Consider the following 51,917-nt stretch of genomic DNA (forward strand, 5'->3'; position numbering starts at 1 on the left):
CAATCAATCTCACTTCCATAAATATGATAAATTAGTTAAGGATAAGAATTTTATCACTAAAGAAAATTTAGAACTTAAGACAAGCAACCAAATGTTAATTCAAAAAACTGATACCTTAATTAAAGATAACGAAAAACTAACCAAAGAAATTTCTGAACTTAAAAAGGATAAACAAACTATTGGAGGTAATTTCATAAAAGACTTAAATGCACTAAAAACAGAAAAATAAAAGTTGGCACTAGAACTTGAAAAGTACAAACCTTTTGTAGAAAAGTTTATATATAGCTCTGAAAAATTGGAAATGATACTTAATAGTCAACGAGCAGTGTTCAATAGAGCTGGTTTAGGGTATAAACCTTAAAATAAGCAAAAGCTCCTTAGTAATTTCTTTGTAAAAGCAGGGAAAAGCAAAACTAAGAAAATAACCTGTTTTTGCTGTAGAACAATAGGACATAAAGCTAATGTGTGTGATCATAGAAAAGGAAAAACTAAAGAAAAAATTAAAAGAGTTTGGGTTCCAAAAGGAACCAACATTACTAACCATGAAGGACCCAAGAAAATTTGGGTACCTAAAATTGTATGATTTCCTTGTGTAGGAGTGTCTTGCAGCCAAGGTCGACAAAAACTGTTGGTACTTGGATAGTGGCTGCTCAAGACACATGACGGGTGACAAAGACCAATTCTTCACCCTTGAGCCTAAGAAGGGAGGTGCTGTGACATTTGGAGACAATAACCAAGGTCACATCATTGGTATAGGTAAAGTATAAATCACCCCTTCAACCTTTATTGATAATGTTCGATATGTTGATGGTCTTAAGCATAACCTACTTAGCATTAGTCAATTGTGTGATAGAGGTTTTGATGTTCTGTTCAAACCATCTTTATGCATCATAACCAACTCAATTGACAATAGTTTAGTATTTAAAGGAATTAGACGTGGCAATGTGTACGTAGTAGATCTTGAGGATCTTGCCAAACATAACCCCTGTTTAGTTGTTAATGATACTAAGGATAATGATGCAAGTTGGTTATGGCACCGTAAGTTAGGTCATGCAAGTATGGATACAATATCAAAACTAGTTAAAAGAGATTCCGTGATAGGTTTGCCAAAACTAAAATTTGAGAAAAATAAAATTTGTAAAGCTTGTCAATATGGCAAACAATCTAAGAGTTCTTTTAAATCTATAAAGTGTGTCTCTACCTCTAGACCTCTTGAACTTCTACACATGGATCTATTCGGACCAACTAGAACCACAAGTCTAGGTGGAAACAAATATGGTCTTGTTATTGTAGATGATTTTTCTAGATATACTTGGGTCATGTTTTTAGCTCATAAAGATCAAGCATTTTCAGTATTTAAGAAATTTCATAAGGAAGTAACTAATGCTAGAAATGCTTCAGTCATAGCTATTAGAAGTGACCATGGAACGGAATTTGAAAATCATCTATTTGATGAATTTTGTAGTAAAAAGGGGATAACTCATAATTTTTCTGCACCTAGGACACCACAACAAAATGGAGTTGTAGAAAAGAAGAATAGAACCCTAGAGGAAATGGCTAGAACCATGCTATGTGAAAGTAACCTCCCTAAGTATTTTTGGGGAGAAGCCATTAATACCTCATGTCATATATTAAATAGAGTTTTATTGAGACCTATTATAAAGAAAACACCTTATGAACTTTGGAAAAATAGAAAGCCCAAAGTAAACTATTTTCATGTTTTTGGATGTAGGTGTTTCGTTCATAATAATGGGAAGGATAACTTAGATAAATTTGATTCTAAATCTGATGAGGATATATTTTTGGGGTATTCTACGACAAGTAAAGCCTATAGAGTTTTTAATAAAAGAACCCTTGTTATTGAAGAGTCTATACATGTTGTTTTTTATGATACTAGTGATATCTCTTCTAGCAAGAGAGTTGTTCTTGATGATGATGCTGAAATTCTTGAAGAAAAGATTGATGAGATGACCTTACAAGAAGATGAACAAAAACTAATTGGAAATGCATCATCAAGCCAAGAGGCAATTATGGATCATGGGCTGACTAAGGCTTGGAGGTATGCTCATGGGCATCCTAAGGAATTAATTTTAGATGATCCATCTCAACCTATTAGAACTAGGGCATCTCTTAGGAACTTGAATAATCATCTAGCATTTGTCTCACATTTTGAACCTAAACACATAGAAGAAGCTGAAAAGGATGTAAATTGGATAAATGCAATGCAAGAAGAACTAAACCAATTTACTAGAAACAAGGTATGGAACCTAGTTGAACGATCCTCTGAATATTCAATAATAGGTACCAAATGGATTTATAAAAATAAACTTGATGAAAATGGAATTGTAATTAGGAACAAGGCTAGACTAGTAGCAAAGGGATATAATCAAGAAAAAGGTATAGACTTTGATGAAACCTTTGCTCTTGTAGCTAGACTTGAGGCAATTAGATTGTTACTAGCATTTGCATGCTCTAAGGATTTCAAATTATTTCAAATGGATGTAAAAAGTGCTTTTTTAAATGGGTATATTAATGAGGAGGTGTTTGTAGAACAACCTCCCGGTTTTGAAAATCATCAATACCCCAATCATGTGTATAAATTAAACAAAGCACTTTATGGGTTGAAACAAGTACCTAGAGCATGGTATGAAAGACTTAGCAAATTTCTACTAGATCATGAGTTCTCTAGAGGAAATGTAGATACAACACTGTTTTTAAAGAAGAAAAATAAAGAAATGTTAGTAGTACAGATTTATGTTGATGATATTATTTTCGGTGCTACTAACAATCGCCTCTGCGAAGAATTTGCTGACTTGATGCAGAGTGAATTTGAAATGAGCATGATGGGAGAGCTGAACTATTTTCTCGGGCTCCAAATCAAACAATCTGAAGAAGGGATCTTCATCAATCAAGCTAAATACATCAAGGAGATGCTTAAGAAGTTTGATATGGAAGGAAACAAGTTAATCAGCACACCCATGAGCTCATCATGCAAACTAGACCAAGATGAATCAGGTAAATCAGTAGATCAAAAGATGTATAGAGGTATGATAGGATCTTTATTATATCTCACTGCAAGTAGACCTGATATCATGTTTAGTGTATGCATGTGTGCTAGATATCAATCTAATCCTAAGGAATCACATTTAATTGCAGTTAAGAGAATCTTTAAATACCTAATAGGAACAAAAAATATAGGTTTATGGTATTCTAAAGAATCTAGCCTAAACTTAATAGGGTATATAGATTCAGATTTTGCTGGTTGTAAACTTGATAGAAAAAGCACCAGCGGATCATGTCAATTCTTAGGAGAAAATTTAATCTCATGATTTAGCAAGAAACAAAACTCGGTTGCATTATCTACAGCTGAAGCCGAATATGTTGCTGCCGGAAGTTGTTGTGCTCAAATCATGTGGATTAAACAACAACTTGAAGATTATGGCATTAAACAAGATAAAATTCCCATTAATTGTGATAATACAAGTGCCATTAATCTAACTAAAAATCCAATTCAGCACTCAAGAACTAAACATATTGAGATAAGACATCACTTCATAAGAGATCATGTACTGAATGGTGATGTGACACTTTAATTTGTTTGCACTGATGATCAATTAGCTGATATCTTTACAAAACCCTTGAGTGAAGAGCGATTCTGTGTACTTAGGAGAGGATTAGGAGTGATTGATCCATCCTAGTGATATTCTCTTCTCTAATTCATTGATTTTGATGATTAGCTTGTGTTAAATATAGAGTTTCTCATCTATGATCATCAATTCAGATCACAAACTTTTTGATTATCCCTTGTTTGGCACGAAAATAACATGATTTTTGGGTGCGTGCCAGAGTTCGAGTCGACTCGGATACATTTTAGAGTCGGCTCATGGAGGAGTCGACTCGCACATAGATAGGAGTCGACTCGAGGTCGATGGCAGCATAGGGGGAGTCGACTCGCGCATATTTTGGAGTCGACTCGAGGTCGAGTCGACTCGCGACTTACTGGAGTCGACTCGAGGTCGGGAATCCGATGTTTTAACCCTAATCGAAGCGTTCAATCGACACTTCTATTCACCGCCTCCATTGTTCAAAAAACCCTAGAGTCGTCTCCGACCTTGTCTAGGGCATTTTCGTCGAGTTTTCCTCCATTCCTCGTGTCCTTTCCCCCTCCTTAGGTCTAGGATGCCTCGGAAAGTTGTTGTCCCGAGCCGGAAAAGGCCCCAACCCGCGAGCAGCACCGAGCGATGGTCAAAGGCTCGGAATGATCCCGTGAGGCCACAACCTCCGATTCCTTCCCCGCCGAGGCCGATTCTCTCGCGTCCGTGCGCCGGGAAGGCGGTCTCCACCGGGAGGTATGTCAACTTGGACTTCCTCTCCCGGGAAGGCTTTACCCTAGGGCATAGGTTAAGGGCTCAAGGGTTAGAGATGTTTTGTTCCCTAGATCTCCCTACTTACCCGGGGTTAGTTAGGGAGTTTTACGGTACAGTAGCTAGGGGTCATGGTGGGATACAGGGAACCGTAGCGGGTGTCCCTTTATTTATTTCGGAGGATTTCATTGCTCAAGTCCTCTATCTTCCCCAAGTAGGAGAGTTTCCCTCTCACCCAGCAGATAGGACTGAGGCTCTTACGGCCATACTAGGGAGTCCTCCTCAGTCCCCCCTAGACGAGGTGTCTGCAAATTAGCTATCAGTTGAAATGCTGCTCCTCTTGAGTATCATTTCTAGGACCCTTTTTCCTAAGACAGGCCGTTTTGATTTTGTATCTGAGAGGGACCTAGCCCTGATGTTCTACATTCTTCAAGATACCCCAATCAACTTTCCAAAACTCATCTATAAATACCTATGTGAGACTCTAGACAAACCAAGACTTACTCTTCCCTATGGCATGCTCTATACTTTGATCTTTAGGGAGTTAGAGGTCTCCATTCCTGAGGGGGAACCCTCTCGCTCACTGCGATACACCGATCGCATGGGTGAGGAGACTCTACACAGGATAGGTTTCCATAAGTTTGAGGGAGTCTGGGTCCGGAAACCATCCTCTTCCACATCTTCTGACCCTACTACTCGTCACTCCCCCAGCCCTGATCATGACTCCGATTTTCCCACCTATCCCTCCACTTCAGCACCATCTACTTCAGCCGGACCCTCCACTGCACCACCTACTCAGCCACTAGAGGTCCGGATATCATCTGAGCAACTCCGGGAGTTGCGACAGGAGATCGTGAGAAATCTCCGAGACGACCTACTGCGGGAGCTCCGAGGTCCAGCGACTACTCCCTCCACTGCTCTGGTTCCATCATTGGCAGCCGTGACCGAGATGACGGCTCATCTGAGGGAAGAAATCTACAATATAAGAAGCCTAATCAAGCCCAATTTTCAAATATGAGCGATGTCACGAGTAACACAAGAAAAATGCGAGATGACATCCGACAGGACTTAGGCAGCCAGAGTCAGGGGGCCGAGCGTCTAGCCAATGTACTGATCTTCAAGTTGGATACCCTCCAGGAGAATCTGACTGAGCTTACCTCAATCCAGAGTAGGGCCACCTCGGAGATCATAAAGCAGCTAGGAAACATTACAGATGGGATCAGTCTAATTATGCAACAATCTAGACTGAGCAAGGGAGCCACATCCTCCACAAAAAAATCCTAGTGTAGCTTATTTTCTCTTTTTGATATGTACTTACTGGTATACTTTTTGATGTATCTACAAGTGTACTTAAATTTACATCAATACAATGAGTAGACATTTCTCTTCAAATTGTGCAAATTTGATCTCTAATTGCTTTTGTAATGTGCTTTCTTCCTTTTTGCTATGATGACAAAAAGGGGGAGAAAATATATTGAATAGACATATAAAGGGAATCAATAAAAAGAAAATTTTTAAAATACAAAATAATTTGTTCTAAGTGGATTCGATACCTCGAGGCTCATTATCTCTCTGTTGGGGCTCTTAAAGGAGTAATCTCCAGAATCTATTCAAGAGATATTCGAAGATTAGTTGAATCATACTCAAGAACAAATTGGCAGATTTTCCCTCTAAAACCAAAAATTTAAGTTCAAAAGCTTCAATACACTAAAAGAAAATTCAGAGAATCTAAACAAAGTTGAATGCATGTGTTGAGGGGGAGAATCTGAAATTTTAAGAAAGCAAACTCACTAAATATATATAAGCCAAACAATTGATTGCATGACATGAAGGCTTATATAATTCCAAATAAAAGGGGGAGCTTTAACTTCAGAATTTACTGTTTCACACCTTTCAGTTTTGGATAAATTAAATAACTAGACACTTGAATTCATTTTAAAATTTTACTATAAATTTTCTTTTTGGTTGAGCAATTCACTTTACAAATACTCAATGTTTTGTCATCATCAAAAAGGAGAAGATTGTGGAGTGATTGCTTATAACCCTATTTGATTTTGATGAGCTCAAAGCATTTGAGTATATCTTATGTTATACTAATAAATTCAATCTAGTGTTTCAGTCAAATACTTGTAAATTTATGGTTAAGTGTCTCAAGATTTGGTTCAATACATTTTAGATAAGTAAAGAATTCAATTTGAACCAAAGTCTGAGTCTCGAGTCGACTCCGGGAGATTACGAGTCGACTCCAAGCGTATCAGAAGCACTCGCACAGGCTTGAGTCGACTCCTGTAAATTACGAGTCGACTCCGATTGAGAACATTTAGCCGGACAGAAAGATTCATCTCAAAACCTGTCAACGAGTCGACTCCTGAAGAGCGTGAGTCGACTCCGATGCTTGCCGAGTCGACTCCAGCATAGTACGAGTCGACCCCAGGGAGTAACAGACAGAAAGACAGAAAAGCTATTTTGGACCCTGAGAGCCGAGTCGACTCCCGAAGAACTCGAGTCGACTCCGATGGTTGGCAGGTCGACTCCTAAGGAAGCGAGAGTCGACTCCCAGAGTAATACAAGGCAAAAGTCAGAGAGCAAATTTCGGACACTGAGAGCCGAGTCGACTCCCGCAAAGTCCGAGTCGACTCCAAGACAGCGCAACCCCAAAGACAGAAGACGGTATTTTCGTCTCTAAGAGGCGAGTCGACTCCAAGACAGTTCGAGTCGACTCCAAGGCAGCGCGACCCCAAAGACAGAAGACTAAATTTTCTTCTCTGAGAGCCGAGTCGACTCCGAGACAATTCGAGTCGACTCCGAGACGGCACAAGTCAACAGACAGAAGATCGGGAGTTCGGACTCTGAGTGCCGAGTCGACTCCCAGAATATCCGAGTCGACTCGAGTGAGCAAACTTGAAAAATACATCTCTGGATTCCTTGGAACGAGTCGACTCCAAAAGTGCGAGGTCAGCTCCAGATATTGGGGAGTCGACTCCAGGTTCAGGCGAGTCGACTCCAAGTCGAGACAGCACTTTAATTCAAATTCAGAACAGTTGCCGAGCCGTCTCCTGAAAAGCATGAGTCGACTCCTGCAACAGGCGAGTCGACTCCAGATCGTGCGAGTCGACTCCGATCCCAACGGAAACATTGTCAGGAGTTGCAGAATGTGCAGAACGGCTAGAATATTGGATCTAATGGCTAGTTTTCTTGGGGAATGGCTTAAATAGCCACAGAGAACTGTAGCAAGGCAGAGAAGTGATATTCCGTTCAAAGAAAACAAGTAATCTCCACCTACCAAAGAATTTCAAGCAAATACAAGTGAAAGAAGGAAGAGGGGCATTAAACTCCAACCAACCAACTCTTCCCAGCATTCAAGAAGTCTCTATCAGTCATCAAGTCTTCGAGACATTCAAGAGGAGACCCCGAGTTCGAGAAGCCCTCCTCTACATCTTCATAAATTTGTTTGAGGGCTCTTAACTTCTCCCTTATTAATATCGCTGAATATCTGCTTGTTAAGAAGCTTCTTTCTTTTTCTGTTTGTTTTCAAACCTCTTGTTCCTTACTTGATTCAATCAGGGGATTGAATCAAGGGTGTTAAGGTTTGTTGGTGAGCCTAGGTTGAAACCAACGGTGTAAGGGTTTGATTGTGATCCTGAAAAAACAATCGAGTGGTTCTAGTCGGTGAGCCTGGAAAAACCGACCGAGTTCGTTGTGATCTCGTAAAACAACAAGTTGGATTGTGAACTTGTAAAACAACCGGCTGTAATCCGTGGGGTTATAGTGAATTCCCAAGTGAGGCTTGGGGAGTGGACGTAGGAGCAAGGGTTAGCTCCGAACCACTATAAATTTGCTTGTGTTCGTGATTGCTTTATTGTCTCTTACTTTCCTTCATCCACTGCATATAGCATCTAATTAATCTACTCGGAAAAAGATTTAATTAGTTACTCACAAAGCGTTTAATTGCAATAATTATTTAAAAACCCAATTCACCCTCCCTCTTGGGTTGTCTATCTGGGCAACATATATATTATTACCGTTGAGAACTGACTATCCCTAGGCACCGCGGCGAGAAGCACGATGACGCTAGAGACCTCAATGGTTGGCTATTTTGGTCAAAATTGGAGAAGGGCGAGCAGCTCTCGGTCACTGCAGTCGAGATTCTCGTCGGATGGCAGCACTCTGACTTAAAACAGCATAGAGGAAAGAAATCCTCTGGCTGGAATGTATCTGGCGGGGATCCTTTAGGGCTGTCAACGAGCCGAGCCGAGCTTGAGCCACCGCAGGCTCGGCTCAGCTCGTTCCATAAAAGTCTAGGCTCAGGCTCAGGCTCGGGCTCGCTTGGCACAGCCCGAGCCTACCCTGGCGCCCCATCCCCATCCCCATCGTTCGTTGGAGGAGAGAAGAACAAAGGAAATAAAGAAAGAAAGAAAGAAAAGAAGAAGAAGAAGAGAAGAAAGAAGGGGGCGGCTGCGAGCACCGCCGACACGGGCGTCGGCCGCGGGCGCCGGAGGCTCAGCCGCGGGGGAGGGAGTGAAACTTTCACTATGAAAGCAGAGGGGTAGGGAGGACCTTGACACGGGAACGGCTGAATGGGGCGGCGACGCTTCACGCTTGTTGCCTCCCCTGTCGGGGGCGATGACATCGGGGGCAGAGAAGGGAGAGGAGGAGGCGGCGAAGCTTCTCGGAGAGCTGGGATCGGATGTACGGCGTCATCATCGTCGTCGTCCTCATCATCGTAGCCGTTGTCGAAGGGGAGGGGGCATCAGCTTCGGGCTTGAGGGCGAGCCGACGAGGAGAACGGAGAAGAAACCAAGAACGACGAGAAGAAAGGAGGGCCAGAGGCGGAGGGGTAGGGAATGTTCTGGAGAAACCGAGAAGAAAGGAGAAAGAAAATAAAAATGGGTTAACGGGTTGGGTTCGGGTTAACAAGTTGAGTCCGAACCCGAACCAATCCAATTCGATTTAAAGAAATTAAATGGATTTGGGTTAGCTCGGGTTGGGTCTGATCTAAATCCAACTGGGTTCAATTAGATTGCGATTTAAATTGATGGAGCCAAATAAAATTTAATTGGGTTGAGTCCAAATTTAATTGGGACCCAATTAAATTGTTAATTGGGCTCGTGAACTGCTCGGGCTCGGGATCGGATTTAAACGAGCCTCATTTTGGGCTCGGGCTTGGGCTCGTTTGACTAACGAGCCGAGCTCGAGCCGGGCTTTTACCGAGCGGGGCCCGAGTCGAGCCCGAGCAACTCGGCCCATTGACAACCCTAGGATCCTTTGGTGTCTAAGTAGATGTGGTAGTAAAAAAACATGAAAAGGTTGCCTTTTAGTCTATTAGGGCGTTCTACTTTCTTACCTTCTATACTCCTTTTTTTTGTGTATGTCCATTGGAGGAGCCTACCTATCAGTAGAAAATTAAGTAACTGACTTGAGTACGGCCTCAATATCAGACGTGAATGCTTTACATGCGGATGACGCCTTGCCTGCCACATTGGTGGACCAAGCAACTTGGAAGGTAAGGAGGCCCCATTAGGAAGAACACCAGTTTAAAGAGGCCTAGGCTTCAGGATTAAAAAGGCTCCCTCAGCCCCTCTCTAAACACAAATCTCTCCAACCAGTGGGGTGTTATCACGCAAATAGAATGGAAACAGGATTAATGGCAAAACTGCATTCCAGGCATCCCCATTACTTGCAAGTTCCTGGCTTTTATCACTCTACCATGCCGCCCAGGAACTCAAGGGTAACCAAACTTTCCAGCTCGCCAATAATTCAGTTGCAGCTCTGACACATATATTTACAGCTTACTAGAATATCGAAAGGCATTTCATCTGAAGAAGTTAAATTCCTCGGAGCAGACGAAATATGGGGAAGAAAATAAAAGGAAAAATCTAACAGCCAACCGTGAATGCAATAAGCTTTTCCCTCTAGCAATTAGTGCTTGTCGAGCTCAATCTAACCCAAAGATATGCCAGATATCAGATTTCAAAACTCTTCAGGATCCACCAAAACCAGTTGCAGGCTGGAGCTCTAGCTCATGTACAAACAGAGATCTTTAGAAGTATGATATGTGCTGCTCACCTATAACACTGGAAAACTTATCAAGGCAAGAAAAAGGTGTAATTTTAGCCCAAGAGCTCCACTGTCGAAAATATATTACATTTAAGCAGCACAAAGGCCAAAAGTTCTGGGTGATATTGAATGGATTTCTTCCATAACACCAACCAAGTAACCTTCTTGAATATTAATTTCAACTCATGTTATAACTTTGGAAGATACGTCCTTTATTTCACCAAGCAACAGTGAGCTTCAAACTAACGAAGGTTGTGTGTTAAGGCCTGAATCCATTCTAGCCAACACCCTGGTAAAATGCCTATGATGAATCTTTCAGGGTTGTGCATCATATATACAAGGGTGTAGAAAACTTGATGGAGACTCTGACAGAGCTCCTGAAGTGCAGACACCGTAATATATGAACTAATCCATTCTAAATTGCATAAAGCTTCTTATATTCACTATTCAATATCTCCGAGTCTGACGCCACAGACAGAGACCATGAGTGTGACCTACTCGCAGAGGCCCTCCTTATGTTCCTCAAGGTTTTTTCTTCGAACCGGTGAACAATGATGAAGTAGCACATAGACCCCAGGGTGGTCAGCATGATAGAGGCACCAATTGCCATGGTGGACCAGGCAAGCCACCAGTCGTGGCCCACCACAACATATGTCAGTGAGATGAAGGAAGCTGATATAAAGAGACATGCTAGCCACATCAGCTTGTTCATCACAAACACCATCATTTTCTTGGCCTTCTGCTCGACAACTATTAATGAAGTCTGAACAACAACCACTGCAAGAGAGATGAAGAGGGCCAATGAGTCGAAGACCAAAAAGATGATGAATGCTGCTTTCTTTGCCACGTAAGCTTGTCCAAGGGTGTATCCTTTTGTGGAAGTATCAACAAACTGGCCAGGCACGGTGAATATGGCTGCAAAGGCCACAGTGGCAATAAGAACCGCAACCACAGTGTTGGAATTTATGGCATTGTTGAGACCTCCAATGTGTAGCTTCTGAAGTCTCTTCTTGATCTTCTGAACCCTCATTTCAGTCTGATGGGTTTGTCGGAGTTGAGATTGGACATCATGTTTTATGTCACTGACAGTTTGCTTTAGTTGCTTTGCGGGGTTCAGTGGATTTGCTTGTTCCTTTGAGGTCACAGCACCAAACTCTCTTAGAATCGCAGATATCTGTTCATTACAGCATTTCTCTGCAATGCCAAGAGCAGTCTCGCCAGCTCTATTGATTGCATTGACATCAATCCCCTCAACTGATAATAAGGCCTGCACTATCTGCAATGATGAGGAGATTTTATTAGATATCAGCAAGAGACGGGAGAAATATGAAGCAAAGCTCAGGAACAATCAATTAACACAACTAAGTCCTAGAGAAGAATAGTTACAGATGAAACTGCACCATGAAACTAATAATATATATATCACTGCTTCTTAATATGATCCATAGAATTTAGAAGAAAAAAAAGATCCATAATAATAAGAATAATCAGTCATTTATCAACCATTCCCAATCAGCTTTGTAAATTCTTCATTGATTGTCTCACTTCAGCAGAAGCAGAATTATTTGAGTACATGCCACAGTAAATAATAGTTTTGGAGTTTGATTGAAAACCCTGCTCATTCTGGAGATAGCCTTCCTGATCAGTCCAGAGTGAAAAGGTTGAGATGTGAACAAGCAAGTAGAACAAAAAGTGGAAGACCCAAGACCAGCCTCAAATAGACCAAACCAAGAACAATACCTTATTCTATATAGCTTTAGGATTACTTATTTTTCTACAAACTCCATAAGCATCACAGGTTACACATTCTGGCAACACCAGCTTTGTGCTACTTAATCACTTAGAGGAACATCCTGGTCTAACTGATTACCCGTTTGATATATATGATCAGCACCAACAAATGAATACTCAGCGAAGAAAATAGTTGTTGATCCATATCTTACTATAAGGAAACTTCCACTTAAGAGTGAAGTACCGAAACTCATCTCTGCACCCACTTCCTAAGCATTTCCTATTGACAGATTCACTTCTCTGTCACCTGAATCTACTCCTTCACCTGCTCCCACCTCAGGCAACTAAAATCTTGAGGAATTTGTTAAAGGCTAGCATATTGGATTCCATTTCATTACGGATCCCCTGTTAGGGTCTAATCACTGTTTAGTGGTGGTGAGATATACTGCAACGAACAAAAACTTCATACTTCTGGTTTGTTTCCCTCATCTTAGGAGAGTAGATATGCATGCACGGTAAGTCGCTGGTTTGGGATTCAAATTAGGTTGAGGCTGGGAGTTTAGTATTCATGCATATTGTTGCAATAGAAAAAGAAAATATTAAAAGGGAAACAAGGGAAGGAAGAAGAAAATGTTGGACAGATTGTTTTTTTTCTTTTTGAGAAATAACTGTTGGACAAATTGATAAGAGTTATAAAAGAAGATAAAGGTGTTTCCCTAATTTTCAGGCCAAAAGCAGGATAGCAAGTTAATGGTCAAGTGATAGGCTTGCACCGCATTGCTACCAGCCTGTGGCCGGAATTTGAATAAGATGGGATCGGATTTGGGTGCCTTGAAGCTTCAAGGACTTTTGAGAAAAATGAAATACTGCCTAAAACTACTATAAAACTACTGTGAAACTAAAGCAAAGCAACAAAGGATAAAGGATAAAAGATATGAACAGATTCTATTGTTCTGGAAAGGATCGTTTGTTCTCTTTTACAAGTTTTCTTTTATATCACCACACTCTCCTTTTCCACTTCCCGACAGTTACACATCATGGGTGGTTACACCCCACCAACCCATTTTTGCCTTATTTTCCAATTGTCTAAGCTTTTGAACTCCTGGTGACAGGATTTTTCCACTCATCACAAATATATTCATTAGCTTAAGCCAGGGCCGACCCGTCATTGAATCAAATCAATTTCTTGGGCTCATTTGGCCACTCAACCATCACTTAGTTAATCTTCGCTAAGACAGTCCGTCGGCCCAATTATGGCATGCACGCGGGATATGGTGCAAACAGAAGGAAAAAGAAAAATAAAGGAGCAAAAGAACAGAAGAGGGAGGCAGAACAAGGAGCGAGAGAGAGAGAGAGGCATTCATGCCACACAGGTCGAGGACCTAACCAGTCAAAACAGAAAACTATCATCAGGCTACACAAAAGGGCATTGCTAGGTCATTGGTATTTCTCTCCAATCATTGGTATTTCTCTCCAACTTTCATAAGTTAAAGACTGCAAATTCAGAAATAACAAGAAAGGTAGATATTTTGATAATCAGCAATGTCTATGAAAAACGTACAGCAAAGCTCTCCTTTTAACAAGAAAAAGAAACAGGTCCAATGCAAAGAAACCAGTGTATGATTGAATGAATTTCTTTGAGCATCTGGCTTTCAAATATTTGATCAGTAAGTTTCACCTGATAAATGATGCCATTACACTTGGTTTCTGAAATATGTTTAATTCATTAAGGAGGTGGTACAGACAAGAAAGTGGGAAATTAAGTTAATATGTTGAAAGTTGCAGAATTCACTGAAGAAAGTAATACAAGACAATTTTCTAACAATATTGATCCAAAAGAAGGGAATCATATGGAAACAATACTATGAGAGCAATCACTGGATCATGCAAGATCCTTTTAAGGTAGAGTCTGCTGAGAGTTTTCTCAGGTTTACTGAAAAGTCTATATTTTTCATCTCAATACCATCAATTTCCCACTAACTGGCCAAACAACTTTTCGAGCATGTAAATGTCACAAAATTGCGATCAACATTTGCAACATTTCTAACTCAAGCTGAGATGTCTGTCTATAGCCCATGAGGACCGATGGAAGAGGACCAAGATTACAAGGACTGGCAGATCTTATCGTACTTTGAGATTTTTCTGAATCTTATAGTCAGGAAGTTCAGACAGGTCAAACTATAAGGTAATGTGAGCTGCTGATCATATGGGTGTTTGACAGCTCCTATTTCCAGTATTAGTTCTAAGTTACATAGAAGTTTATTTTATGGGTCCAAGCACGAGGGTCCTTCATGATTGAAGAAAAATTACTAACTCATTACGTCAGTTCATTCTAGAGTTCTACTTAATGATAAGACAAGTTAATAGTTCAGATGACCATACATGAGTTCGTTTGAGAGTTTTAGTTAATGCTTTGCTCGTTTAGTATCCAATACAGCTGCTCTAAGCCTCTCTAAGATCCCCCATGAAACTAGCACTCATCAAAGTTACTTCTTTATGAAAGCAGGACCCTATGTAAAAGTTATTTCTTTATGAAAGCATGATTAGGAAGAGGTCGAGTTGTAGTGTATTCAAAAAGGAGAAACTTAAACTATCTATAAAGATTGGGCAACAAGCTTCCTTACTTGGTTTTGTTCATTCTTTTTCCAAAGCCACGTTTTTCTGTTACTTTAAGGTACCTGTGAAGGTACCTTAAAGTAATAGAGCTGTATAATATTTGTAGTTTTCTATCCTCTTTGACGCCACTTCTACTGGTGTTAAAGAAACCTCGATACATCTGCAGCATCACTTTCCCATGCTTCCCATTTTCCTCCGACTCAGAATTTATTGACACATTAGCAGCAATAAGGCTTCTCCACTGCTCAGGATTTTCAAGAATGCAATGCTCAACACCTTAAATGAAAAGAAAAGAACCTCTTAAAGAATCCTAACTCACAAACAGATTTGACAAGGGCAATGCAGATTATATGGCATTGGACTTTCATAAAACTAAGGGCTTAAATAAACATAGCAGGGTCAACTATTTGACCTCTTTTGATTATCAAAAAGATGATTAGTGACAGTTACATAAAATGGAAGACCAATAAAACAAGAAAGGCAGCTATCCTCCACATTTTCATTTCAGCTCTATAAAGGGGCAAACTGAAGCATCATATAGAGCACTTTCACCTTCCTAGAATGGAAGAAAGGATATCAATCCAGGCCATGGGTTGATGACTCCGACAAATGTTGCTTCGCTCTGCCTTATGCTGAAATTTTTTTTAAAAAAAAATACACATAAAATTATTACTAGAAACTGTACTCCAAAAACAGTCAGTCATCTCTTTTTGCCATACATTTTGTTGTACATATGAGCTTTGCTAGATATAACATATCTTATGGGGGAGTTAGCTGACCTTTTGCTATTACACAGATGAATTTGAGAAAATAGTTTTCTTTTTGAATTGATAAAAATATCGTAACCAGGTTCACCAAACAACATTCATTTTGCTTTGAAGCTTGGTGCTCTACAGAAAATTTCCTAAATTTGTATCATGCTACAATTTTTTTTTAAAAAAATAAAGTTGGTCAAAAATGATGAAAGAAACATCAGAGTTCTTCTTGACAAGAATGACATAAAGACAGGATCAGGATTCCTTATGAAAGTTAAGCAACATGAAGCCAAAGCACTAGGTGAAATAGGATGTTTGGAATATGTCCATGAGGGTTACAAGGTTTGCTTAGAAAGTGAAAGAAATTTGTGGTATTATACTTGTGCATTTAGGAATTGTGACCAGGAGTTCTGATATTCGCAATTCATGAGACAAGGGTATTGCTACTTAATAATGCCATTCCACTGAAAGAAATGCATTGAATGATGCGCATCAGATTGCCACCCACCAATCCAAGCATAGCTGTAATCATATGAACACACTAAGGCAAATCTTATTTTTAGATTTTTCACAGGTTCACATTAAGTTAACAGCAAGCATTGGGCACTACATTAGTATCTAATAAAATGCATTATATAAATAGAGCACTTGGAATATATTGAATTACTATCCAGATTATTTACGCAATATGGAAATCTGAATACAACTTTTTAAAGGAAACTTATTGAAAGGTTTCCTTTCAGACTTGTACTGAAAGAGCAGAAAGACAAATAAGAAAAAAAATACTTCCATATAGGACTGAAATGAATGAGACAAAATGAAGTGAACCTTACACTAGCTCACTTGCTGATGAGACTCAGGCTTAAGCAAGATACAACTAAATTTTACACCCCTAGTTTCATCCAGAAACTTAACAACTTGTTCATGTCATCAGCAAGGTGTCTCTAAAACAACCAAAATTAAACTTAACACTTAGCATATAAATTGCAGTAAGTTTGCATGAAAATCTTCAGGTCACAAACCACCTAGCTGAATAGTTCACGACATCAGCAGAGAGAATAACTCAGAAAAGTGATTAATCTTTTAGCCTTAAAAAATACCTCGCAATTATGTGAACACATGCAAGCAACCATCCTATTCGTATTTTGGGAAGTTGCATTAGAAGGAACATATTACCACTGGTGAATGATAATAATGCATTTCAATCATAAAAGTTGTAAAACAAGAGGACTCCAGTTTAGTTTAACAAAGCGAAGCACTAGAAAATAAACAAGAGATATATTGCCAAAAGAGCTAGGTACATCACATCACTAAGCAAAAATAAGTGTGAGATAAATCAATGTGCCAACATTGTGGCTTACCCCAAGATTGCCCTTCCTAGTTGCAATATGCAATGGTCTGTTCCCCTTGTTATCCTCCAAATGAATTATTGAAATATCAGGCTTCAGCAGTTCTTGTACTATGTCAACATTTTGGCCTTTCACAGCCATGTGAAATGCTGTCTGCCCCTTCTTATCTGTCCTCAAACCAACACTGGGGTCCTTATTTAAAAGGGATTTTACCACTTCTACATGGCCCATTCTAGCTGCTGAATGCAGAACAGTTTTTCCATTATTTCGTGCTATCTTGGTGAGGTTAGCATCTGTTTCTAGCAGAAGATTGACAACATCAAGATGGCCTTGAGTGGCGGCAGTGTCCAAGGCTGTAGAATTCAATAAATTTGTAGTCATAGCGAGTGCGGGAAAAGACTGCAACAACTCTTTCAAAATTTCTGCAGAATTCAAGCAAACAAAAAGAGAATCAATTTTACAAAATTCTGTACAAGCACAATCAACATAATACAGTACAGATTCATAAACAATCATAAGGTCGGCCAGCCCTTAAATCTAAAAGTTAAAATTTAAACATTTAGGAAGTGTAAATCAATATTTTTTTTCCCAAAAAAAAAACGGATGGAACCATGGAAAGAAACTTCCAGAGCTTTAGACACAGTCATGTGGTTCATGGGAAGTGGAAAGCTATTAAGTGTCGAAGCCCTCTCTACCCAGAGCTGGAAAAGGGCATGTGGCCTCCATGAAAGCGGGGATGTATAAATCTATTAAGTGACAAGTTATTTTAATTTACAGTCACATACTTCAAATACTGTGTGGAATACAACAAGCAATAGATCCAGTTATAGGTCTCAAACTGGAGATCTGTTTGTAGGCTGGCTTCTGTTCGGCCTCGAATTCAGCTCAAGCTCAGCTTGCTCGTTTAGCAAGCAAGCCAAGCTTGAGCTGGATTTTCAAGCTTGTTTAGGCTGAGATTTATCGTTTTCAGCTCGTGAGCCAGCTCAAAATTAACAAATGTATATTATAATGTCTATTATATTTTAAGATATTAATATATTATATTTACTTATTTAATAAATGATAAATAACTAATAATTGGATTCTAATCCAATGGCTAAGTAACAAAGTTATTTAGTCACACGTTGAACCAAAATCCAACAGTTAGGATACATGGTGGGTGATAAGAAAGCCCAAAAATGCTCCCTCTCCCACCTAGTTGCCACCCTCTTGCCCTTTCTTAGTTATCACCAATCACCGTGGCACCTACTCTCTGGCTCTCGTTGCTGCCAACCTACCACCAGCTCTCCTCCATGTCCCCCCACCAGCCACAACCCCCACTAGCCACCCACCAACCACCAGCGTTACTAGCGACAAGCTTGATCCCTAACACCAACTCATCCCCTTCCTGATTGACCAGAGATCTGCAAAGGGCCGCCACCAACCCCCCCTGTTGCTAGCTCCTTCGCCTCCTCCCCCTCCCTTGGCGGCTACTACCCCCCCCCCCCTCTCTCCTCCCTGCCCAACCACACCCATCGCCCCTTCCCTCCATCTCCACCCCTTCCAGCTCCAATTGCCAGCGGCGGAGTCTCCACCCATCGACCCACTCCACCCTTATGTCCACGATGACAACTTCCCCCCTCCAACATCAGTTACGATCACATCGACCCCATGGACACGGACTCAACCCCAGTCAAGTGTTCAACAATTTCTTGAGCATCCTCCACGTCCTACGCCATCCTCTACTTCCTTCGCAACTTTCGATACCCATAGGAGGTCGGCAACAACAATGATAGTAATATTGGGTTCAGTGAGTCAATGAGGGTGGATCAACAGCCGTGGTGAGAGAGGCGAGTTGATTCTATTTTCGAATAGTGAGCCGAGCTTTGAGTTCGCCCAATTATGTATATGAGCCGAGCTTGAGTCAAGCTCAACTGACCTTATATGAAATCAAGCTGAGCTCGAACACGGTCCAGCTAGCTCGACTTTGCTAGCTAAGTTGCTTTGGGTAGCCAGTGATAAGAATAGTAGAATGAATATTTTTGTATTTATTTAGTACAGAGCCTACAAAGCAAGAGGAGCAGGTTATGCTTGTTATTTCGGCAAGTTTATTACCTAAAGTTGTTGTTTTCTTTCTATAAGCATACCAATCTACTTCTTCAAATAAAATCATCAGGTTGCCAGGATATTTCAACAACCAATCCTTCTAAACATAGATGTTCCTGGTATCATATTTTTAGAGGTTCACTCATTTTTTTTTGCTTTCAAAAAATTAGAGCTTCTTTTAGATGTCCAATCACTTCTCTTGAAATGCAGCAGTGGTTAACAACAATGACCAAGGTAGCTTCCCTTGGAACTATTTGATCTTGCTCCAAATATTGACTTGTCACCACTTTTACAAAATTGCAGCATGCTTCAATTAGAACCACTGACTCATGGTTGCTTTAGAGCCTTCCATGTGCTGATGCCATGTTGATAGGAGAAATAGCCTAAGTGCCCCCTATTCATCCTCAAGCAGCACATCAGTTCATCCTCTAGGCTGCCCACATCTTGTTCAGGAATTCCTTCCTATGTTGTGCCAGTACCTTTTATATGTTCTTTTTCACAAGCGAATCTTTAATCTCTCTCTCTGCATTTTATATCCTGATAAGGCAGTACATTTAAATAACACACACACTCTCTCAACATTTCACTCAAAACTTACAAAGAAACAAGTGTTACTGTAGAAAAAGCTTACTGGTTAACTCAGTGAGGATTCTTAATCAAATCTACATAGTACTGTGAAATATCATGTCCATATATTCACCGAAATGGTCTATAGAAAGTGACCTAGCAGAAAGCACACAAAATTAAGCAGCAAAGTCACTGCTCGGTGTCAAGGTACAACAAATATAATATCATATCATTTACGATAATCCATAGATTGATTGATCAAATATAAAAGTGCAGGCCACCTTAACCAATATATCATTCTTCTTTTTTTTTTATAAAAAAAAAAAAGGAGTCAGCAATTTCAATCATTTTAAAGTTATAGCGCTAATAACAAGGCAAAAGTCTATATTTTATGGTATTGGCCATAAATTGTCATTTACTTTGACATTATGCATTAAAATAAATATAGAAAAGCAGCAAATGCAGTTCATCTCTGAGATCTATAGCTTACCAAGGTGGCCCTGCTTAGCAGCGATATGAAATGCATCAAAGCTGTTATTAGCCATGGTACTAGCTGACTGAAAGTCTGAAACCTTCAATATCTCGCGAACAACCTCAACATGCCCCTTCTCTGCAGCAACATACAACATCGTCTCTCCATCCTGGTTCTGCTTAGAAATCAAATCTTTTAAATGGCTCTCGTTGCAATCAGAAAGTATCCTCTGAACATGCACCACGTTGCCAGCTCTAGAAGCTAGATGCAATGGCGTATCACCTCGCTTCCCAGGGCTATCCCGGTACCTCCTCTCCTTGAAGCTCTGCTGTTTATCCATGGACCCCAACCGGAAGCTCTTTTGTTTCTCCATGGACCCCATCCGAAAGCTCTTTTGTTTCTCCATAGCTTCTAGACGAAAGCTCTGCAATTTCTCCAACGCCCCATGATGAACGCTTTGCTGTTTCTCCATCTCCACAGTTAAAGAGATCTCAGATAAAAGAACTTCCCTTCCTTTCCCTCTTCTATTTAACAAACTTCCGAGTTCATAACTTTACCCATGCCAAGCATCTCAGCCCAGAAACTGCAGCCAGAAAGAAAAAAAAAAAAATCTCAGTTTCAACACTGAAATACGTTTTCGTCTAAAGCTATCACTGGTTGGGCAGATTCAGAGCTCCTACATCCCATATACTTGTGAAGGATGGGAACCCAGAAACAGTTACCTGGGACTAAAAAATATACGTTTCCATATAGAGAAGAACAAGAAAAAGAATTGATGTGAACAATCGAAACCCTTAATTCATCTCGCTGTTACCCAGCTTCAGAGCTAAGAATCAGTGGTTTTAGCCAGCGATATAACCCACAAACTCCTCCCAATAAGCAAATTAGGGGGCGAACCCTTCTTCTCCCACTTTCCTAAAGTCCCAAATTCTTTCAAAGCAACACTTAACTCACAACTTTTCCAGAAATCCAAAGCACAGGAAGGAAGCAAAAAAGACGAGAGTTTGAAGAAACGCACCAGAAGCAAAAGCCCTCTTCCTCTTATCCACAAAATTTCCCCAAGAAACGCCATAGCCACAAAAACCAGAAATCCAAAACACGCGCCAATCTAATCGAAGTTCTTGAGATAAAAGAGGTACCTTTATGCTTTATGACTGAAATCTGGAAATCCCACCCACCCAGCGCTCAAACTACCACTTTTTTCAGATCTCCACCACTGAACCCCAAAAAAAATACCCATAAGAGCGAAGGGAGGTGTGGTTTCCTACTCCTAATGGGGAAACACAAGACCTTTTTTTTTCTCAACTTCTCTTTTCACATTTAGTCAAGTGGATCCAGTAGCTTTGAAAACTGTTAAAAAAAGCAGTTAAACAAAAGAAAAAGAAGAAGAAACACTTACCTCCACTTGCTACAAGCCTACGACCCTCGTTTTCCTTGAGAAAAACGATCCCTTTCACCAATAATATCCTGTTTCCGTTCCTCTTACCCCCTGCTTCCTGGTTCGTGCCTTTCTGTGAGTGGTTCAGGCTTTCGTCATGTAGGATGAGTACAAGACAAGGCGGCTGTTGCTTTCCCTATCATCATAGCGTGGCGATAATGGTGGGGAGAAGAGAGAGAGAGAGAGAGAGAGAGAGAGAGAGAGAGAGAGCAGGGAAAGGAGTCCTGGAAAACAGTGGACAAAATATTCTAGGGGAGGAAGGTGGCCTCTTCTAACCGGGAAGCGGAGTGGGTTGTCCTAATTGTGAGGCTTGGGACACGTGTTACGCGAGCTACCGGAGCTGGACTTTTATGGTTGTTTGACTGCATGGGTGGCGCCTTTTGACGCACGTGAGAAGTGAGGAGTGGGAAGTGTTTTTTTTTTCTCTCTCTCTTTTTTTTGATTGGAGAGGAGTGGAGCGTTCAGGCGAGGCAGCCTTCTGCTTGGAAGGTCCGCTCTGATGTTTTGGTTTGGGCTTCTGACGCTTGCTTTTCATGATTCTTCTAGAAAAATGGTGATTTGTTCTCATAGTCCCGGACCTTACTTTTATAATTTCCAATGAATTTCGTATAAAAGTATCCCTTTTTTTTCTTTTTTGAAAAACAATAGACACTTAGGGGGGCCTTGATGATATTTCCTCGGATTTAAATGTAAAATGCACAACAATTTAAATAAATATGTGTAAATATGGATTACGCATATATATATATATATATATATATATATAGATTACGCATATATAAAAGGTTCAACAGATATACATCGAGACGCTATACTTAGAGCTAGGAGCAATAGCCAAAAAAAAAAAATCTCTAAATATATATCATTTTGTAAAGAAAAACCGAATTTTGCTTGCAAAATTAACAATTAGATGATTTTTAGGCAAAGATTTCTAGTTTTACAAAGCAACAAATTTAGAGCTACTCTTCTCAAAAAGTTAAAAAAAAAAAAAAACAATTTTAGCACCACCATATATCTATTCCGGGGACAGGATAAGCCTTTGAGTGAAAGACAAGATAAGCATATTTCATGCTTCTTTCGGCGACAAGACAAGCATTTGAGTGAAAGACAGAGGGGGAGAGAGAGAAAAAATTTTAAGCAACGATTGATGATGGAGGAAATGCGTAGCAGGAAGAGATTTTTCAAATTTAGCTTGAGTGAAAGACAAAGAGGGGGGGGAGAGAGAGATTTTTAAGTAACGAATGATGATGGATGAAATGCGTAACTAAAGGAGATTTTTCAAATTTAGCTTGAGTTACTTTTGCTACAAGCTACTGCAGCATTTCTTGTAGAAGCATTTACATTCTATAATTTTATTGATCACTATAATTAACAAAATGGAAATTAATAGCTTTGTTGTTCTTTTTGTTATCGATTTAAAGATATAGAGGCACTCGATTTATTAGATCATATAGATAATGAATGTGCAATCAGGATAAAAAAATATCAAAGCAAATGGTCCCCTAAAAGACTAGGCTTAAGCTCTTATGTCCCTGACCCTAAGTGGCTAAGTGGTCCCCCAAAAGACTGGGCTCATGCTTTCAAGATCCATCAATCATGCAGATGCTCTGTTCCCTTGTTCTTTCTAACCAAAAGAAATTCACACAATCCTTGTAGATCTAGCAAATCAAATGAAAAAGTTAGTTTATGCTGGTCAAGCACTAATAAAAGCACCTATTCTTGAGAAAGAACCTCCTACAATAAGGTCCTTTGCATTTCCTCCATTATTTATTTTATTTAAAACTTAAGCTGGCTTACTTGTCAAGTATATATGTCCCCTTCTATAGGTTATGTGTCCTTGTATTCAGTAACATGTCATCATGCTGTAGAATCCATGGGATTATATAGTCATATAAAGCTAAAGTTAGATAGTTAGTTGTGCACATTAGGTTTTTATATTTTTATTAAATATTCAAACCACACGTGAACTTAATATAAAATTTTGAATTGGAGTAATTAATCAATCACTTCAGTGACCAAACGACTTCTTGTTTATTAGGTAAACGCCTTGCTCCAATATAGCCTTCTCCCTATGTCATTAATATAGAGATACATGGGAATGGACGGTTAATTAGTGCACCTAACTTATCCACAGCCTACCATGGATGACCTTTGCATTGGACAAATGGCAAGGTGTCTATTCTTGTGGCACGCGTCCAAGCTTTTGCTTGCAAGACTTTGTAGCTGTCCTTTCAATAACGGGTATATATCTAGTAGTTGTAATATAATTAGGCAAAGGGCGACCTAGACTAGGCCAAAAAAGATGTCACATCTCAATGTGCTCATATTAGTGGATTGTCCAAAACAGCTGTCTAAATTCCAATCAGAGAGCCTGAAATCAAATTAGAGAAATCTTAGTATATTTTAACGAATCGAAAGACGAAATCGATAATAAAGCCCGAATGATTTGCTCCGTATATTACGCACAAAAACCTAATTTGGTGCTCATTCAGATACCGTAAGGGTACCCAAGCAGTATTCAATCAAATTAAGTGTATTGTGGCACATCATCAATTTTTCTTACTTTGGCTTCTATCTTATAACAAATGGTACCTTTAGGGGCAAACCTGCATCCAATTTTTCCTCGACACGTAGCGGTATGATTTAAACTAATGATCATTACTTATTAAACTATAAAAGTAAGCATAGGTCATTATCTCTTTTAATATCTTACCCCAACTTAGTCTTAGCAAGGCTCCATAAATGTATTAGTCTTCTCCATAAGTTATAGCTACTCCGAAGTTAAATAAAGATATATTTATTTTTTACTTGAAGAGAATAAAGAGAAAAGAAAAAAAAATCAAAAAATTCAGAATACATTTATCAAATTATCTTATACCATACAAAATTGTTTGCGTCGAGATAAGGAGATTGAAGACCTTTGGGCTACTATGATGTAGTCATTGCCCATTCTTCCACGGATTCACAAGGTGCAAAAAATTTGGCCAACTCCCACAAGAGTCATGCTGATTCCTATTGCATGGACGGTTAGATAGAAATCTGAACAAACTAATATTGTGCACAGCATCAGTTGAACTATTTTAGAATATAGTTTTAACCATAACTACCCTAGATTTTAGAGAATTTATTATTAAACAGGTACTTATCATCAATGCTTAAATTGATAGCCAGTGGCATGGAATACTGTACTGGCCCAAATCGGACAGCATGAGAGGTATCATACCATACCGGTTCGATACCGGTATTCGGTATAGCTGGCGTACCAATATTCAATATGCTAAAAAAATTTCGTATCATACCATACCGATACTGCACTATTGCAGCACTTGGCTGGTGATGATACTATTTAAATTATTAATCTAGTCCAATACAAAATATTGGATGGCTTAGAGGCAAGAGGGCACAGAAGCAATACTCATTGTTAAATAACATAATAATGATATCTAGTTGGCCTTTTCCATGTTCATCCGATTAAAAACTTTCTTGTAAATACAAATCATCAAATCAGTTCTACAAATCAGATGTTAGATTTTTTTTTTATTGTTGTTGAAAGAAAAGGAATAGCGGAATATCTCTTCATAGATCTTCACATTGCCAAACGTCACCTTTTTTTTTTTAAAAGAAAAGTATGATCACTTTGGGAATACTCAATCACATCACAGAAGTCATCTTTAATCGCTTTAGCCTACCGAGCATATCTCAGCTCGTTTGACATCTCCCTCCTCAGGCGTCGTAAGTGGCAAGCAAGAATTCCCTGCGAACGCTTCCAAAAATCTTGCGACTGGCCATAAGGTGACAAAGTTACCTAGCTTTAAATCTCTCCGGTCTTACTTCCAACCAGAAATATTGAAGAAATTTTGCAATGTCAAAGCTGAGACTTTTCCTTTTCCTAGCAAGAATTGGAGGAGAAAGTCTATTTCTGAGTTTGTTCTATTTGCTCTTTTCTTTTATCTCGGGACGTTTGCGTCTGTTGAATTCCATTACCCTGTCAAGAATTGCGGGGCTTTGTAGCCCATGGGAAAATGTTGACGCTCGGAAGTCTGTTTTGGAACTACACTTATTAATTCAACCTTGATGGGCACTGCAAGCAAAATATTGCAGAGCTTATCATCACTTGACTGTGGACCACGCAAAATGTCTTTTTTTTTTCTTTTTTTTTTTTTGATAAAGGGGACAATGCAAAATATCTGATTTATTGAAATTTATGGATGTTTTCAATAAAAATTTGATTTTATCTATTCTAAGACAGATATGAAATTGCCTACAGAGACGTATCTCACTATATTATATGCGCACAAGCAAATTTATGTATGTGTATATGCATGAGTACGCATGTATATATGCATGTGTATGAGTACATAAATTCGTGAGACGTAGGTCTGCAGGCAATTTCATACATCTCTTCAAATAGATAAAACCAACATTTGTTGAAAACAGGTTTGTTAAGCAATTGAGGGATATCGATATGCCACCTTTGATCTTGCCGATCAAATTTTACAAAACTATAAGATATAAGCTTAGCTAACAATCTAACATATAGCCATAGTAGTGTTAGAGGCTTAGGATATATGTAGGCCCAAAACATTCATAATTTGAAAAGATTTAGGGCTATATCAATCGAGGAGAGAACATCTACAACCATCTAATGAGAGCACATATACCAAAGTAGCATGTACTGCCTACCCGTCTATATATATAGTATCCCTATCAAACGGCTGACGAAGGGTATACACATATATACCCCCCACCATAGGTCAATTGCCTCCTTAAAAGAAAAAAAAAAAAAAAGGCTACTCTGCCCATCTTAACTAAATCAGAATATCCTCAAGATTAAAAAAAATTAATAATAGTTTTTTTAATTCATTGTTTCTATGTTAACCATTTTTTTTTGAAAACAAAGTAGATATTTTAGAAAAATTACAGCATTATATTTTCTACGTAACCTGGATTAAATTGTTTTATTATATAGGGTGGAGTGATTTATTTTAGAATAAAATGTGTTGGAAATAGGTTAATCAGCTGAGGAAAGGAGCAAACTTGAGGGGGTGTAGGTGTATATGTGTCTCAAGAGAACAAATGATACTGATGGGAACATTTTGGTCATTTATGGATGACCATCAACAACGGCATCAATGGGAAACAGATGGAAGAAGTATCTTTGCTGCAAAATATAATTTTTTGAAGGACTACTTTGAGAATTTTTAGAGGTAAAGAGACCGTGATGCAAAATGGGCGAACGTGAGGGATTCTAAATATATATTTTTTCCACCAATCTATTTCAGTTTTGGTTTATTCTACGACGTAAAACGCAGCATTAAGGTTCCTTTTCGCAGCCCGACGTCACAATTATGTTACATGCCTTAACCTTTTAAAAAAATTATGCCCTTGATAGTTATTTTTTATAACAATCGAGCTCACCAAAAAAGCTAACCAAAAAATATTTTTTGGATTCTTCAATCATGCATAAGTACCCAAGATCTACTCAGTGCATAGCTAATATGTGATATAATGCATGTTTGAATGATATAATTTCTCTGTTTAAGCCATGACATTCTCGTCGGGCTAAGACTTCATATTCATTTAAATATAATTACAAGTATCACGATTAGCCTATAATCAGCCTCAATGAGCCCGTGATGCAGTATTCCCTAGTCCATATAAGTCATGAATTGGATCCGCTCTAATATCATTTATAACAACTCAGAATCTCATTCAAAAAAGCTAACTAGAAAATATTTTTTAGATTTTTTAGTCTTATATAAGTATCCAAGATCTACGCGATGCATAGTCATTGTGGAACTAAATGCACGCCCGTATAGATCCTCATATTTTTTTAAAGAGCTTAATCATATGAATCTTCTTTAGCATGTGGCAAGGATGGTGGAACTATTTCATCGGTTTTTTGCTCTTGCTTGTGTAACATTATCTAGTTGTGGCAAACCTAAGATTGACACGTAATATTTGATCATGATCATGCATAAAACCATTACGAAATGCATATAGGCGTACATTGCTAGTGTCTTTACCCATATCGTATCTTTTGGACCGAATCAATTCTGCTAACTCTCATCTTTAGTGAAAATGCTTCTACAGTCTCACAACAGAATCAGAGATCTTATTGCACTAGGGTTGGAAGTGGGCCGAGTCGGGCTGAGCCATGGCCTCATCCAAATCCGGCCCGAATTTTTTTCGAGCTTCGGGTTGGGCCTAAGCCCAAAAATTTTGGACAATTCAAGCTTGAGCCCAGCCCGAATTCAATTGGGCTGACCCAAATTATCCGTTTGGGCCAACCCAAATTATTCGTTTGGGCCAACATGAATCTAGCCTAAACTCGATTGAAGTTTGATATTTCATAACATTGCTTTAAAAGTAAATGAGCTAGATAAAAATTAGGCTCTCTCTTATAACACAAGTAAATGATATATGATATATTATTATCAGCTAAACCTATTTTAATTTGTCATTTACTTCCACATTATTCTCTCTAAATAACAGCATACAAAAATAAATTGATTCGGGCATGAATTCAGGCTATGTTTTGAACATTGTTTGGGCCTTGCTGAGAACTAATATCTCTACATTCTTTAAAAACTTTACTGATCTCTCTCGATCCCTCTCTTTCACTTCTCCATCTGAAATCAAAACCATTCTTTCAACTATTTTTCCACCGTAGGTAAACCTTCTCCCTCTCTTCCATTCATTGGAGTTCTCGCCTCTGGAATCTAAGTCCCTCTTATTGCCACCAAAGTTCTCTCTTCGTTATCTCTTTTATTACATAAAAATTGTCAGATCTTGTCTTTAGTTTTATGAATTATTTAAAGAAAAGTATTTTACAAGATTTGCAATATTTATTTTTAGTATATGAGATATATCTTTTAGAGCTGAAAATTTTTTTATGTGCAGGCTGGTGACTTATTTAAAATTGCTATGACAAGATGTGCCCCATACACTAGTTTTTTTTTTTCCAGAAAATTAAAGCTCTAAAAAAAAGTAGCTTAAGATACACAACATAAGATGTGGCCTTCTACCACATAGCTGTGGAGGTTGTTAGTAAGTCTGAAGAATTTTGAAGTCCTTCAATGATTTTGCTTGGGAATGATTGAAATTGTTCTTCCACCCATGAGCACAACAATAGTAGCAAAGAAGCTTGATCATTGCAATCTATCGTGTAGTTTTAAGAGATTCTAATCTCTTTTTATATTCTGATACATGCCCTTATATATATATGCATCTATGACAATAAATATCACAAGCTAATTTCGTTGAAATAAGATATAGCAATTGTTATAAATAAAGAAGAATAAAGTAGAATAATTTCATGATTAGTAAAAGAACTTTCATAACTCTTTTTATTATCTAATTGTCCAATCTATCTTTTTCTTAAATAATATTTTTACAAAAAACATTGAGGAGTAAGTGCTAGACTAATCTAAGTATTAAAACAAGTTGAAATAAACAAAAATAAATTAGAATTTTTCGACTTGTAAACCCTTTTAAATATGTAAAATTGTATGAATGCCCTTGCAAAGTTTTTATTTATACATATACCCTTATAAATATATATTTTTTGTATATCTACCTATTAAGGGTATTTCAGTTATTTTAAATTTTAAACTATTAATTTCTTAATAGCGTTAGATGGTGTAGGCACATATATAAGAAAAAATAAAAGGAAGAATATACATGCAAAAAAAATATTTTATAAGGATTTACATGCAAATATCAATTTGGGAGGTTATTCATGTAAATTCTAATGTTTAGAAGGATATATATATATATATATATATATATATATATATGGTCAGTTCTAGGTTGAGATGCTAATTAAGCATAGGACAGGCAGCTGTAATGTCTTGGGCCCGGCCTGCTAGAACAAAGCACATATTTCACACCCTAGTTTTTTCGCAAATAGAACCATTAAAAGGAAACAAACCGAGTGTGAACATTGAAAAGGTGATAAGTGGAACATTCAATTCTCTTTTCCGTCTCATGCCTCCCACGTGTCTCACATCTCAAGGAAGCTTCCTTTCTCAGCCACCAGAACCTCCCATGAGTCTATAAATACCCACCACCTTAACCTACAGACCCATCCAAAACCTTTCATTTTTTTCATACTTCTTCTTCCTCCTCCTCCTCTCTGTAAGAGCAGCAGGATCATCATCCAGATTGATGGGATCCTCGTTGCACCATCAAATTCTAATGCCGATTTTGGCCACATTGGAGAATGGCTGGCTTTTGATCACGTCGAGGGTGTCTCGGTGTATGGCGGGACCATCCATGGCCGTGGCTCCCCTCTTTGGGCCTGCAAGGCTGCTAGTGGGAACTGTCCAGATGGTTCAACTGTACGTGCTAGCAGTGTAAAATGGACCCCTAGCTCTCACAACCTTTCCTTGCCTATAATTATTTAGCATTAACCTAATCACTACTATGCTCCTCTTCTTGCACTCATTGACATTTTGAAGCTCGAAGGACATCATGATTCGTGGGTTGACGTCGATCAATTGTACCACATCGTGATCGTCGACTGTCGAGGGGTGACAGCGCAAGGTGTCAAGATTGCAACTCCGGGAAACAGCCCCAACACCGGCGGCGTCCATGTTCAGGCATAGACCAACTTCATGGTATCATGGGGACAGGCATCAAGACAGGTGACGACTGCATCTCGATCGGTCGCGGCACGGCGAGCCCGTGGATGGAGCAATACGTACAATTGTTGGCCTGGGCATGGCATAAGGCGAGGGGACACCGATTGCATTATATTTGCATGGTGGAGGCACAGTACCATTGCTCGTCTTGTATCTACGGATCATCAAATTATGATTCACACGTGTGGGAACCTTTTGGTGTTCTAACATGCACATGCACGGGTGGTGTTGGTGGCTAGCAGCATTGGGATCCCGGGGAAGGCGTACGACGCGGAGGGTGGGGAGAACGAAACGGTGAAGACTACGGTGTTCACAAGAACAGAGAACGAGCTGCAGATTATAGCTCTGTTTGGCAGAGCTAGGACACTAGAGCTTTGAGAAATAGAACTTTTTAAAGTAGAGATTTTATAAAAAAACTATTTACTATTAGGTAATAATTACATTTCTAAAGTGATGTGGAACTTTAATAAGTATTTTGTAAACAAATTGAAAAAGTACTTTTGGTATGACAAAAATGGCCATAAATAACATTGCATAGTATTATATAACAAAGCATAATAAAATATAATATATATTAATGTATAAATATATAATATAGTATAATATTACTATAATATAATATAATATTATTATAATATAGTAATATAATATTGCATACTATAGTATAATAATATAATATAATTTGATATTATATAATATAACATATCAATGTATTATGATCAATGTTTTCAGGCAAAGCTAAAATAGCTTTCTAATGTTTTTTACCAAATATCTCTATTCTATCCAAAAGTACTTTTGGAGGGTCAAAAAGTGGTTTATGTCCCACCAAAAGCCCACAGAGCCTAAGATATGGGGAGGCCGAGCGAGAGGTTCATCAAGGGAGTGGCATTCGAGCACGTGTCAATGCAAAATGTCAGAAATTCCATCATCCTTGACCAGAATTACTGCCCCAAAGATGAAGGATGCCCTGATCGGTAAAAGAAATTTTGTCCAATATCAGGGGTAAATGTGTCGAAGGTGGGGGCGGCTAACGTATCGCGCCATCTTGGCCCTGATCTTACCTTTACCATAGAGACATATATGGAGTAGAAATTGCGGACCCAATCGCCAAAAAAAAAACAAATTGATGGGCCACTTAAAATAAGTCATCCATCAAGTCCTTCAAGAAGTCAATAAGACAATGCCTTATAAATCACTACTTTTATGGTATTAATACCCGAGTTCACTGTGGACTTTGATGGCATACAACAATCTAGTCACAGTTTATCTGATCGGTAAAACTGGGCTGAGTCTATTAGCTTTGTCTATTAGCTTTGGGCCAATAGAAAGGCATTGTAATATTGGCCCGCAAAACCTACCTTTTAGTTAGAGTATGTTGGAAATTCAAGGATGATTGATATGATGACTTGCATCGATATGTTACAGGACTAGAAAATAGACTGGTAGTATCAATACCTAATGCATGACTTTAAAACAATATATATATATATATATATATATATATATATAACAACACATTTTTCATAAGAAATACACAGTAACACAATTGGAGTAATATTTTATCACAACAGCTCTCAAGCTTAAATTGGCATGAAGCATATGACTGCCAATGAAAAAGTTGCATCAACCATTCTATTTATTGGCTGTTGAACAATTTCCTTTGAATAAATCCCTGCTAGTTTCTTATGATTTTTTTTCTCTTGATGGCTACCACTTTAAAATTCATTGAGTTGAGATAATGGAGGAAATTGATATCTGAATTGGTTTTATTTCAAAGTTTCAGTTAAAAGTGCTACAAAGTATTAATTAAGCAATTTATTTTGATGGTAACATATCATACAATTTTGAATTAAATTATTATTTTTTGCTTATGTTTTATTTTAGTATTTTCTCATTAATTAGTACAAATAAAAATACTTAACAAATATAATATTTAATTTTTTTAGTGGCGGTCCAAAGGCCAATGAAATGGAGGTATAAGGGCAATTTTAGTGGACAAAACATGCATTGACTCTAATAAGGTAAAATAATTAGTGGCCAATATAATGGACGTGTAAGAGCATTTTTAGTGAATGAATGATGGATTGAATCCAATAAAGTGAAATAATTGGTGGTATTTCACATCATTCTTAATGGTAATTAAAAGATTAAAGTATAGCCATACTGAACTATACTTTTTATGTAGAATTGGATATTGTTTCTAATTTTTAGTTGTTCATCAACGTTTAACCTATACGCCCAGCAAATCCTTATAAGATATATTTTATTTGCTTTCTTCTATAATTTTTGGTTTAAACTAGTTGTATAATTAAGTATTTAAGTAAACAAATCATTTCAATGGATTCATTATACTTATTTGCATCACCTCATGTGTCAGAACTTAGATAAGGTTGACTCCTCTCCAAGTTGTAATAAAAAGTGCCCCAAAATATAGTTTCAACAAAGATTCTTGTAATACAATTCATTTCTTGCATATATGTGAATACTAGAGATCAGTATCCATCAAGCTTAAAAGTAAAATATTTAAATGAGAACGACAATGCCTAACTTTCAACAAAAACAAATATATTATCGATATGTGTTGCTAAAATACCATCATGTAGGCCTTTTAAGTATAAGTCTAACTATGCAGATCCACTTTTATGTATGGTAAAATGCACCTGTTGAAGTCCATGAGATGTTGAAGAATATAAGCACTCATAAATTAAAATGCTATGCATTTCCTAGCAACGCTTAATTTGTTTAAGAAGTCAATTTTTCTAGAAATCATGAATTGTAATTTATTAAATAAAAATTAATATTTAAAAGTGATCTATTGTTTTTGTTGCAGCTGTTTGGCCTAAGAAATGTATTCAACCAGAAGGAAGAGATCTGGGCTGTTTGGCCTAAGAAATGTATTCAACAAGAAAGAAGACGTTTGGGACTATAAATTTTAATATATAACAGATTAAAATTTTATAATTGGACTAGTAATAAAATATTTTTTTTTGAGAGAACCTACACTATAATCATTTGTCTCTTGATATTTAGGCATACACCATATAATGTTTGAAAATATAGCTTTTATGTGAAGTACATGATGGCATGTATTTAGTCTCACATAAATTGTCCACCGCGGAGGTTCTAACTAAGACCAATTTTAGGATAAGGTCTCGGGTTATTGCAATTTTAGTTCCTAGTTCGAGGGTTGATCACTAGAACAAGCTCTAATTCATAAATAGTCAAAAAAAAACCTACAAGATATATTATTACCTTAAATAGGTGTTATAAATTACATAATTGTATTGCATGTTTTCCATCTAGTTTAAAATTCTCTCTCTTCACAACCATATGTTATCCAGCCTATCCATGTCCAAACCAAACCTAACTCCAGATTCGACCTTGCAAACCCATAATCAAATATAAGCTAACATATAGCTTTGGCCCCAATTTAGTGGACTCAAACTCCCAATCTTGCCTAGGTTACTTCATTAATTGGGTTTTAATTGACCTATTATTAATCCAAACCATCCAAGTTGCTAATAGTTTTATAATTGCAGATCTTCTATGCCTGTCGAAAGCAAATGGAACTCGTCTACACATTGGAACCTGTACATCCAATTAGTCGAGGCCTTAATAAATGCCCATGTCTTAAGCACGCATTATTCTTACCTAAACTTCAAATTTACGCAAATTGCATTGCAAGGCTCTAATGGCTATGGAGAAACAGATTAAAGAACTTTTATTTGACTAAATGTTGAACCAATGTAGCCTTATATGGTGGGATTAAAACAAATTGACAACCACTCAATCAAGGAATTGACCAGTTCTTTGGAATTGTTTTGGAAGGTTATTATAACAAGAGTTCTAATGTTTTATGGTGCTTGAATGCAATAAACCATAATTATTTAAATTAGTTGATGCTCTAGAATTTGGACAGATGGGATATGAATCCCTAATGAATTATTTATTACGCTCTACGACTAGGTTTGGTAGATAGGATAAGTGGGGGATATCCCTCCAAATAGGGAGATATCCTCTCAAGCACTCGAAAAGAGTTCCATAATAGGATTATTCGAATAAGTGCAAAAAGTGAGAGGGAGAAGACATAATTCTATTCCTCTAGTTTGCTAAAATAGAGTTATTCATGAAACATGAGAAATTTATCTCCTTAAATTACTATTTTGCCTTTGTCCATGCTTAAATATATCAAAATGTGGGAAGTAATTTTATCTCGGTGATACAAACAAAATTGTGATGAATTGATGCATTTAATTGTTCTCTACATTTGTCCTCCAATCAAATATCAAAAGAAGACTTATTTTTTGGAATAGCCTATCTTTTCTAGAGGATATTCTTTCAAAATTTATCCTTTTAAAAAAATGCAATAAAAATTAACTTGACATTAAGAATGCCTACCGGCAAAGATAATACAATATTTGCATCAACAAACCCAAGTTCAATTTTGCCATTACCTTAATTTTTCACCAAATTTTCACCATCCTAATTCTCAAAAATAAAGAAGAAAGAAAAATTGGCTAGTTTTCACAAAAATTAGCTTTAAAACTCTAAAAGAAACATTAACTAGATCTTTCAAAACTATAAATGAAACATTAGCTAGATCTTTCACCATCTCAGTTCTCAAAAATTTATATATAAAAAAAAAGATCGGGTAGATCTCATATAAATTACCTCTAACATGTTAACTAGGTTGCGCTCTTAAACTTTGTGACCGCCCAAGATAAATGGAGACCTAATTCAATCTCAATTGCTCAGTGCACTACAAAAGAAAGGAAATCTCCCGACGCTTTTTTTGGTCTATACCGACGCTTATAAGCGTCGGCGAATTCCCAGCCCACGCTTCGCAAAGCGTGGCTCAGACGTCGGGCAGGTGGGCGTGGGTCGGGTTTAACCCGACGCGTTTAAAAAGCGTCGTTGGTCTATGCCGACGCTTTTAAGCGTCGTTCCTTTTATCATACGCCGACGCTTATAAGCGTCGGCGAGAGGGGTTGCTTTTTCCGACGCTTTTAAGCGTCGTTTCTTCTATCAGACTCTGGGGAGAAGGGTTGGTTACTACGGGTTTAGGCCGACGCTTAAAAGCGTCGTTACAGGCTTGCTTTTCCCGACGCTTTTAAGCGTCGCTACTTATATCCTATCAGTCTTTTAATCTCCAATCCTCGCCACCCACCCAGCTCCTGTCTCTCTCTCCACCCCCTTTGAAACCCTCCCAAGTCCCCACCCCACCTCTCATCCACTCCATCCCAATCCTCGCCACCCACCCAGCTCCCGTCTCTCTCTCTCTCTCTCCACCCCCTTTGAAACCCTCCCAAGTCCCCACCCCACCTCTCATCCACACCATCCCAATCCTCGCCACCCACCCAGCTCCCGTCTCTCTCTCTCTCTCTCTCTCTCTCCTTTTTTTTTTTTTTTGCTGAAACTCTCTCTGTCTCTCTCTGCCTTTGGTCTCGTGTGGAGAGTATCCAAGCTTTTCGCTGGGGCTTTTCGCTGGAGAAGGCCTTGCTGGGGCTTTTCGCTGCAGTGACACTCGCCATCGCCGTGTCCAAGCTTCGGGGGAAGCGCTTCGGCGACGACCTCAACCCTCCAAATCTGACAGCCCTCACCAAAGCTTCGGCGACATCTTCCTCCTCCGCATGGGCCAGCGGAACCTCGTCGTGGTCTCATCCCCCGAGATGGCGTCGAGTTCGGCTCCCACACCCGCAACGCCATTCTTCGACATCTTCACCGGCAAAGGCCAGGACATGGTCTTCACCGTCTACGGCGAGCATCTTGGCGAAGGCGGTGGTGGGGATGATGGCGAAGACGCGGCGCATCAGGCCGTGGGCTCGGCACTTGGACGCCAAGCCCAGCGCCTTCTTCAGGACCAGCATCTCCATTCTCCACCTCCGCCCTCCTAATTCCCCACCACCACTCGTTGATCCGCCGATGTGGGGCTAAATCGTTCATTTAATTGATTTTATTTAACTGAAATCGAGAAAAAGCAATGACGAGCGGAGGGGAGGGGGGTGCGGCCTCTGATTCAAAATGGCCTCCGACGACGCTTTCGAGCGTCGGCTTTTTTAAAATTTTCGACGACGCTAATTAGCGTCGTCTTAGCCCACGAAGCGTCATTTACTGCCGACGTTTTTTTAAACCGTGGACAAACTGTGGTGCTAGACCAAAAATTGCCGACGCTTGTGACAAGCGTCGGCAAAAAAGCGTCGGTAAAACCCATTTTTTTAGTAGTGGTGACAAAATTGGATCCAGTCAACCTTAATTTACTTGAAACCATATACGATTGAATTGGGTTCAAGCCAGTTTCAGACCCAACCTTATTGATTTATAACCCTATTAGCCCACGCATGGTATCTATATTGAGAGATAAATTTATTTTTAGATTTCAATATTGGTTTGGTCAACTACAAAACTTCTTTGAACCCAAATTTTCACATTAACTATTCTTTATCCGGTTTAGTTTGGCTCCATCCCAGTTGCAATGGCCATGCGACCTTCTCCGAAGAAGAAAAATATGGTCTCTAAATCTAGTGTTTCAGTCCGAGTCAGCTCTAAATTGGATTATTTTCAGGTCATAGTTGGGTCTACCAAACCCAAACCTAAAAAATTTGACTCCGTTCTTGACACACTAAATGGCTCAAAGTCAAATTCCCTTTACACATTTAATTAACCTTCTCGCCGTCCAATTTTTCTCGGACCATCCTTTCCGGTGCTTCCACTAGCGGTTGACAAGTGACGGTAGGATTTTTTCAGCATCAGGTAATCATTTCTCCATGGGAACCACCCGCCCGAGTAAGGACTATTTTTGACCAGGAATTTTGAGCGGATACTCTCTTAGTCTTCTTGTGCCACCAAAACTCACGTCAAAATGGACTTTGGGGGAATAGTGGGCCGAGCCAAACACAACCGAACCCTTTTTAAGCTTCTTCCCTCGTGGTAAATGGTCAACCGACTGTTACATTGAGTCATCTGTGGGTTAGAATAATTTGTCCATATACAAAGTGCCAAGGTAAAAGGTTTTATATAATCAAAGTTTCTTATTAAAAATATATTTTATTTTAAATTTGCAGATCAACTAAGCTTGTTTAAAGGGAAAAAAAAAACTCTAATACAGCTAAAGATTACTTAAATTGATAATATTTTCAGTTGAACTATAGATTACATGACTCTAATTCTTTTTTATTTTTGGGTGAGACATGACCTTTTCCCTCTAATCAGTCGCAGATGGTAGTCTATTAAAAGAACCCTCTTAACACTAATTTATTGACAGCTTGATTCTGTGGAAATGATTTGCAATTTATAGCTTGCTAATCATAACACTTGTCTGATTTAACATAGTGATAGAAGACGGTCCAATAGAAAATCTATGCATACTTCTATTTTGTACAAATTTATTTTATTAAAAATTTGGGAGTTTTGTTTTTATATAGGCTCTAGCCCTCTAGGACTAAAATTTTGTAAGAATAAAATTAAAATTTTACCTGGACTTCAATATTTTATTTTTATTCAAACTCTCATTAATATTTTGGGTTTGTCCATACAAACTTATTGTTTGCATTTTAGAATATTGAGTTATTTTTTTTTTCAACCTTCTTCTTCTTCTTTTCTTCCATGTACTCTTTCCTTTTCTTTTTTTTTTTCTTTTTTTTTTTTCTGTCCTCCGTTCTATCCTATGTTAACCGGGAGTCCTGCATCACATAGTCATAGTACTTGTTTCTACATCCGAGTTTTGAAATAGATTAAAACATATACATAGTGCCAATATGGTCATTTAACTACTCATTAATTTATAATTAATTTAAGGAAGTTTGGCTAGACAAAGAAGCGATTTGATTAAAAGTGTCTATAGTCTAATGCATCTAAGGCCACAACAACGACATGGCCAAAGCATGCAAGCGTCCTCTCTCCCATATCTAATAAGCTAGAATATTATGTTACAACAGTTTCTCCGCAACAATTTCTCTTTTTTTTGGTACATTGGCGGCTCGCACCACACGTTGATGAGCGTAGCTAAGAAAATCAGAAAAGAGAAGCTGGCTCGGCGGGTAGGAAACATCCGCTTGGGTCCTCCAAAAATAATCCTCCGAGTGCTGCACCGCATAGGAGGCCATCCAGTTAGGAGCTGAGCTGGCTTTCTGATACACATGCATAGCCCTAAAGGAGCCACAGTCCTCTGCCATCTGCTGTATGTCACAGAGTAAGGACTCCCCGTCCGACTCAGAGAGTCGCCTGTAGATTTTCTCCATCACTGCTGCTGAGTCACCCCCTATGATGATATGCTCCGCATCTATTAGAGAGCCTCTTCCACGCTGCCTGCAGCTCTGCACCCACAACAATTTCCAAAGGGGCACCGAACTGTAGGAATCCAACAAAGCCCATCGTGCAATATAATCAAAGTCCTCATAGTTTCCATTGTTCAGGCTGTGGCTTTTTTAACGGCCTACGCCGCCGCAAATAACGGTCGGAATCCACCAAAAAATATTCAGATTTTGGTGCGTCTTCACCAAAGGAATTAAACGCTTCACCTACCTAGAAAGGTTTAAAACCAAAGTCATCCTTTGGGTGGGCAGGTCGTTAATTTCCCACTAATATTCCAATCCTTTAAATACCCCTTTAAACTGCTATAACATTCCACATCTCTCTGGACATTTCTTAAGAGGTATACATGAGCAGTAGCCCAATGGCAAAGCTCATTACCTTGTTCCTGCTCCAACTATTTCTCCTCTGCTTCCTACCAAGATCAAATGCAGTCTACGATGTGCTAAATTTTGGGGCCAAAGCTGACGGGAAGACTGACTCGACGCAAGCATTCCTTAAAGCTTGGACGGCGGCGTGCGGCTCATCTTCCCCGGCCACCCTCTACGTGCCCGCCGGGAGTTTCCTACTAAGCCAGGCCACCTTCAATGGCCCATGCAAGAACACTGCGATCAAGTTTTCGATCCATGGCAAGATCGCCGCGCCTTCGAACTACAGAAAGTTAGGTGCTTCTGGGAAATGGATTACGTTTGATGATGTTGATGGCGTGACGATCAGCGGCGGCGAACTCGACGGAAGAGGGGCAGATCTGTGGACCTGCAAACTTGATGGCCGGAGCTGCCCAACCGGTGCAACTGTAAGTATATAAGCTCAAAACGTGGCTCTCAGAAGAACAAATAGTTGCATTGCACCAATTCAGCATACAACTTTATATCTTGCTAAAAATTCTATTCATGCCTGCTTCCAACATGAAAGCAAACATAAATACACAAGACTAGCATGTCATCATGTTGCGCGTAGCTAGTAATGGGATCAGTGGTATCATGACCGTTTATGTCGATTAAGGCACATATTCTGAAACTGTTATCTGGTTCTCGATTTGCATGCAGTCGCTGACCTTCAGCAACTCGAAAAACATTGTGATCGATGGCTTAGCGTCGATCAACAGCGAGCTGTATCACATCGTCATCCTCGGCTGCCAAGGAGTGAGGGTTCAAGGCGTTTACATCACTGCGGCGGGGAACAGCCCGAACACCGACGGCATCCACGTTCAGATGTCCACCGGCGTCAGCATAGTTCAGGCCACCATCAAGACCGGCGATGACTGCATCTCCATTGGTCCTGGCACCTCCAACCTTTGGATCGAGCGTGTGTTCTGTGGACCAGGGCACGGCATTAGGTACGTAGAACATCTTGAGAAACAACAATTAACCTTTAAAAAGCCTTAGGACAACGGGTCTAAAAGGGACGGCCAGGAAACTGATCAATTAATCAAGAGCCAATTAGTCAATATGGATCTTGAGTTTGGACATAGAGCTACATGGGCCAGGCATTTGTGTAATGCATCATCCCTCAGTTTTTTATTTCTTTGAGAAGACATCTTATCTAAATTCTTGTAACTCTTTATTTCATCTTCATTATTTTTGTTCATTTAGAAACATTATTTTTGGGTAAGAGGAGATCTAGACTAATACATGCATGCCTGAAGCTAAAATTGGTCTACACCCCGCGTCAGCTGCACCTTCCCCCCTCTCGTAGTGGGTCATGTGTCTGATTCACATAAAGTCCGCACTATAGGCATATGAATGCATGTGGATAATTTGACCTATACGCAGCATAAGATGTTGTGTTATGTTCTCCATAAACCAAATTAAGCACAAAACCATATCATTTCTAAAGGTTTGGTTTGTATCTTTCACATGAAAGAATAATTGATCTTCTTTTACAACATTGGTGCTGCCCTATTTCTAAAGGATGCTTAAACTTATCTCTAGGTGAAAAGAGCTAGGCATTGATGTCGGACATGCGACATACTTTTGAAATTTTACTTTTTAAATAATTCGATAACATGCTTCCATTAGGATTTGAATTTTGAATCGCTTCTAAGAACAAATACTTACGAGAGAGGTGCCAAAGACTGGACCTAACTCTTGTTGGACACTCCGGACTAGTCATGCATGTCGGTGGTTTTTACATGATATAGATTATCAAGACTCTTTTTATTATTTTCATCTTCAATAAATTGAGATCTCTGTGGGTTTGACTACCCTAATTTTTGGATATATGTTTGTTTTGTATCAGCATTGGGAGCTTAGGCAAGGAGGGGCAGGGACTTGAGGAGGAAGGCGTGGAGAATGTGACCGTAAAATCTGCCGTATTTACGGGCACACAAAACGGGTTTAGGATTAAGACGTGGGCAACAAACGTCCGTGGCTATGTGAAAGGAGTCGTCTTTTCTAATGCATCAATGCGAAATGTCCAAAATCCTATTATCATTGATCAGAGCTATTGCCCTGGAAACAAAAATTGCCCTGACCAGGTATGTATCGAATTTTAACTTTCGTATTAAAACACTCAAACAACTTTGGCAGTATTTATACTCTAAAAAAAAAAAAAATACTTGGCAGTATTAATTGGCCTCCTTGATATAAAGTTGTTTCCCCCATATATATCTGTTTCTAATTATTTTTTAATTTTTTCCTTCCTAGAACTCGAGAGTTGGAATCAGTCATGTGAAGTACAAAAACATTCGAGGGACCTCGGCAACAAAAGACGCTGTGAATTTTGATTGTAGTCCAAGCAATCCATGCAATGGAATTAGATTGAAGAACATTAAGCTCACCTATCAAAACGAACAAGCAAAATCTAAATGCAAGCATGCTTATGGAATTGCCACCGGTTCTGTCATCCCACCAAGTTGTCTTTGATGCCACCGATATTATGCTATTAGTCTAGAATATACTTGAGGTTTGGGTAGTCTGTGCATTGGCTTGTTCAAGCCGACGCCCAACTGCGATGGTTTCTTGTATTTTGCTTTTGCATTGTACTTATTACACACAGAAATTTACTTATCCTTTCATTGAGGTTCTGTTCTCCCGTCCCTCTCCCAACTCTCGTGTGGGCTCCATCTCAATGGGGCTCCCGTGGCCAACTTCAAGACCGGGTGGGTCTTACCAATGTATTGTCATGCACAGGATCATTAGATAAGTATCCCATCTTTAGCCCATATTTCGCCCCTTGAAACAATTTTTTTTTTTTCTAAATTAAAAAGATAAATAATTACTAACAAAATAAACTTTAAAAACCTAGCCCGGTGGTTTAATCTATCTACCTCCTAGAGGGTGATGGGTCTCTGTTTTATGATTTTGGCGAGACATTAATCAAGAAACATCAACGTCCAAATCATTGCATTCTTCATTCAACTAATAGAAATTTTGTTAGAAATATTTTGCCTAAAAGCTACTATATTTTTATTTTATAAAAGTATTATAAAGAAACGATGAAACAAAGAATGGAACAGAGAACAAATAATTTTTTACGTGGTTCAGCTCGAAAGCCTACGTCCACGGGAGAAGAGAGATGGGATCTTTTTATTCACTACATTAACGAAGAATATACCAGCATAGACCCATATAAAGGCCAAAGGCAACAATAGAAGGAGGGTCCAAATAAGGCAAACAATCAATCGTAGGAGAAAAACTCTCCATAACAACTGCATCTAATTCAAACACATCTCCAAATTAGGAGCCTTACCGAATCTCTGTTACCAAATCTACCATAAATCACGCCCAAATCCCTCTCTTCTTGCCAGCACTCCCTCTCAAGTTGGTGCGAAGATATCAATAGCACCCAACTTGGACAAGATCTCTTGGAACCGGGCTACTGGTAAACCTTTTGTGAAAATATCAGCTAGTTGTTGATTACTGCGAATATAGGGAGTAGAGATAATTTTGGCTTGAACATTTTCTCGAACAAAATGGCAATCAACCTCAATATGTTTTGTTTGCTCATGAAACACAGAATTTGAAGCAATATGAATTGCAGGTTGATTATCGTAAAACATCTTCGTTGGCTACGATGAGTCAAATCCCAAATCTTGTAACAAAGCTCGAAACCAAATAATCTCGCTCAAAGCCAAATAATTTCACTCGTAGTAGATGTCATGGCTCTATATTCTGCTTCAGCACTTGAACGTGCTATAACATTCTATTTTTTACTTTTCCATGTCACCAAGTTACCACCCACAAATGTACAATACTCTGTTGTAGATCTTCTATCTGTTTGACATCATGCCCAATCAGCATCGGTATAGGCACTAATATAATTGTATCTATTCCTTTGCATCCATATACCTCTTCCAGGTGATCCTTTCAAGTATTGCAGTATTCTATTAACAGCCGTCATGTGATTAACTCGTAGAGTATGCATAAAGCGACTAACCAAGCTCACTGCATAAGAGATATCAGGGTGAGTAATTGTGAGATAGATTAGTTTACCAACTAATCGCTAAAATTGACTAACATCAGATAGCAGTTCACCATCTGCATAAAAATTGCCTCCACTCTCAATAGGAGTGTCAACAGGTTTCGCTCCTGTTTTTTCTGTTTCATGTAATAAACCCAACACATACTTTCTTTGATTAAGAAAGATGCCTTTTTTTGAATAAGCAACTTCTAATCCCAAAAAATATTTTAGAACACCCAAATCTTTAATGGCAATTTTTTTATAAAGAAGAGCCTTGAGTTTTGAAATTTCACCTTGATCATCTCCAGTGATTATGTCATCCACATAAACAAAAACAATAGTGGTGCCAAAAAACCTTTCTTGACAAATAGGAAAGGATCTGCACTGCTTCTTTTAAGCCCAATATTTATCAGCACATGACTGAGCTTAGCGTACCAAGCTCGTGGAGATTGCTTGAGACCGTAGATAGCTTTGTTGAACTTGCATGCCAGATCAGGCCTATTCACTAGATGATGTCCTAGTGGAATTCTCATATAAACTTTCTCTTATAGATCGTCATGTAAGAAGGCATTTTTTACATCCATCTGAAAAAGTTTCCAACCATAATTGACAGCAAGAGATAGAAGAACCCATCTTAGCAACTGAGCAAACATTTTTGTGTAGTCTACTCCATATGTCTGAGTAAATCCCTTAGCAACAAATCTTGCTTTATATCATTCTATGGTACCATCATTGTTATACTTGATCTTGTATACCCAATGACATCCCATAGATTTCTTTCCCAATGGCAGCTTGACGATAGTCCAAGTTTTATTTTCATCATGAGCTCAAAATTCTTCTTTCATAGCTTGTTTCCAAACAGGCTTGGAGTTGGCTTCTTGAAAGTTTGTTGGTTCATTCTCATTAGATATAGCACTGAAGAATGCAACATAAGAATGAGCAACTTTATCATATGTCACAGTCTTGTATTGGATAAGATACTGCATGATAAGTAAAGAAGTCTTTCATCGTAGCTGGAAGGCACGACTCTCTACTTGACCACTATGAGATAATTTCGGTAGGAAAAACATTAGACTGAGTAGAGTCCTCTAGTGCCAAAGATCTAGGCTCCGCGTCGGCCATAGTTTGCACCTATTCTGGTTCTTGTTCCTTAGTCACCATAGGATTGATGCTCGCTGTTGGAAGTGGTACCAAATCAGGCAAGTACTCCCCCTGTGGAAAATTTCCATCCTCCTTTTTGGCTTGAAAGAAAGGCTTAGACTCATCAAATCGAACATCACGAGAAATAACTAACTTTTGTGATACTGGATCATAACACTTGTACCCTTTCCTTGTAGAAGAATACTTGAGAAATATACAACGAGTGGCACGAGCATCTAGCTTATCACGATGAATCGCCTGTTGATGAATATAACATACACAGCCAAAAATCCGCAAGTGTGAAATATCAAGCTTGCGGTTTAAAACAACTTCTAAAGCTGACTTGAAATCGAGAACACGATTAGGAAGTTGATTGATTAGATAGACGGCAGTCAAAACTCCATGTGACCAATACTTTTTTGGAACATTCATTTGAAACAAAAGAGCTCGGGTGATCTCTAGTATATGCCAGTTTTTTCTTTCAGAAACACCATTCTGCTGTGGAGTACTGATAGAGGTTGTTTGATGAATAATTTTCTGGCTGTGTAAATAATAAGGTAAAGTACCTTTAACAAACTTAGAACCATTGTCAGAACGAAAAAATTTCACTTTAGCACCAAATTGATTGATCACCATACTATAAAATTCTTTGAAAACAGAGCACACATCAGTTTTAGATTTCAATAAGTATATCCAGGTAGCACAGGATCGATCATCAATAAACAACACAAAGTATTTATAGCCATCACAAGAATCAATAGGTGCAGGACCCCATAAATCAGAATGAATTAATTCAAAGAAGTCAGCAGTCAAAGACTTTGAATTACCAAAAGGTAAATGAGTCTGCTTAGATAATTGACAAATATCACAAGTAGAGGACTCAATGAGTAATGAAGGAAAAAGACAAGACAGAATACGGTTGGATGGATGTCCAAACCGTTGATGCAAAACAGAGTAGTGCGCAGCTGTTGCTCTATCAGTCGGCTTGAACAAGTAGAGACCATGAGAATAAACTCCCTCACCAATCTTCCTCCTTGATATTCGATCCTAGAAGGTAACAACAGTGGGGGAAAAAATAACAATACAATTTAGTGAGCGTGTAATTTTTCCAACTGAAAGGAGTTGTGAAGTAAATGAAGAAACAAATAGAACATTTGAACTAGGAGAGCCATAGAATAAGTTAATTTTTCCAGATCCCAAAATTGGAACCGTGCACATTAGCAACAGAAACAACATGGTTGTTGGAACTATCAGAGAAATCAAACAAATAAGTAGAAACGTTTGCCATATGATCTGTCGCTCCAGAATCAATGATCCATGTATTGACACTAGAAGAACTAAAGAGAGCTTGAAGGTTACCTGACACATGAGTGGAGAAATCTGGTTCAGACATGACAGACTTATTGAGTTGTTGTACAAGATGACTTAAATGTTGTATTGAGATCGATGTATCTACGGCCGCTGCTTGCTTCTTTTTATCAGTGCTACCAGGATTAGGCCTAAGATGAGGATGAAGATCCCAACAACAGTCCTTGTGTGCCATTTTTTCCCATAATGTTGACAAGAAAAAATTTCCTTCCTAGTTTTATTCTTGTAATTCTTTTCTTTTGCACTGCCAGAGACCTTCTTCTTTTCATATTTCTTAGATAGAAAGACACTGGATTCAGTTCTATCTGATGTTGATTCATATCGCTACTCATAGCTTTTTTTCAAGTCTCTTCTTTTTGAATAATAGAGCACACACTAGACAATGATGAAAGTGAGGGATTTATGAGTATGTTACTTCTGAGATTCTCATATTCTGGCTTCAAGCTACTCGGCAGTGAAAAAATTTTGTCCTCTTCCGCTCGTTTCAGAAGAGTCTTAATATCAGTAGTAGGTGGGTGATACATGTCAAGCTCATCCCACATTTTCTTAAGACCCCCGAGATGTTCGATGACGGTTTTGTCACCTTGATCTGCTGTAGCAATCTTTCGCTTTAATTCAAAGATGCGAGCAGCATTATTTTGATTACCATACAGATCTGAAACTGAATCTCATAATTCCTTTGCTGACTCGGAAAAGGTAAAGATGTTAGCAATTTGTGGCTCTATAGAATTGGGAAGCCATGATCTAATGAGTTGATCATTACATATCTATTCTTCAAATTTCAGATCAGTTTTTGTAGGGCAGGTAGTTTTACCATCAATGAAACCCATCTTTCTCTTGCCCCCAAGAGACAGCATCACAGCACGAGACCAAGATATATAGTTAAAAACATTCAACGGAATAGTTGATAGCTTCCAACTAGGATTAATATCAGATTCTCCCATTGATAAAGAGAGGAAACACAATCAGATCAGAAAAAAACGATCTAAAAGAAACACTTACTCTAATAACCTTTAAAGCAAAAACTAGATCGGCAAACAACCCAAACCAATGGTGTCGACCTTGCCTTCTCCCTGCTCTAATACCATGATCAAATCACCATTTGTTCCAAAAGCTTAAACTGATAGGATGAGGTAGATTTATTTATATATTTTATATTTTCTTATACTCTCTCTCATTTGTGGGCCAGACTTTTCTTTATTGAGTAGCCCAACATGTGAAATTTTTAATAATGAGGTTAAAAAGTGCGGAGACAGGTTCGAACTTAGGACCTCTACTCTAATACCATGATGAAACAAACAATAGAACAGAGAACAAATAATTTTTTACGTGGTTCGGCTCGAAAGCCTACGCCCATGGGAGAAGAGAGATGGAAACTTTTTATTCACTACATTAACAAAGAATACACCAGCATAGACCCATATAAAGGCCAAAGGGAACAATAGAAGGAGGGTCCAAACAAGGCAAACAATTATAGGAGAAAAACTCTCCATAAAAACCGCATCTAATTCAAACACATCTCCTAATTAGGAGCCTTACCAAATCTCTGTTACCAAATCCACCATAAATCATGCCCAAATCCCTCTCTTCTCACCAACAAGAAATAATCTACTAGTGTTTTCTTATAATCCCAAGATGGTTGGACCAGAGTCTATAAATAAACTCCAAAAGTGTTACCGATATGCACCGCATGTGCATGCCTGCATGTGTGGTCATCAGTCCACTCCCCCCAAATCCGACTTAGACTTTTTGGAAAAGAATTTTCTTTTAAGCAAAAAGATTTACTTTCACATGGGATAAAAAAAAATAAAAAATTAAAACCTTTGAAATATTTAACAAATAAGAGATAAAATAAGTTTTTTTTTATTTGTTAAAAATTTAAAGCTGTGTGTGTGTGTGTGTTTTTTTTTTGGGGGGGGGGGGGCGGGTGGCGGGGGGCGGGCTTCTCCAGGCCCCATGCTCTTTGGTCTCGAGCTTGTGACATATATATATATATATATATATATTCCAATCCGAAGTAAAAGAAAACTAAGCTCTAGTTCTGCTAAATCTACTCAGGTTGGTCAGTTCCAGGTTAAAATGCCACTTAAGAATAAGACACGCAGCTGTAATGTCTTGGGCCCGGCCTGCTAGAACAAAGCACATATTTCACACCCTAGTTTTTGGCAAATAGAACCATTGAAAGGAAACAAACCGAGTGTGAACGTGAAAAGATGATAAGCGGAACATTCAATTCTCTTTTCTGTCTCATGCCTCCCACGTGTCTCACATCTCAAGGCAGCTTCCTTTCTCAGCCACCAGAACGTCCCGTGAGTCTATAAATACCCACACCTTAACCTACAGACCCATCCAAAATCTTTCATTTTTTTCATACTTCTCCTTCTTCTTCCTCCTCCTCCTCTCCTCTGTAAGAGCAGCAGGATCACCATCCAGATTGATGGGATCCTCGCCATCAAATTCTAATGCCGATTTTGGCCACATTAATTGGAGAATGGCTGGCTTTTGATCACGCACTACAAGAGAACCTACCTTTCCCGACGCTATTTAGGGCCTTTAGCGACGCTTATAATCCATTTTTGCCGACGCTTTTAGTTAGCGTCGGCAAAAAATTTTCCCACTCCGGTATCGCCGACGCTTTTGCGACGCTTTAAAGCGTCGGCAAATATTGTCTTCCAACGCTAAAAAGCGTCGAAAAAACCATCAGGGCAATGGTTTTTACTGACGCTTTAAAGCGTCGGAAAATGTAATTATTTTAAAAAAATTAAAAATATCAAACTGTATAAATTTACATATATCATAAAACACACATTATACAATATGAACCAAACATTCAAATTACATTGATATTGATACAAATATTCAGATCATTCGAAATATTTATATTGTCATATCTGATTAAATTTACATAAAAAGTTATGAATTACAATGTACTTTGAAAATATAAAAAATATATACATATCAAACTCCATAAAAAAATAATCTACAAAGTATCAGGGACGGGATTCAGCTCCATCATCATCATCTCTGCAAGCATTTGAAGTATCAGGAATCTACAAAAAAAAAAAAGAAACCTTAAATATTTGTAAAAATGGGATACATTAACTTATACGTCATAATTGATAATATGTAAAGTATTCAAAAATATATAGTTAGTTACCTGAGAAGGGAGAAATCGTTGTAACAAAGATGAAATATTCGTAAGTTCGGCACTGGATTTCGACTTATTTATCCAACTTTTGTCCATTCTATTAAAATACTGATTGAGCTGCAACTAATATAAAAAAAAAATTAGACAACTGAAAGGAAGAACATGCTCAATAATACATACAATTGCATGTGACCCATACGCAGCCAGCATGCCAACGAAGCTTGGATCAGCATAAGGGTAAGGAACGCAAGCTTGTTACAGAAACACCACAATAACCATCAAGCATATGCAGAAGCATACACATGAACACAGAAATATGTGGTTACAAACGGTCTAAAGCAGTCAAGACCACTTAAATTCAAGAATATGGCATCAACTTACAAAAGGCCGGCTATAATCGGGTCTTGGAGGTACAAAGGCAGCTTCTGGAGTCTCCAGAGATAAACCTGAGTTCATGTGACCCTCAACCCGCTTTCCTAAGTGGGAAAAAAAAAACACCCAGCATCAGATGGCTCACATCTGGTGGCACAATGGCAGACCTCATTACATTGCGAAAAAAAAGAAAGCCTAAGATATAAGTTTCAAAAAAATATATTTCACAACAATTACCACCTTATATATGCACACAAGGTCAAATCAGGGACTTAGAATACCATTCACAATTGAATAAATAATAATGACTGCCAAGCTGCCAGCTTATTGCCAATAAATTGGCCGCAAAACTTCTTTGTATCGTGAGAACTCCCCAGATCAAAACTTGAAGAACATATTTTGTACCATTGATCATCTCTAAGATTGCATTAGGCATTTAGTCAGGATTTTGTCAAGTAATGTTCTTCTAAAGTAAGTACATAACAAGAGGAAAAAGTAAAAAATGGTAAAAGAATTGGCTACACAATTATCTACACAATTTGATGCTGAACGGACTAAACTACTCTCTGAATATTTGTTACTAAAGGGTTGCCTGTCATAAGCCTTTACATTATTAAGAGGCATCTCTCGGTTCCACAGATATTGCAAGTCCTAAGAGATGTTGCACGCTTCTTGCTTTTACTGCAATATCGTTATAATAAAAAACCAAGCTATTTAAATAATCATGCACTGAAAGGAACATAAGAAAACTGCAATCCAGAATTTAAATCATCCTAAACCACTGTCCCAAAGAACTTGATCTACATATTCCAGCACAATTGAATGAATTTTTATAAACAAGAGGGCAGTATCATTGGAAGGCTGAAATAAACATATTAAACCATACATCAGGAGTTACCAAAGTACATTAGCAACTAAATAGAATGGTAAGAAAAGGCCCAATAGATATCAAAGAAAATTTCTGAATTTGAAAGTTAGAATTGAACAAATACACAAAGAGAAACTAATAAATGGCATAAGTACCTAATCTGGGAAAAAACATCAAACTAGATACTAACGATCAAAATCAAAAAAAAGAACATATTGCAGGTATTAGTTGTAGTTTTTAAAATAACCTCATATTGTATGTTTGAAGCTTTGATATCAAACCTCTTGATTTATTAACTTGGATATCACATAACAAAAATTAATTATGTGCAAGACTCCTTTGCTATGAGCAAAAATAAAATGTGGGCTCTATTATTCAAAATAAGAGGAAATTAAAGGGGAGTGTGGGCACAAAATATTCATTCATTTAAATCTTAAAGTGTTCCTATGATGATCAGAGCAACTTAACATCCAACATCCGAACAGAAAAGATTTCAAATAACTTGCAATAAAATCTACAATAAATCTAAACAAATCCAGCGTTGTTCTCCTCGATGAAGCTGATCGTCGAGTTGATCAGAAGCAGGGTAATAATCCCCACGAAATCCTGCCAGTCTGGGGGCTTCCCCTGTTGAATGGAATCAAGAACCCATATGGGTTCATCACAGGAAAAAAAAACTAAAAAAGAAGAAGAAAACAATCAGATTATGGTGTTTCCAGGACTCACCCCTCCGCTCGCGAGGGCGATGGCCATGATGGCCGCCGCCTCCATCCCCCACGACAACGGATTCCACATGAACCCTAAGAATTTCAGAAACTTGCTCTCCTGCAACCACAAACAAATTCAAAAAATAAATAAATAAATCAACAGCTAGATTAAAAAACAAAAAGCACATACAAGAGGGTTGTCTCACAAATCTATATCAGTTGAAGTGGTGAGGGAAAGAACACATCCCCTCCCGCGTGCATCTCAGATTATCAAACACCTCCTTCAAGGGTATGTTGTCGTCGAACCACATCCCGCCCGCCACCACCGCCGTATCCTCAGCTCGGAGGGGTAGAACACCTTTCTCGACGGCGCGGGGTCGTCCTCGAAGCTCGAAGGGGGAGGGGGATCCGAAGCTCGGTGGGGGGTTTGGGGGGAGATGATCGGGGAGGAAGGAGGGGGGGAATGATGGCGGCTGGGGATGAAAGGGTTAGGGTTTTTTCCTCCGCACGAGAGAGAGAGAGAGAGAGAGAGAGGGAAAAGGCAGGGGATCGGGGAAAAGGCAGGAGATCCGTGGGTTTGGTGGCCTTTTTCCTCCGACGATGCTTTGAAGCGCCGTCTTATTTTAATTTCACCCAACGCTATACAAAAGCATCGTAGTATGCCAGCGCTGTTTCGAAATATGCCGACGCTTTCTGTTAGCGTCAGTGAAAAAGAGTCGGCAAAACCCTATTTTGTTGTAGTGACGTCGAGGGTGTCTCGGTGTACAGCGAGACCATCGATGGATGGCCGTGGCTCACCTCTTTAATTGGGCCTGCAAGGCTGCTGGTGGGAACCATCCAGATGGTTCAACTGTGCGTACTAGCAGTGTGAAATGGACCCCTAGCTCTCACAACCTTTCCTTGCCTATAATTATTTAGCATTAACCTACTCACTATGCTCCTCTTCTTGCAGTCATTGACATTTTGAAGCTCGAAGGACATCATGATTGCTGGGTTGACGTCGATCAATGGCGAGTTGTACAACATCGTGATCGTCGCCTGTCGAGGGGTGACAGTGCAAGGTGTCAAGATTGCAGCTCCAGGAAACAGCCCCAACACCGGCGGCGTCCATGTTCAGGCATAGACCAACATCATGGTATCATGGGGACAGGCATCAAGACAGGCGACGACTGCATCTCGATCGGTCGCGGCACGACAAGCCCGTGGATGGAGCAATACAATTGTTGGCCTGAGCATGGCATAAGGCGAGGGGACACCAATTGCATTATATTTGCATGGTGGAGGCACGGTACCATTGCTCGTCTTGTATCTACGGATCATCAAATTATGATTCGCACGTGTGGGAACCTTTTGGTGTTCTAACATGCACATGCACGTGTGGTGTTGGTGGCTAGCAGCATTGGGACTTTGATGGCATACAAGAATCTAGTCACAGTTTATCTGATCGGTAAAACTGGGCTGAGTCTATTAGCTGAGTCTATTAGCTTTGGGCCAATCTAAAGGCATTGTAATATTGGCCCACAA

At 38.8% G+C, this 51,917-nt stretch overlaps 2 protein-coding genes and 1 pseudogene across 5 annotated transcripts; 2 read left to right on the forward strand and 1 right to left on the reverse strand.

Annotated features, from left to right (window-relative positions):
• Positions 1 to 10,350: 10,350 nt before the first annotated feature.
• LOC103719680 (ankyrin repeat-containing protein At5g02620-like) lies at positions 10,351 to 21,604 on the reverse strand. Of its 4 annotated transcripts, none has more exons than XM_008809038.4 (4): positions 21,396 to 21,604; positions 20,015 to 20,579; positions 16,885 to 17,294; positions 10,351 to 11,697 (listed from the first exon to the last, which is right to left on the reverse strand). In XM_008809038.4, the coding sequence occupies exons 2-4, from the start codon at positions 20,466 to 20,468 to the stop codon at positions 10,837 to 10,839; spliced, it is 1,725 nt and encodes a 574-aa protein (XP_008807260.2). In that variant the 5' UTR covers positions 20,469 to 20,579; positions 21,396 to 21,604; the 3' UTR covers positions 10,351 to 10,836. The 4 variants fall into 4 exon arrangements, with proteins under 4 accessions (XP_008807260.2, XP_008807259.2, XP_008807258.2 ...); XM_008809037.4 differs by lacking the exon at positions 21,396 to 21,604 and adding an exon at positions 21,136 to 21,311; XM_008809036.4 differs by lacking the exon at positions 21,396 to 21,604 and adding an exon at positions 20,719 to 21,311.
• A 5,707-nt stretch (positions 21,605 to 27,311) lies between these two features.
• Positions 27,312 to 31,057, forward strand: LOC103719686 (annotated as a pseudogene).
• A 7,693-nt stretch (positions 31,058 to 38,750) lies between these two features.
• LOC120111401 (polygalacturonase-like) lies at positions 38,751 to 41,339 on the forward strand. Its single transcript, XM_039128452.1, has 4 exons — positions 38,751 to 39,182; positions 39,436 to 39,725; positions 40,628 to 40,865; positions 41,035 to 41,339. The coding sequence occupies exons 1-4, from the start codon at positions 38,751 to 38,753 to the stop codon at positions 41,251 to 41,253; spliced, it is 1,179 nt and encodes a 392-aa protein (XP_038984380.1). The 3' UTR covers positions 41,254 to 41,339.
• Positions 41,340 to 51,917: the final 10,578 nt, after the last annotated feature.

Source organism: Phoenix dactylifera, chromosome 7 (assembly GCF_009389715.1).
Source record: "Phoenix dactylifera cultivar Barhee BC4 chromosome 7, palm_55x_up_171113_PBpolish2nd_filt_p, whole genome shotgun sequence".
NCBI lineage: Eukaryota > Viridiplantae > Streptophyta > Magnoliopsida > Arecales > Arecaceae > Phoenix > Phoenix dactylifera.

Coding starts and splice junctions, on each gene's coding strand:
- LOC103719680 (XM_008809038.4), bottom strand. CDS start 20,468: ATGGAGAAACAGCAAAGCGTTCATCATGGGGCGTTGGAGAAATTGCAG. Junction 17,295..20,014: donor TGCTAAGCAGGGCCACCTTG/GTAAGCTATAGA, acceptor TGAATTCTGCAG/AAATTTTGAAAGAGTTGTTG. Junction 11,698..16,884: donor CTAGGAAGGGCAATCTTGGG/GTAAGCCACAAT, acceptor TCATCATTGCAG/ATAGTGCAGGCCTTATTATC.
- LOC120111401 (XM_039128452.1), top strand. CDS start 38,751: ATGGCAAAGCTCATTACCTTGTTCCTGCTCCAACTATTTCTCCTCTGC. Junction 39,183..39,435: donor GCTGCCCAACCGGTGCAACT/GTAAGTATATAA, acceptor ATTTGCATGCAG/TCGCTGACCTTCAGCAACTC. Junction 39,726..40,627: donor GGACCAGGGCACGGCATTAG/GTACGTAGAACA, acceptor GTTTTGTATCAG/CATTGGGAGCTTAGGCAAGG.